Source organism: Pogona vitticeps, chromosome 2, assembly GCF_051106095.1.
Source record: "Pogona vitticeps strain Pit_001003342236 chromosome 2, PviZW2.1, whole genome shotgun sequence".
NCBI lineage: Eukaryota > Metazoa > Chordata > Lepidosauria > Squamata > Agamidae > Pogona > Pogona vitticeps.
Window position 1 is genome coordinate 141,311,199 of NC_135784.1, and position 68,106 is coordinate 141,379,304.

General features: G+C 47.8%; 1 protein-coding gene and 2 long non-coding RNA genes across 3 annotated transcripts; 1 reads left to right on the plus strand and 2 right to left on the minus strand.

Moving 5' to 3' along the window:
* Window positions 1-6,988: 6,988 nt before the first annotated feature.
* Window positions 6,989-11,936, minus strand: CBX8 (chromobox 8). Its single transcript, XM_020813766.3, has 5 exons — window positions 11,724-11,936; window positions 11,116-11,159; window positions 10,845-10,910; window positions 10,646-10,712; window positions 6,989-10,384 (listed from the first exon to the last, which is right to left on the minus strand). The coding sequence occupies exons 1-5, from the start codon at window positions 11,790-11,792 to the stop codon at window positions 9,533-9,535; spliced, it is 1,098 nt and encodes a 365-aa protein (XP_020669425.2). The 5' UTR covers window positions 11,793-11,936; the 3' UTR covers window positions 6,989-9,532.
* A 21,373-nt stretch (window positions 11,937-33,309) lies between these two features.
* On the minus strand, window positions 33,310-36,970 carry LOC144586452 (uncharacterized). Its single transcript, XR_013541290.1, has 2 exons — window positions 34,072-36,970; window positions 33,310-33,575 (listed from the first exon to the last, which is right to left on the minus strand). It is a non-coding gene; the product is annotated as an uncharacterized LOC144586452 (long non-coding RNA).
* Window positions 36,971-51,265: 14,295 nt separating this feature from the next.
* On the plus strand, window positions 51,266-54,457 carry LOC140704583 (uncharacterized). The gene is made up of 3 exons (XR_013541042.1): window positions 51,266-51,347; window positions 52,372-52,469; window positions 54,327-54,457. It is a non-coding gene; the product is annotated as an uncharacterized LOC140704583 (long non-coding RNA).
* The last annotated feature ends 13,649 nt before the right edge of the window (window positions 54,458-68,106 follow it).

Here is a 68,106-nt window from a genome sequence, read left to right on the forward strand (position 1 = left end):
CGTGAAGCGGGCAACTCTCATTAGGTCCTAACAAGTAGCGGTTGGGAGGCGATAGTTCTGAGTTCCCTGAAAAGCAAGGAAGACTGCGGGGGAGGCTCCCTGAGTTCCCGAACCGCAGCGTGAAGTTAGTGCCCCCAAGGAGCGGCTGAATTTCACAAAAATTATTTGATTCAGAACGTGGTTGATTCATCTTATGAGCCTGGGAGAACACAAGAGCGGGATGCGGCTGAGCCCCTTATAAAGAGACTAGAAGGTTATAAAGGCTCCATTTGTTTGGTCCCCTTCGCCGATCTCTGTTGTAAGAGGCTGAGGTGAGGAGAGAAATACCACCGGAGTCGATGGCCCCTAAGACAGTACCCTCTCTTATAATACGGCAGATGGGTTTCAGGTTGCAAAAGGAAAGGTTGTGTGCAACACAAGCAGCCCCGTAAAGGCATCGGCCGCCCAAAAGAAGATCTGAGAGAGCCCTCGGGCCTGCTCCTCCGCGAAATCTGTTGTATGGTATGATGGCAGAGTTTCTCTCTAGAGCAGGACTCGGACCGTGATCTGCTTTACCACGGATGACAACATTATTATTTCTCCCTGAAACCAGACCGGTTTTGTCTAAACAAAGTGCCGGTGGGTCAGTACCTGGATGCGAGACCACTAGGAAATATTATGGATCTCCAGGGGTTGCTAGGAAAGGATCCCTGCCGGAAAAACCTGGAAAGCCGCTGCCTGTCAGAGTTTATCTGGGAGGGACCCAGGGCTGACTCGGGTGTAGGGCGGCAGCTTCCCTAGGATGCCAAGCCGTTCACTCTGGAGTAAGAACAGTTCCTTCCCCCGGGAGTTACGTGCGATCAAAAAGGCCACAGGCGCTTCAGGGTACAGACTTGCTGGGCCCCTTCTCCATTTAATTTAATGAGCCGGAGTTCTTGCGGAGGCCCCTGGTTATCTCCCTGTTTTGTTTGACGAGGGAGCCGAGAAGTGGGTGGGTGGGTGGGTGGTAGCGCGATCTGTTCCGAGGGAGTGCGATCTGTCCGCCACAATCTCCATGGAAAGGGGGGGGGTGGATCCTTTTTCTAGGACTGTTTTTACCTCCTTCTGGCTCTAGAGTTGGGCTCCATTCAGAGCATGCTGCTTTTCATCCAGCCCCTTTCAGCCTTTCTTCCCTCTTTCTTCAAAATCCCTGCTGAATGCTTTAACACCCCTTCTTCCTCTTCTCCTTCTGCTCCGCTTACCTGGCCCCTCTCTCTCCATGCTCTGTTAGCACCGCAATAAAGAGCGATTCTGCTCCAGCCGTCGCAAAAAGAGGAAAAGACTCGCGGAGTATTATCTCCGTGGCTTCTGATTACCCATAATACCAGCCTCTGTATGACATGTGAGTCCGGCTCTTTCTGTTAATTTAGCCTGAGGGCAAGCTTTTATGAGAGCTCAAAGCACGGAAGAAGGAAGTTAAGCCTACTATCTGGTTGTGGGTGTGGTTTGTTTGTCATCCCCCTTCGTGATGGAATTTGGATAAACCAAAACAAAAAGTACCTGGGCATGGAGGGGAAATGGTCGGTTGCCTCTGCCAGTTGATTTGGAGACTGGGAACTGGGTAAGTTTATCAAAACGATAACATTTGGAGGAAGGAACTAGGGAAAGCTAGAACACGGGGTTCGCTCACATGTGCATGTTATCACTCAGAGAAAATAACTTTTGCTGTATGTGCAAATGGGGGAGAAAATATAAGGAGTCCATTATATAACATCAAATGAAAATTAAACTGCCTTAGATCAGAGATGGGGAGACACCAGCAGCCAAAATCAGAGGTCAATACCACTGCTTGCAAAGTTCTGGGTTGGATGATAGCTTTACAAAGTGTGTGGTGTTACTGAAGAGTTACAAACTCTTGCGAGCTTTCACGTTCTACAGAACGCTTCATCAGGCAAATATGGTATGAAATATAGGGTTAAGCTTTTACGGGAAACACTGCTCAGAAAAGGCAAAAAGCCGGCGATGTTTACAAAGTTTATTTTTTAAAAAAAATAAAGTTTCAGGAAGTTTGCACAGCGCTTTCGTTAAGACAGTCAAGGAGACGGCTGTTTCCTTGATCCTTTGAGGTCCAGCTCGCAAGATCCTTTGGGTCTCTCTTGGGATAAGTAGCTGATCCCCACAGACTCGGAACGCCGAAAGACCTGCTAAAGAGCGGAAGATCCTCTTCAACACCACCTCCCAACGAAGGAACAGAAGCCGACGTTTGAGTTGCAACCCTGCCTCTAGAATGAAGGTTGATGGGGGTTGGGGGGGGTGAGGAGAAGACTCCGTTTCTGAAACGCACGTGGTCGAACGTTCACACAAGCGTTGTAAACTTCGCGTGGATTTAGCCTTTGGGATGCCTGGTGCCTACGCCCATTCAGTGGAGAGACAGATGAGCTATAAGGCTGAAGTTCTCGCAAGGTGAGAGAGTGAGGGAGGACCCTGTAGTTATCTACATATGGGGAGCTTCAAAAGGGGAACTCGTGGCTCCTCAGAGTTTGCTGAACTACATGGCCTTTCATCAGCAAGCTGCTTGCTGGAGGCTCAAGGAAACTGGAGTCTGACAGCTCTGGAGGGTCCCGGCTTCCGAACCCTGCCTTACTATATAAAAACGGTGTGTGGAGCTTCATGGGCACCCTGGTTTGCGCTCTTCCGCCCTGCTCTAGGCTGTTGCTCACCTCAGGTTCGAGACGACTCTGAACCTCGTGCATCTGGTCAGGTCTGATGTCAAAGGCCTCCCCCCCCCCCAACTCCTCCGCAGGGCGAAGTGGGAAAAAAGATCTCACCCAGTACTTTGCAGCAGGGGAGAAATTTGGTTCGTTTTTGGGACGCTCGCGGGAATGCTGGGGAAGTGAAATATCCCTGCTCCAGGAGGGAGGGCCTGGAGGACCTTTTTCTCCCCCACGCCGTAACCAAGACAAGCTGAAGAACGGCAAGGCTCGGGTCAGACAAAAGGAATAATTTCTTCACGGAACAGGGAGCTGGGGCTGTGGAATTCAATGCCACAGGATTTAGCGATGACTGCCCACTTGGAGAGCTTCAAAGGGGAGGAGCGAATTTAATGGAGGAGGTGGTTACCCACGGTGACTAGACAGGATGGCGATGTATCACCGCCAGTATCAGAGGCGATAGGCTTCGTATACCAGTTGCTGGGAAACGCGAGAGAAAGGCAGCAGCGGCTCATATCCTGCTTGGGGCTCCCAGAGGCTGCTGGCTGGCCACTGCCTGAAGGAGAGACTGGGTTAGATCAGCCTCCGGTCTGGTCCAGCATGGCTCTTCATTGGTCCCTCTGTTCTCGAGACAGGAATTGCCCGATCCACCTCTTTCCTCTCTGGGAAATTTAAACATTTTTTTCCCAAAGCGAGAACTTAAGGGGGAGACCTAGTAATGGTCCACTCCGAATTCTTTTTTTCTCTGCCACAGCTCAACCATAAATTATATAAACTTTGCAGAGTTAAAAATGAAGATGCCTCTGAGGTACCCACTGCGTATTCTTCTTCATCGCCGAGGCATAATCACAGCTTCCTCCACCCTCGCCCGTTCAAGAATTACAGACCCGGGTGCTTGTTCTGTTCCATTTGATGTAACTCAGCTTAGATATCTGGCTGCGGAGCCAGAGGCTGGGAGTTCGATTCCCCTCTGTGCCTCAAAGGAGAGAAGTCAGCCTGTGTGGCCTTTGGGGCAAACTGCACACAGCCCCAGGGCGCCCCCAGAAGAAGGGAATGGCCAACCACTTCTGAGCATTCAGTACCTGGAAAACCCTGAAAAGGGTTGCTGTGAGTCAGAACTGACTTGACGGCACATGATAATCATGATGATTGTGCGCCACAGCCTGGCCTCCTCGACATTAACCACGGAGGGTGCCAATTTATTGTGTAACGATATGGAAGCAAGTAGGCAGAAACCCGGGGAGGAACTTACTGCGGGGCAAACATGCAGTGGATTGCTTTGCTATGTCACGTTTGGCTCCCCTTTTGGACGAAAAGGGAATTCGCTTCCAAAAACAAAAAAGTGGGGAGGGGGGGGATGCAGCTTTGCCCTTTCCAGCCCCTGATCTCCAGAATTAAGCGGGCATTTTTCTTTCGCCGGGAGAGCCTCCTCTTCCTCGTATATGGCAGGAGCAGATGCTTCCACAGGGACAGACAGAATCACAGCTGAGACTGGAAGCGGGTCCGAGCTGGGGACTGCCAGGGCCCGGTTCAAATCTCTCCTCAACCCAGGGAGCTCTCCCAAGAGCCCTCGGCCCAGCCTCGCTGTGTATCTTCCCTAGAATCAGGTGGTCCAGGAAAGACCACCGTCGGCTCCTTGCAGGAAGGACCGGACAGAAATATAATGAAGACACGCGACGCTTGGAAAGCAGAAAGCCTTCAAGGATAATCTGCGTGCCCTGAGAAGAGTCCTGGATGTTTTTCTTGCAAGACCACGCAATCCGACCAGTGTTTCTGGACTTGCTAATTGCCTGGTTGGTGACACACAACAGAAGGAAAACACGCCACAACAATAATAATTAAACAAGCGGGGCGGCTGAGGAAGGGAGAGGTTCCCAGGCAGCCAAAACACGCCTTAGCTAGCAGATACCACGAGTTTGCCTCCTCCATCTCTGTAGCCAGGAGCCGAGAGGGGGCCGGTGAGCCTCGAAGTTGGTCTCGGTCTCAGACGTCTGCTATGCCAGACGGGGAGGGGGCCGGGCGGGCGGGCATGCCAAAAAAAAGGGGGGGGGGAGAAATCTTGTCGCGCTAGAAAAATCCCACCGGAGAAGCAGCAAAATTTTTCTGGAGTCGTGTCTCTCCACCATCACCACCGATTTTACTTTAAAAAAAAAGTTAAATCCCTGGAGTTCTCTCAACAACCGCTAATAACCCCACCGTTTCTTCATGAGAAGACGACCCACCGTTATGGGGTAAATACAGCTGCCCCATTACACGATGTTCTTCTTCTGTTCGACCACGCAGTGGCTCCTGCCATACAGGTGTTTTCATAGTAGGCAAAGCGTACTTTACTGCAAAGTGAGGTGAATTACTTCACTACCTGCTCCCCAAACAAAGCGGATGGTTGTTTAGGACGGCAATACCAATTCTGAAAGGTGGCTCATTTTCGGATGGAAAACGTCAAAGACTGCCTGCTTCTGAGGAGTCCCAACTTGCGCAACCATGGATTGGTTACATGGATTAGGGAGATTTCTGTTCAAATGCTCACCTTAACCCTACCTGGTAGGGTAGCTGGAGACACGGAGGGGGTGCATGGGTGGGAAGATGTGACAGAATTCCCCGTAATATTTCTGATTGGGGTGGTGGTGGTTAAGGGTTTTCAGTGTGAGTTTGCCTTTATTCTCACATAATAGATATACCAGGTTGCTATATTAGCTAGACGGACCGACTATATTCATTGAGAGGCAAGGTGAAGACTCCATCAATTCAGATTGACAGATTTTGCTCTTCCGTGGAATGAGAGCCACTGTAGTGCAGACCTGCAGGGAAGATGCTGGAAAAGCATAGCCAACTCTTTGAATAAAAGCACATCATTATTTCTCAGGGTTACAAGAAATGTACACTCAAAACAATGTCAAGGCTAGATGACAGGCTCCAGGGAAAGTCTTCAATGGCAATGAAACCGTTGCTTCGCTCTGAATCCTGGACAGAGAAAATAAAGCAGGGTTTTCTCCTGTTATCTCAACACGGCTGACCTTGGGGTCTCTAATAGCGATAGGAGTTTTCATTCAGAAACAAGTCGGAGGAGACCTCGCTGGGCGCATCTGGTTGAGATGAGCAGATGCAGTATTTTACTGGAGCGTGTAGCCATTGGCTTGTTGTCCTTGAATCCTCTTGCTGTTCCCACCCACACCATAAACATCTTGGAACCACCACAAAAAAGAAGACAGGGAAATGGGGGGGGGGTCTCGGGGCACAAGAGGATAGGCCCGAAGTAAGTATAAGAAAGGGGCTTTCTCTGTCCTATCATACAGCATTTGCTGTGCTCAGTTTGCCTATGCCTGGGATCCCTTAGTGACAAAACTCGCCCAGTCCCAGAGCTTGCCTACTCCAGTGCCAGTCCTCTTGGATGCAGGAGGCGATACTTCCAGCTACAGGGCTACAGCACGAAGTGGGACCCTTGCCTAAAATGCATCCTTTGAGGTCAGGACACCCACGCTTCACTCCCTCCTTGTGCTGGCCTCCCACGCGGATTAGAAACCCAGTAGAACTAATTAGCCATCTGCAAATAGGAAGTGCAAGATCAACTCATGCATATTAATATTCACTAGATGAAGCGTCCACTGCTTAGTGAATATAAATTGGCAACTAAAAAAAACAACAACCCACCAATCCCCCACGCTCTAAGGCCCACACTCTCTTCTTTCATCCCATTTTGATCCTAAAGCCTCCTAATGGCCAAAAGCAAATTAGGCCACCAACAAAGAAATCAAATCTCCACTTTAGCTTCATTCTCAGTCTGTAAACAGATTACTTTACGAGGCTGCTTTGCGTGGAGCTTGGTACAGTTATACCCTTCTAAACTACAACTCTCAGAAGCCATCACCCCACATGAAGGGGATAGTCTGAGTCCCAAACAGCCCCTGGGCAGAACTGTGTCCAGACCCTGGCCTCCCTCTTTTGAGTTGACTGAGGTCTTCCATGAGTCCCAAGGGAGGACTTGAGAAGCCTTATATTTGCTCATGAGCTCAGCAGCTCTTGAAGAGGCTTCTCTCAGCAAGACAGTTAGGATTCCCCCTCCCAAAAAAAAACAACAACAAAATTTAAACTTGCACTGAAATAGAAACCAAGGCAGCCCCACCCTCACCACTCTGGCTCCAATGATGGAGAAGCTGCTGAACCAGCCATGGTGGCTCAGTTCTGGCCTTCTCCATGAACTCCTCTACCAAGGAAATAAACAGATGGTTATCCTGCAAGGAAAATGCATGGTTACCTTCCACCCTGAAAACAGGGAGACATCTTTGCACCTCACACAGCAACAAACAAAGCAAAGCCAAGTCTCTATTTACAAAGTATTATATATATTTCAATTCACATAAAAATCAGGTACTATATTAGACATTCAACATTGGCAGAAGACACCTACTTAAGATTCTGAGACTGTTAGTTCAGAGCAATGATTATAAGTATTTTTTTTCCTTTTAACAAATTTTTAAAGAGAATTAAATAACTCACACGCACATACATTCAATATATGTAACTATGTACACACACATATACACCCACATGTTTGTCTAGCTTTTATATACCCATGTGTGTGTGTCCAGAAATACACAGCGTAAGTGGCACATGCCACCTCTGACACCTGAGGAGGTAGGGACACCACTAATGCTCTCTTCTAACCAGCAGGTTTTTCTCCTGGCCATGATCCTCTTCCACTCTCCAGCCTCTGCTAACAAGACCACAGAACCTTTGTCAAGATACTTCCGCTGACATACATCTCTCCATCCCTACCCACCCCCACTCTGACAGACGCACACCTTTTTTGTGTAAGAGAACAAGACATCTGCAACTTGTTATGCAACTTCTTTGAACTGCTGGAAATTCAAAATATTGGCTTTATTTTAAGGACAGAGAGAACCAGGGGGCGGGGGGGGGGACTTTTCCTTCACAAAAGGAAGCTTTACAGAAAGAAAGTATTCCATTCCATACAAGAAATTTGTTCCTTCCAAATGAAATGCCCACCTTGGAGACAAAAGCCTCCAAGGAATAAATGGACAAAGTTAAGTGGGTTAAGAAGCAACTATTTCTAGTTGAGCGCAGGAAGGGCAAAGGTCCTCATGTTTCTTTTTACATCCACCTGCTTCCCTCCACACCACTTCTCATTATGACACATGTGCTTTCATCCCGTTTTCAGTCCAAACATTAGAAAATGTTTTAAAAGGGTCCAATGCGTAGTCCATTCAGAGAAAGATAGAGAAAACTACTCGCCCTCACCCCACTGGGCGAGGCCCTTAGGGGCTACTAGGCAGACTTGTGCTTTTTGAACCAACAAGAGATGCTTAAATCAATATCTATTGGAACAGCATAGCACCTGCTAAACATAAATGAAAACAGCCCGGCCAGTGATCCCTACTCCTTCTGCATTCCCCATTTTACTGCAAGAATTGATAAACAAATCTGCCTTCCCATAAAGGAAAACAGTGCTCAGCAAGATGTTTTAAATTCTTTAGATTTCACATATCACTTTCTACAAGAGAGCAGAAAAAGACTGGGGGCTATATTTTCCATAAAAACTGGTCCTTTTTAAAAAAATCCCAGACATAAAAACTTCATGAGAGGATGTGGGGGTGGAGAAACAGAGGGCACTTCTTTCCTGAAAGTATAAGAGAAAGAACTTAATGTGCAAGAGCAGCTTGCTTTCAAACAGCTCCTGCCCCACGAGTCAACTGGCTTTCAAGGAGGAGCTGTTCTCTCTGCATCCCTAATGAGAGACTTATGTTTATGAAGAGGATCCAGCTTTCATACAAGCCTTTAAGATTCTTCCAATGACCTGGAAACAAACTGTATTCAAGGGAGGTAGGGAAGGGAGAGATCCACTTTCAGCATAACAGCAGGAGTACCTAAAATGTAAATAGTGAAATACTTCCCTCCCCAACTTTTCTGGCATGTAAAGAATGTAAACAGATTTTCTTTTTGGAGTGAGCAGGGAAAGACTAAGGAAAAGTTTTTGGGGGGGGGGAAGCAGGAGGAGGCAGAGAAAGTTAAACTAAACTACCGGCTCACTTCCCTTTCCCCATGACAAAACAATCCTTATATTAAAGTGCATGACAGCAGCTACACCTTCTCGTAATCTTAAAACACACATCTCTTTTTCACTTGCAAAGAAAAGGTCATTCAAGTTAATACTTCTCTGCTAAAACATCTTTCAACTGTTTTTAATGGACACTTTTTAAACCAACAAACATTTTTCCCCAACTGGAGCAAAACAAAAGCAAGACAATACTGTAAAGTCAAGTGCTTACTTCATCAGCTGTCCAGCTTGAACAGTTGTTTATACAGCACACTTGATTGTACAAAGCAACACCTTATAATATAAGAATCAAACACTAGAGCCTTTCCTCTTTTTTGAAGTCCAGAGGAACTCACAACATCCCCTATTTGCGCCCTCAGCATCATCTTTGGGGGAAGGGAAGGGAACAAGTGGAAAAACTAAGTCAAGATGTTATAATTAGCTAATAAGGTCACTATCTACACCTGCTCTTGCAACTGAGGCAAGAGATACATCAGTTCTGTTTTACTGTCCTTCTCCAAGAGCCTTAAATTAAAAAAGAAACTCAACAACTTAAGAGTTGAAATATATATATATATGTATATAGATATATATGTATTTTTTTAAATAACATATTTACATCTAATAGAAAATATAACTCTAGAGATAATCTTTTCAACCAAAATTAAAATTGGTGACGAAGGGGGAAGGAAGGAATCAAAGCATGAATTAAGGACAGATTTTTCAATCCTGCCCAAGAAAAAAAAAGAAAATCCAAAGCCAGCCAACCTCTATCCAAACCCATTAAATGTTTCCTCTTCTCCAAGGGCATTCACCGCTTTTCCTTAAAGAATCCTTGGTCTGTGCTGCTCTCCTTAATAGTAACTGTCAAGAAATTTGATGTCACATCAGTCACAACTACTTTCTCCAGGTTGTTGAGAGATGGGCTCCAAGCTTCTTCTTCTGGGTCTCCAAGGATCCTGGAGACAGGGATGCGGGCAATGAGGGAAGGCCTGCCAGCCTGTGGTCCTATAGTATCACCATATAAGCTTCCTTGGTTTGCAGAACTGTGCAAGATTTTAGGGGCAGCCAAGTCCAAACCACTTTGCCCTTTGGGATCCAGGAAATCTGCCCTGTGCTTGGTTAGCCTAGGAGGGTAAGTCTCAGGGGCAGTCAGCTTAATGCCAGCTTCTGCTCTGGGGCTGGGTACAGCGCTGGGTAACTCAGGCTCCCGCCTTCGGGCTAACTGGATCACACTGTGTCCAGAACTGAACTTGGATGCAGCAGGATTGGCCACCTCTTCCAATTTTCTGGCTTTCAGATAATCGACCACCACCTTGTCCCCTGGTTCCATCGATTTCCTTTTAGAAGCAGCTTCCGCTGTTTCACCGAGGTCCTTATAGAGCTCTTTCCTCGGCTTTGGGCCTCGCTTTTTAAAGGCTCCTTCAGATCGGTCTTCTTCTGCCCCAACAACCCTGTTTTCCTGGATCGCCTCCACTCGAGAACTGTTGGCAGTAGCACTGGTAGAGCTGCTCTGAGGGGGCAGTGGAATCTGCCTGAGTCCTTCTCTAGCACGGGAAGTAGAGCCTAGTTCCTGGGGGGATCTTCCAGGGTAAGGCACCCGGATTCCCCTAGCGGAGTCACTACGGAATTCATAGGTTTTGGCTTTGGCTTTTGCCTGGGCCTGCAAAACAGATCAAGGAGCTGGATTGATGGAGTACTTTGCCACAGCAGTTTCATCAGTGCAAAGTGAAAAAGCAATCATGGACTCCCTCTCGCTCTTGCTCACAAGCATACACACATATACACAACAGAGAGAGACAGCGTGCAATACAAGACTTCATCTTTAGCAATGCTGCCTTTCAAACTAACAACTGCTTTCTGTTGCATGTAGAAACAGACTATAGTACCACAGAAAGTGTCATTTCTTTCTTTCTTTCCTTACCTTTAACAAGAAGGTTTTAGGCTTGGGACCTCGTTTCTTAGGACCATAAAGTTCCATTTCTCTTTCCCTAAAGTAGTTTTTTTTTTTAAAGAAAACACAAGCACACATTAAAAGAAACAAAATTCAGTAGTTCTCCAAAACACTGTGCTACAGCTGCAAATATTATGATATGCTCCCCCACTATACACACACACCATACCTTTCCTCAAAAGCTGCAAGCAGGCGAGCATCTAGAATGTTTTCTTCAGGCTCCCACGTGCTATATCTACCAAAAGATGGGAGATAAAAAAAAAAGAAGGTAGGTATTTTTAAAATACACTGTATATTTGCCAAGATGTAAAAGGGCTTAAAAGATTATCTAGTCTGCCCACTTAGGCAGGAAATCACTCCCCCAGTTTTATTAAATACTAAAACAAGTCTACTATCATCGAAATATTTACTAGACTGCATGGGCACTGACAGTTACTTACTTCTGAGACCACCCCTTCCATTTTACAAGATATTCCATCCGACCCTGCAGATGTCAAGAAGACAAGAAAAATTAGCATGCATTTTAGAAGACGAAGGGGTGGGGAAGAGATGAAGACTAAAATAATAAAGCAAAATTTGCCTGCTAGAGCATGTAAAACCAAAGTTGCCCTCAAATGCATGCGTCAAATAAAAAAATGCGAGCGGTGAAAAGCTTGCCAGAAATATGCACATGCGAACTGCAAGGACAGGGGGAAAAATCCATCCAAGAAAAGGGGGCGTGCTGCAGAACGTAATGAAATATGCATGCAGAAATGCGTGCAGGAAAATATACATGCAGCTCAAACGTGCATGCATTTAAAGGGGAGGGCGGCGGAGGAGAGTCTTTCGATGGTGGCAATCTGCACGGCGCAAGCAGAAAAGGGGGAGCGGCAGGCAAGCAGGCTCCGAAGTACTGCTGCAGAAAGGGTGGGGGGGGGGAGTCGAGCAAAAGCAGAGGCACCAGCGAAGCGCCCCGCGCCTGTCTGCGGCCTCGCGCGGGCCTGGCGTCCCCGGTGCCGCGCGCACAAAGCCGGGGCTGCGCTGCCAGGGAAGGGTGGCGGGCACCTACTTTGCGGATGCGCCTCTTGAGCAAGGCCTCGGCCGCGAACACCCTCTCCCCCACGGCGGAGAGCTCCATGTTTACTCGGCTGCTGGGAGCAGAAAAGCGGCGGCGGCGGCGGCGGCGGTGGCAGTGGCGGCGGCGGCAGCCAGCACAGCCCAGACCATAATACTCCGGTCGCTGACGTCAGTCCTCGCCTCGCCTGCCTCCGCACTTGTTGCTGGCCCAGCCAGCCAGCCTGCCTCCCTGCTTGCTTGCTCGCTTGCTCGGTCGCTCGCTGCCTGCCTGCCTGCCTGCCTGCCTCCTTCCTTGCCTGCAGGAGCGGAGAGGGAGGCCGCCGCTGCCTCCCGAGCGCTGGCTTTGCCTGGGCCCAGCTCTTCCCCTCCAGCTACACCCGCCTCCCTACGACGTGATCTGCGTTTCAATCACAAAGGGGCGGAGCCAAAGGAGACCGGAGGGGGGGCGGGGAGGCTGCATCCCGAAGAGGGGGGCGGCGGGGAGGGAGACCTCCGGAGCGATTGAGGAGGGGGAAGGGAGGGGGGGCGTCTTCAGCTGTCTGGCGGTGGAGACCGGCGGGGGGAAGGGTGCAGATTTATGCAACCTTCCCCTGCCGCCCCCTCCTTTCCCCTTCCTCCTCCTTCATGTTCAGCCAGGCTCACTGCAGCCCTCCAATGCAGCCACCCCGATGTCAGACCCCCTCCCCGGGCGGGCGGGGACAAATCAATGGCATTTATAGAAACCGGTGACACGAGAATGCTTCTTGTTTTTCGTCCTTCCCCCATCAAAATAAACAACGCCCCGCTTCCTAGGCTTGTAAAGAAATATCCCTGCCCCTCCTCCGATGACACGGGTGGGGCGCAGAGTAAGGAGCGATTTGGGAGGGGAAGTGCCCGTGTCCGGCAAATGGGGTTGGGGGGGGGAAGAATCACGTTTTCTTGGGACTATCCAAAGAGACGTTTCTAACATCGGTCGTTGTATCGGGTTATTGGACGCGGAAGATTTTATGGCGAGCTCTCATCGTGTGTTGCGGGGGGGGGGGAAATTACATTTAAATCCCGTCCGATCAGAAATTTCCCTCGCCTCGGATCGCAGGAAGTGGTATATTTTAAAGGGAGTAGGGAGGTAAGACCAGTTATACCCCAAAGATACCGTCGGGCCCCACTACTGCTCCCACACGCTGGCTCCTCATGCACTCGGCTAAAGCAGAGGAAACATGTCCTGAAAAGCGACGGCGACGTTTGTACAGGGAAAGGGTTGAAACCAGGCATACAAACGTCCGAACAAGTTAACAACAGAAGGTCCTCCTCACATTCTCAGTGGCACCGGAGGAAAGCTGATCCTCCCCGTCGAACTGGCCCCTTCGGCTCCAAATCCAAATGCCGCCGGACCTCTTTAAGTCAATGTCCCCCGAACAGCGTCCTCGCATCCTGCACTCTGTCGGGCCCAGAGGAGAGCCTGTTCTTTCCAGCCAGTGAGAAATTCCCCTTCAACTGGAATCCCCCCCCCTCTGCGTGTGTGTGTGTGTGTGTGTAGTTAGGACGCGGCAGCCTTTCAGTTTTATTACAACTTATTGAGTGAAAACCCTGTGAACTTTGACTTCGGCGTATTTTTTCAACGAGAGACAAACAGGGGGAGAGAGAGAGAGAATGTAATGCAGAAATATGTAATAGAAAACCCTACATGTACAATTTGGCTAGACAGGAAAGCGAGATGGAATGTTTCTGTTACTTATTACCGATCTTTATTGACCTTTCCGTTCTGTACGGTAAGTATCTCAGCGGTAATAAGCTAAGCGTCGGGCGCTAACTTTGAGGTCCAATCACGTGGAAACGACGTTCATGGGCATCAGTCCGTCTCACTTCAGAGTAAGAGTCTATGGGACCAGGAAATGAGGGGCAGGCTATCTATATACCTACGGCCCTAAGTATACTTGAGCGTCTTTGATATCAATGGGATTTTTCTATCAAGTGGTTACTGTAGGACCAGGCTGTGAACGAGACACACGCGCGCCTACACAGCGTACAGCTAGACATAGTTTTCCAGATCCACAAGTCAGTTAAGCCGGAGTATTTTGATTGGGTCCCTAGAACAGGCTTAAAGAGAAAGTTTGTTGTGGTGTTTTTTTTAAAAAAAATAATTGCTTGTAAAGCAAAAGCCACCCCCCTCCCGAGAGAGAGAGAGAAAGAGAGAAGCACACCGCCCTACAAGGAAGGATACAGATTTTCTCCCTCTTGAGAATTCATGACTGTGGTAGGATGATGGTTGGTGCCAAAGGCAAAGAAAAAGGTCAGCATTCAATGTATCCCTATGAGGTCCGAGTTTCGTATGGAGAGCCTGATATTCTACACTCTACAGTATACCCACAATCTTTCAGACGAAGAATGGATTCACAGACAAACCTGAGAGAGTTCAATTAATCCTTTCTTATTTAAACAGCGTATGAGATTACAGCACATGCCGGTCCTGGGGAGTCAGGGTTATTTACAGGTTAACGGAGTGGGGGAACCCACCTCGTCGGACAATAGCAGGCAAAACTTTCCTCCCTGTTAAGAAGTCAGCCCTGGACGACAAAGTCTTTCTTCGCAGCAACCAAGAGAGGTGCCAGCAGTACAGCTGTTTCTGCTTAAGTTTAAATACTTTCCAACAGTTTGGGTAGTGAAAATAAAGTCGACCTCAAGAGCCTATGAGGCTCTGGTTTCCAAGCCTTGAGTACCTCTGGGCTTAACTTTTCGCAGGTCTGTTCCAGCAGGAGAGCACAAGGCTGGCGGAGGGAGCGGAGCGATGGGAGAAAGGACTTAGGGGGGAGGAAGGTGTGGGACATGTCCCATCGCACGGGGGGGGGGGCGCGTCTTCAAATGGCCGGGAGGACACAGCAAGACTACCTGTAAGCAAAGTGGCCAAGTTTTCCTTTGTGTGCGCTTGCTCGCGAGTTTTCATTGACACACAGACGCACGTAAGCATTCCTGCGCTTTGGGACGCCTGTCACTGAATCCTCTTGCAAAATCATCCCCTTCAACCCCCTCCTTCGGCAATTCCTTTAAATCACTAATGGTGCTTTAAGAGTTCAGTTATTTGTTCTAAGATAGTATTTCCTTGTATTTCATCCCTCAGTGACTTTACGGCCTCTTTACTCCAGTTAACTGTGTTGACTTTTCAGACCCTTTAAAGGGTGTAGAGGTTCAGGCAATGTGGGAAGACGAGATGGGGATAAAGACCATTAAAGGGAAAAGAAAAAAAAGGGGGGGGACTTCTCCCGCCCTTTCACTGCTGCTCTTTCGGGAAGTGGGGAAGGTTTGCCCTTTCTCCTTTCCAGAGAAACATGACCAACAAAGTTGGACTCTATTGGAATACGGTGCGTCGATTTCTGAGGACCCCTACTAAAACCACTGCCTGGCTTTGGACGTGTCCAAGAGTATTTGGCAAAGAAAGGTCACCCCTTTCCCTGGGGTAAGGGATTGCTTAGCTTTCCAAGTGAAGTTTCTCTGCGCCCCCTTCACTCCGTTTACTGTTCTTATCGGTGTCTTCTTTCACCCAAGTATTGTGCTAGGAGCTGTACGAAACTCGTTACTGCCCTTTCTGTGCCAGATGAACTTCATTATGAAAATTATTTTAATCAGAGCTCTCCATGATCTTACGTGTTCCCTTTTATAGCCGGAGAAAGAAATCTCTGCGTCGGAGCGGTCCCAGTGCCTCCTCAACGAGGATGAAGAGGAAGACGTAGGACTTGTAACTCAAATATGAGCATTAAAGTCGATGTAAGATCTATAGCAAAAAAAAAAAATTGATCTTACAACTTTGGTTTGCACGGGTGTCATTGCCCTACAGGAGACTCTGTCGGATCCTTATGAGGCACCAGCAATGTGATAAATAGTACTCGCCTGACATCTCTTTGGAAACCCAAGCTAAGTCCATGCGCTTTCTCTGTCTTTCCTCTCCAGCTTCCCCTCCCCAGGCTCTTTAAAAGCGATGACAGCTTTGCAGTCCTACATACAAATGTCCGGTGAGAAAGGTTGCTGGGACTGCAGAGCCGCCAATGATCTTGCGCCTCTACCTCAATAAATACGGGAAAGGCCTTCCCTTCCACCTAGGTTGTCTCCATCTGGCTGCAATTTTGACTGTCTCGAACTGAGTGCGTGCGCCTGTGTGAAAGTGGAAATAAAACGGTCTAGTATTGCGATTTTATGAAGAAAAAAAAAATGCCAGCAGTTCCATTTAGGATCGTTAGCAGCGTGATAAATTAGCTTTCTCCTTGGCTCGCTCTTTCCCTCCCTTCGCTCTCTTTGTGTGCGTGTGTTTATTTAATGAAATACGGGCTGCAAGACACCTGTTTCCTACTAGGACTCGAGGCTTTTGTCTCTCTGGGCTCGGAGCTGAAACCGGGACCAGGAGGGCGTTGGAAATGGGGAGGGTGTGTGGAGAAGCCGGACGCAGCGGACTATATACGTTTTCCTCATTAGATCGGGGTTCGCTAGCGAAGGGAGGCAATTGCCTAGGGATGCCTTGGCCAAGGGCGAGGAGGAACCCAGGAGAAGGCGGCTCGCTCCGCATTCCAAACCGGAATCGTTCTGGGCTGCCTGCCAGCAGCTCCCCCCCCCCACCTCTCCACCCCAAAATCTCGCCTCGCGCCTGGGGATGGATCACTGTATAATGTATAACCGAAACCGCCCTGAGGCGGGCGGCACAGGAGAGTGGGGAGAGCGGCGATCCTCCCGCTTGGTGCCTGGAAGCGGCTCAGGATATTAAGCAGTTTTTTAAGAGGATTTTTGCGAGCTAGGCTGCTTTTGGGAAGAGTCGCTTCGCGGGTGCCTCGGGCTAACAGGTTCTGTGCGCCTGCGCGCCAGCTCGGCGATTGGAGGGAATGCACGTCAGCAGGTTGCCTTGAGCGTAAGTCCCTCCGCTGACCAAAGAGGCAGCCAGAGGGAGACCATGACTAGGGACAGTGTTACCCTACCTCCGCCTGAAATTGGCTGATACGGGTGGATGATCCCCAAACACCTGTCTCCTCGCGGTTCTGCCAGTCTCCTGCCTTATCGCCCCGTTTTCTTAAGTCGAGCTAAAGATGAGTTCTGTATAACTCGAAAGTTTATACATATATATCCTTTCAGGATAGTGCAAAAGTGAAATTGGGTTTGTTTGTTTTTTTTGCCGTTTTATCGAAGACAGGATTCTCGGGGGGGGGGGGAGGGGAACAAGTAATGCTGGGAAAGGGTGAAAGCAACGGGAAAGGAGGAAGACCAAATACAAGACGGACTGACTCCCTAAAGGACCACAGACTTGGTTGCAAAGGTTGAGCAGGGCTGCTGAGGACAGGAGATTTTGGAGATCGCTCATTCATAGGATCGCCATAACTGAGAGGCGACTTAACGGCACCTAACACCACCAACAACAATGTGAGGAAGTTAAGACAATAAATTATGTCTCGATCGTTCCCGCTTCCTACAACATGATAACAGGATTAAATAGCAATAATGCTGCGATGGCCCTCGATATATATATAGGATAGCGGGTGATTGAGATGCATCGTCAGTCAGTACAGAGACATCTGCCTGTTTTCCAGACTCCCTAGCAAACCTTCTTGCGAGGGTTTTCCCCTCATAAACCTCAAGCACGTCTTCTTATCGAGCTGCAAAAGGCAATCAAGTGACTCCGAAATGCGTTGAAACGCTATAACGCGCAAGTGTGGCAACAAAGGTACGCAAATAGTAACTTGTGTATTTGTTTCCATGTGCCTCTGCGAATGAGCATCAGACATGGAGGCGTCGAAATAAATAACTGTGCATGACATGGCTGCCTGGGACCAGTTTGGGTGTACACGCTGCGGAGCTTGAACACCGAAATGTTTAGAGAAGGGGCGGTGTGCGGTCGCGGGCTGAGGACACGTCTCTCCTCTCCTGGATTAGTCAATGAGACCCTGGTTGAAATCCTGTAGTGAATCGCAACTAGAATAGGGACATGGGATCAACGGACTTGATGGAGGAGTTGACTCGACAAATTCCCACTAATTCAATGTGTCTACTCTAGCTGCGTCTTACTGTTGGATTTCAGCCGCTGCGGTTTCATTCATTCCAGACAAACTGACTGACGTCCGAGAAAAGCTGAGTTCAGTCCGATCTGAAACATTACAGTTTGAACTTCTGTGTGACTGTTGCGCAGAAGTAAATGTACGCACTCTTGGACCCTTAGGATCTCAGCTTTGGATGAATAGTCGCGGTACACTATGTACGAGTCTATGTAGGCAGGCGCCTCTTAAGGATCTGGCCCGTCTCTTCGCTGCTCTTAACTCTAAAAGGGCAAGAACCGGTAAGGCTCGTTCCCCAAGAAGCCCGTCGGGATCAGTGCAACTTTAAAGAGTTCTCTCTCAAGGCGGTTCTGCCTTGTTACCCAAGCCATCCTTGGCTGTCCTATGGGCAATGAGCGAGGGTATCCCTTTCTTGCACACTAATGTTTATGGATAATGAGCTGGGCACTAGCAATTGCAGGTAATTCATCAAGAATTCAACGTGCATTAACTGACATAGCAATAGGTCTTATTTGCTTTATTTATTAATTAATTAAATGACTTTCTCCCTGTAAGAGGATCCTGTGTTGCAATAGGGAATGACATAAGGGAAGGAGCAGTAGCCCAATTGGAGGCAGGTTCCATGTGCGTTTCTATCTCCAGGTATGATTCATGGGTAGAAGGGGCGCTACTAATCCAAAAAATACGGTGAGTGTCTCCCGATCTGTTCAGTCGCTCTGTCTCTAGGAGCTGGCCTGGGGCGGCGACGGGGGTGGCGGAGGTGTTTGGTAAATGACAAGGGGCAGGCGGCCCGTGAAGGCTACAGACGCCTCTTCCTGCCTGGGGCAGAGGCACCCGGCGGCACTCTTGTCACTGAAGCCTGTGCCAACTCTGGGGTCGCCCTCAAAAGACCCCGGGAGAAGGGAAAGGGAAAGGAAGCCAATGTTCTGCAGAGATGCCCTGGCAGAACCAAAGCGCTTTCCCTTTACGGAGGGGGCGCCTCGATCCCCTCTTCTCAGTAGGAAGCCTCTGCGCCGCCACCTTGCTGCCTATGACCGATGGCATATCGCCAGCCTCCAGCGGGCCACCTGTCTCTCTTCTCAAGGGTGTTTCCTGTCTCTGCCCCAACTCATCAGGTGATCTCTGATGGTGGGATGTTCTAATTCCAACACCCCTTCGAAAGCGTGCTCTTCTGGACCAAGGGAGGGAGGGGTCGGTCTTGCCCATCTTCTCCGTCCCTTAAGGACTTTTGGTTCGGCGAGCCAAGTACTGTACTGTACTGATTTCTATGCCAAGGAGCGGGAGCGAGGAAGAGAAAGAGATCCTGTGATTTGTGCCTCACATTGCTACAGTCAAGGATCTAGTCTCGGCCCCTGGTGTACCAAAGCCAGGCAAAGGGTGAAAGGAACGGGGCCGAAGAGCTGTCACCAACCTTTCTTTTAACCCATTCCTCCCAGGCACAGGCACGGTGGGGAAATGAGAATGAGGAAGGATACGCGTTATTACCAGACTGGTTTCCTACCCCTGGCGTGCGTGCCATTGCTTCTTCCGAGACATTGTCAATTGGCTGTCAATTGAGTTTTAATACTATAACCTATTGTTCTGCTAGCTGTTATGTGTTCTAATTCATGCTGTGAGCCGCCTTGGGTCCCGCACTAGGGGAGACGCCGGTTATAAATGAAGAAAGGAAGCTAAAAAAAAATTTAAAATAAATTATTTGGAAACATGTTAAGACCAAACAGCTCTGTTGCCTTTTTATCCCCGAAATGTTTCCGGCGGTGGAGAGGAAAAAAAGAGTTTCTTTACTGCAGCACAAACAAAGAACAATCCCGCGGCACTACGACGTTTGATTAGGCATTAAACTCTCACTGTCGCTCATTTGAGAAATTCGGCCGGTGGAATCCGTCTCAAAGGCCTGATAGAGTGACTTTTGCAAGAAAGGCCAGGGGTTGGGAGCTGCTTCCAAGAACTCCAGAACCGTCCTCACCTCCACAACCCCGGGCACAGGACGAGGGCCAAGGTGGAGATCACGCCGGAGGCCGTGGCCCAGTGGCCTTCCTTCCTGCGTGTCTCCGGGAAAGCACCGCCGAGCGCAGGCTTCTCATCTCGAGTGTGTGCTAGGAAGCAGAACTCTGTCCTTCCTTCTGAGGTTTTGCAGGACGGATTCAAGGGTAGGACCGGCGGCCACCTGAGAATGTGTGGCATTGTCGGTCTTCAAAATATCTCCACTCCCGAACTCGATCTTGGGGAAAGGCGAGCAGGAGGAACAAAGAGGGGCTAAACTGCTGTTCTGCGACCATCGCTCCGTGGGGCCGGGGCGGGGAGGGGAGGGTGGATGGAGGTCAGGAAATGCTTCTTTGCTGAAGAAACAAGATATGCTTGGCCAGGCTTCTCTCTCCCTCTCCCACCCCCTGCCTTACTTAGAACCTGAATATTCTTCAACTAGTGAGGCTTTTTAAAAAACATTCCAATCCTTTACCTGAATATTTCTTTCTATTGTATGGGTTTCCAATTTATCTGCGTATCCATCAATCTTATTTGTCACAGAGGAACTCCCAATGTGCTGTAGTGGATAGAGTGACGGCCTAGGCCTCTGGAGAACAGGGTTCGAATCCCCATTCAGCCATGGAAACTCACGGGGAAACTCACTGGTGGAGGAAACGGTCCCGGGGACTCGGTTTGGATCCAGCTGCAGACCCCTCCCCTTAGGTCACCCATTGGATGAAACTCTCAGATCGGAAAGGCCTTGAATAGACTCAAGACTTCTGTTTGCTCTTCAAAGAAGTGGGGGTAAGGATGTCACGACCCTTGACCCCCTTCATAGAAAAAACCCTGATCCGCATAAATACTACCGCGTCGATTTCAGAGGTAAGCCTGCTCGGCAATAGCCCACGTTGAACCGTCGGAGGCTGTGCGGGAAGGAAGAGGTCGCGTATTCGGGGGCACATGTATCACAGATGGACACACAGGCCTTTACCTCATTGCGCGTTCACCATCGTTCGCCTGTGCCCCCGGTGGCGGAGCTACCCGCTACCCTAACTCCGTCCTGATTGATTGATTGATTGATTGATTGATTGATTGATTGATTGATTGATTGATTGACTGATATTGATTGGAAAAAAATAGCAGGTCATATTTCAGGACTGGCTGGAAGGCCTGCCCGAAGCTCATATAGGCCGACTCTGGCTCAGCGACCGAGGGAAATTCTCCGCTTCGCGGCCGGTCCAGGCAAGTCCCAGCGGGTGTCCCTTCAATCCCATCAACGCGCTTGGCTGCGCCGGAGGGCGAAGAATGAAGCGGAAAGGAGAGAGACGGCGGGGGTGCGTTTGGGGCTTGGGGGGGGGGAGCACGACAGCGGGGAGGTGGAAGGGGAAGCCCGAGGAAGAGATGACCGAGGTCACGGAAGGCTGACCCGGCCGTTGCTGCCTCCAAGCAAGGCCTCTCCGCATCTTGGGGCGGGGGCGATTTTGAGGCAATGGGACCGCACCCCTCCCCCAATGACAGAGGGCAACCCAGGGCCGGGGAGATCAGGACCTTTTCTACGTGACTGGGGTCCAGGGGACTGGAGGATTAAGAAAGGTGTATGTCACTAGGAAGCGGCGGCTACTTTGGGGAAGACCACACCGATAGGGCGGAGAAGGAAAGAAAAGGTCGAAGAAGGCGGCCCGGCCTCGGACCCAGGACCGCAGATCAGGGGACACGGATTAGCTGTCCCTTCAGCCGTCATCAGGAAGCTGAAGAGGTGGGAGGAGGCGTAATCTTCATTTCAGTGTCCCTGTGTGGACTGCACCGAGCTTCTCTCCCCCTTTCGTTGCGGAGAAGAGGAGGAGGACGGGATTGGACCTCGGATTCCGAGCCTCCTGCAACTTGCGTTCAGTTACACTTCCGTTTGGGACTTGACTTTTTACCCAATCCTGGACACTCTTGTCTGTGAGAATCAGATCCATTGCTTTCTGTGGGGGCTTACTTGCGAGTAAAAACACGTAGGATTGGGCAACACACACCTCTCTGAACTGCATCTGCTGCTTCATAGTGCCCTCCACGGGGCAGGGGGTCGCCTTCCCTCTGTCCGCCCCATCGGACTTTCAGTCAAACCAGTGATTTGGTCGGCTGTGAATCTTGAGATACATTTGCCTGCCAAGGCAAACAGTACATCCGCCTCACCTGTTAAATGGAAAAACTCAAGTCGTGTCGCATCAGCTTTCCAGAAACAAAGAGCTGGCGACTGTAGAGGACTCAGCAAGCTGTTCGCAATGAGTGGCACATTTACTGGTTGACACAGTCAAATCAGTAAAGGAAGGGATATCTTGGGGGGGGGGGGAGAACGGCGATTCACACGTAGACGCACACCTCATCCTCTGAGGATACTAAGCCGAGTGCATGAATTACCTTTACTGAACTGCATTGTGACCTAACTGGTGTGAGAGGTGATAAAAGGTGATAACTGTGGTTGGGGAATGTGGCCTTCCAGATGTTGCTGACTAGGGCTGATAGGAGTCGCAGGGCAAACACATTCGGAAGGAGGCAGTTGCTCACCCCTGCTATTCGTCATCCGGCTACTTTGCAGCACCCCCCACCCCGCACTGCCCCCAGCGCCGCATAGGCAATTTGTTTGCGTGTTCCACTAATACCCCGCCTTTCTTTTAGTCCTCTCAAGGCTCCGTGCATGGCTCTTCTCTCCCCCCCCCCTTAGTCTCACAAGGACCTGCCCAGGTGGATTAGACCCTTTGGCCGAAGCTCACGCTATGAGTTTGTACCTCTCCTCCTTTCCTCCTCCGCTTCACTCCCTCACACTGAATCTGTTGACAGGTATTTTCCTCAGCGAAGAGCTCCTCTCTTTGATCTAGAGAAGATTCTAAACATGGAGTGGGGTTCTCCTGCCCACGACTCCCAAAGGGCTCCCGCAGCCTGAGACAAGGCAGAGGAGGCCTGCCTGCAGGTGAATCCCCTTCAGCCCAACTGTTTTAGGATCGGGATGTAAAAAAAATATTGAGGGGAAGAAGCGCAGACGCTAACATTTCCATGTGTTTTCCTTTTTCAAACCCTTACGGTGTCATTCTAATTTTATCTCATGCTTCTTCCAGGGGTTCAGGACCAGGTTTATCGTCGTGCTCCCGGTAGCCCAAGCCGCCTTCTCTTCAAAACAGCTACATGGACGAAGTCGGAGATTGTCCCAAGGTCTCCCTGTGAGTTGAGCGGATGTGCAGACAGCGCAAATCAGGAACGCCCCAACTTTATATTTTCTTGCCATGGAGCCCACGGCCTTTCTCTAGACTCCTTTCCAAAAACTCCAGTGGCCAATCGCTGTTCTTTAAAAAGGCACACCGCGTCAGGCATTTTAAAATAGAAAACTCCAGGTCCGAAAGACAGAGAGCCCCCCCCCACGCCTCCTCTTTTCTTTTCCCGAATAAAAAGGGGTGTGGAGGCAAGATCCCAGACTGAGGGGACGCTCCTTGAAGACAGACATTTACGTTCTTCTCCTTCTGACCAGGATACAGTAGTGGTTAACCGCCACAGATGGAATAAAGTTATCTTCTTTTTTCTGTTTCTTTCGACGCAGCTGTTGAACGCTGTGGTCTTCCTGTCGGCTGCTGACTGAGCGATCGCGGTTAGCCTTTCCCCCGCTACCGGATTGCACTGCACCCCGACAACCGCTGCAAAAGTCTCCGGGAGACTTTAAGGGCGAAAGCACAATTTATAAAAAGGACAGGGAGAAACTACTGATTCTGCGCCAGGAAGGCGCTGGGCCAATAGGAAGAGAGCGAGATGGCCATTGGCTGCTTGAAGACAGCCGGTCGGAACCAGATTCCGCTGTTGCCATTCCTCCGTGCGCCTGGCGCTCTCGCTCGCCAGCAGCTACCCACCCACGCACCCACCCGCGCATTCTCCGGATGTTTCTGACGAGCTCATGCTCTCTTTTTCTTCTTCACTAGTATGTGGTGGTTGTAATCACTGGTTTTGGGGTTTTTTAATCACCGCTAATGGACTAGTGACAGCTAGTGTGGTGCGGTGGACACAACGGAGTCCTCCTTCGACGTTGTGCCTGGTTTCAATCACCGCTCGACCAGGGGAAACCCACCGGGGAGGAGGGGGCAGTGATAAGCCAGTTATTGGACATCTCAGGTACCCCGATTACTCTGTTAGGATTGCCATAAGCGGGAAACGATTTGACGCCTCAGGAACAACAAAAGGGGAAATTGCAATTCTCCTTTCTTCCAGGGACGGGAGTGTGTTCATCACATTAAGATTTGAAATAGGTTTTCATTTCAATCTTTTACTATGAACAGGCCAGAGTACTTCAGTGCTGTCCTCTGAAGATGCCAGCCACAGAGACTGGCGAAAAGTTAGGAAGAACAGCATTCAGAACACGGCCAAAGAGCCGGAAAAACCCACAACAACCACCAGATCCCGGCCGTGAAAGCCTTCGCGAATATTTATTTATTTATTTGATTCGATTTGATTTGTACCCCGCCCATCTGGTCTATAAGACCAGAGTACCTTTGCCAGTGCGAAGAGACCATCCGCTCTTATTAAGGAATCGATTTATGCTCACTCATGTGGACCAGAGGCGTCTCTTTAGCCAAGAGTAGTGTGTGGGTAGTAGTGATGACCATCCGTTAAAAATGCCTCGATGTTGGCTCAGAGTTGGGCTGGATGTCTTCTTATATGTGGCAGGCCCTGCCCTCTAGTCCCCAGCAGATCCAAGTAGAGCAGAGAAAGACTCTCGGCTGAAAACCAGTGGAGCTGCTGTCCGTCAGAGTTGACAGTCTTCCAATAGATGGACCAAGGAGCTGACTCGATATAAGGTCCATTCTCGTCCTCATATACTCTATGCATGACTTTATGTGTTTCCTGTGTCCAAAAGCCATCATCCCCTCTTTCCCGACTTGGACATAAAGCCGAGACCACAAAGGTTTCCTTGTGCTTAAATTTCTCCTAAAGTTTTAGGGCCTAAGAATACTTTAAGAAAAGTGCAGTTAGTCCTCTCACAGAGATGGGGGAAGTGCTGGGAGGAAAAAAACGAGCTGATCCTAAAGGTTCACACACTAGGAGAATCTAGTCATCAAGCATCACCCCACCTCCACCCCCTTCCTAGCATCCTGAAATACAGAGAGAAATAGCAAGAAAGACAATTCTATTCTACCTGTTCCTTGTGAGTCGAATTTCTTCCATTATTAACTAAGTGTAATCTAGGGGGAGGGAAAATCAACCCTGTGTGCTCACTGGAAGGACAGATCCTGAAGCTGAGACTGCAATACTTTGGCCATCTCAGGAGAAGAGAAGACTCCCTGGAAAAGATCCTGATGTTGGGAAAGTGTGACGGCAAGAGGAAAAAGGGACACAGAGAACAAGATTGTTGGACAGTGTCATGGAAGCGACCAACATGAATTTGACCAAACTCCAGGAGGCAGTGGAAGACAGGAGGGCCTGGTGTGCTCTGGTCCATGGGGTCACGAAGAGTCGTACAGGACTTAACGACTAAACAACAACAACAATAATCTAGGGGAAACATTTAATTGTGCTCCTTGCTACCTACAAGAAAGCTTTTTGACCACCAATGCACAACGGGGCGCCTCAATTGCCCTTGATAATAAAACAGGGATGAGGACTACGATTCCTCCCATTTCTCCCCACTGGCTATGTTGGGTAGGGTGAATGGAAGTTCTAGTCTTCCAACATCTAGAGAACCACCTCTGCCTTGAATCCAACAGATTGTACTTGGCAGAGGAACATATTGTATGTCGAGCAACTTCTTGTCTTAACTCAAATGTGCATTTCCAAGGAACTGGACCAAATACACAGTTGCAAACATGTATAAAGGCTGGATGGGCATGGATGAGGCAATTTTTCAGTTATGGGGGGATTGAACCCCAGGACATGGGATTCGATTAGAATCACAGGATAACAGACTGCTCTTTGGGTAGACATAGAGTCACAACCCACATAGAGTCCATCAACATCACATCATGTAGCGTCGTATGTTAAAGGAAGAGGAATCTTCTGTCCAGCTTGAGAGGGGGAAATGGGCTTTATAAGCATGTTCTGTTTCTCATGACAGGATCGGAAGCTGCAAACAATTCGAAATGAAAACCCATTTTAAAGGATCCACTGACCACCAATGCACGAAGATTCGATTCCCAAGTCACCTGATCCAGGCGATTGTGACTCCACTGATTTAAATAGACTTAAATTCAACTAGTCCCATTGAACCGATTGGTGGATCCCAACCGTGCCTAGACTTTTTGACCTCGCTTACGATATTGACGGATAAACAAGCAGCCAAAAGACGACCCCTAGAGAGAAGGGCTAGCTGGGAGATCGGAAATGACTGTTATATAGCCTGCCTCTCTTGGCTCCTTCCACTACCCGCCCCGCCTTTGGCCAATCAGCCCAGCTACCTACTACAGAGTGTTGGATCTAGACAAGTTTTAGCCAGAAAGTCTTATGACGTAATTAGGCTTCCAGCTGCCCGAGACTTCAGTGGGTGCGTGTTTAGGCAATGTGGATAAGTCTTAGTCTTGCCAGCTATCTAGAGAAACACAGCGGCATCCCAGTTGCTTCTTCCTCTTTCGGAGACAGTATGACACACACCCCTCACTTCGCTGCCTTTAATGCTCTCCCCTTTTAAGTTCTAGTATCTGTGTTTCTGCTTACTTTCAAAAAGGAAGCCACAAACGGCTGTGTGGTGGGGTTCCTCTCCTTGCTTGGAAAGGGGAAGACGATGCAGGACTTGGAAGGGTGTGTTCTGTGCTATCAAGTCGGAACCGACATGCAGCGACCTCAACAGGACTTTCAAAAGCAGTGAGATGATAAAGGAGTGCCACCCCCACCCACCCATGAGTTTCCATGGCCCCCCTGGGGTTCGAACCACGTTTCCCGGTTCCCAGTCCCTCGTTCTACTCACCACCTATCTATCCCGGCTATCCCTTGGAAGGGAGTGAACGCTATTTCTGGCGACTGAGTGCGCCTCGCTAGAATTACTCCACGCACAGCAGTTACTTCTTCAGGGCTTCTCAACATTTCCTGTCCCACACGCACCCACACATTAGAACGATGGAAGAGAAGGGGACTGCCTTTTTCCACGTGAAAGGTGTAGCGTTAAAGTTGATGCTAATGGTGGCTAAGGCCAGGTGAATGAACGTCCATTCTACCAGGGCGTCGGACTTTATTGTGGACTAATCAAAAGAAGGAAGAGGGCGATTCTGCACATGTTGTGTTAAAACAGCCACAGCATTTAATCTCCGGAATGGGAAAGCACCGGAGCAGAAGCCGGCTTGGAAGTCGACCCCTTTCTGCCTTGACCCTGGTTTCCGTCTTCCCCCGCAGGGTTCCACCTGCACCTCTGACAGCTGCCTGGCAAGCCAAAAGCTCGACTTATCCAGCCGCTGCATCTCCGTGCCTGCTCACCACGCCGATCGAATATCTGTTCGTCGCTCACATCTTTCTGGGCACGACAGACCGGCCAGGGCGGCGGCAAAATGGCAAGCCTCGGAAGAGCCGCCGCCGGAGTCTCACTTACCCCACGTGACTGATTCCTCCCCGGTGGCCACTAGTAGGGGGACTCCAGGCGCTTCATAGAAACTCTGTTCTCGCAGATGACATTGGAAGGGGGCACTGGCTCAGCAAGCCTCCCTCTCCCCAGGCTCTGTGGGACCACCAAGCTGTAGAACCTTCTAGCCGCTCATGACCGACCCACGTCTACGGAGCGAAGGGGGCCGGATTGTGCCGGGAAAGAGAACAATCGCTGACTCCCGTGGTCCATTTAAGGACTTTTATCTTAAACGTTTGTTTTCTGACACCCCGTCAACCGCAAATTCGGGGGCTAAGGGCAATTTTGAGCGAGCGAAGCTCTGCAGAATGCGGAGGAAAGTCCAGGTGGTGCCATCCCTTCTCCGCCAGGGCAAACTTCCCACCGCTCCCAGGTCCAGCTCTAGTGGTTTACACCTGTTTCGGACGGAAGTTATTCCCCGGCTGGTAGTGCCGCCTCCCCCGGAGCACTTGTGCTTGCCACAGAACCGGTTCGGAGGACAGCGGTGGCTTGGGTGTCTTCATCCTCCCTCTGCTTCTTCTTCGAGAAGAAACCAGAAACTGTATTATCCATCACAGTCTACCGAGTCCACGCCTGTGGGAGAAGCTGATATTCCATAAAGATTTGGGGGAGGGGGGAAATGACGCCTTCTCGAAGCAGGCGCTTAATGGGGAAAGTGGGACAGACCTTTAAGTAAGTAAGTAAGTAAGTAAGTAAGTAAGTAAGTAAGTAAGTAAGTAAGTAAGTAAGTAAGTAAGTAAAGGGAGGGGCTGCTACTGGTGCTTAATTCTAAAATGTGTGACGCCCTAGGCTCATTTCCTCCCCCCACTCGAATCCACGTTCTAAGACTCTGGGAAACTCCTCTTGATCTCCAAACACGTTTGAAGACGTACAGCCCTGAGCTCAGCGAAGAGACCGCATAGCGCCAAAAAACGCATTAGGGCTTATTTTCAGGGGATCTTTTTCCATGTACAACTATCTACATTTATTCAAATGCAGTCATGTCATCTTCTGGTTGCTACACAATGGCGAAGGGCGAGGTTTCACTTAACTAGGGCTTTTTTTTTTGGGTAGGGCTTATATTACGAGCATCCTGAAAATTCGTACTAGGGCTTATTTTCAGGTTAGGTCCTATTTTAGAGGAAGCAGGGAACGTGGCGCTTTGGATTGTACTGCATCAGTGCCACGGGCTCTAATTAAGTCTGCCTCACCACGCCAGCATAACTGTGGAAGGAAAGTTTGCCATCCTTTACTCGTAGGTTATTTGGCAGCCAATCCTCTTGAACACCATGAATGCTTACTTGCGAGTAAAGGTGTGGTACTAAGCTACCTCTCCTTCCTTGGGGCAACAGAAGCCCAAAAGGCCAGCAACCTCTAGCTGTAGACTCGGTCTCTCCGCTCTTATGTTTTCGGCGCAGGATTCTCGCTGGCAGGCCAGAATGGGCTCGGAATGTTTTCTTACCCTAAGAATAGTAGGACGTCTGCAAAGTGGAAGGGACGAGTCATACAAATCGTTCTGCAGTGTAATGGCGTTCCCAGGCATACACAGAGGCTCCTGCTGAGACAATACTCTACAGTATAAGCGGTCTACTTCAAATGCAAGGAATCTACCGCCAATTCACCCCAACTCTGGGCCTTCCAGTTGTGTTAGTGTACTGTTCCCATCATCCTCCACCAGGGTATTCAGTGTTGGGAGTCATAGTGCAACATATCTGAAGGCATCAGGCTGGAGAAGGCTTCAGGTTGGAAAAGGCTGGAAGAAGCAAATACTAGGACTGGGGCTGAGAAAGCCAGATAACTCTGATCCCATCCCTTTTCTTTGCTGAGAAAGCTCCAAGGGGCATCATTAATAAAGACTAGCGGCAAAACCGTCCCAAAATGGATATTAGCAAGGTTGCTCCTAAGGCCTTCTTTCCTCCCTTTTGACTCCTAAGTGACATCCACAAGATGATGCGAAAAGGATGGGGGCAATTTGCTAATTCTGAAACCAATGCCTGGTTTTCCCACCCATTTCCAGCCAACAGGAGATGCTGGTCAGGATGCCTGACCAATTGGACCTAAACTGCAGCTGAAGCCCTGAGACTGATGAACAAGGGACTCTCATTTTGCCTGGATACTCAGATCTGCTACAGTTACCAGACCATATCATGAAGCACTGCAATACATTGTTATTTGTTTCTTTTCTGTCCTCTATAACTGTTTCCATCAGTTAAAGAAATGGAGGAAATTTTGGAGGGGGGGCTTATACATTTTAAAGGCTAGGACAGAGGAGAGGTGGAAGTACAGGCAAAATGTAGAGGAGGGAGCCACCCTTGATGAAGCTGCAGGCAGGGATGTTGGCCAGCATCATAAATATGTGTTTCTGGCTGGCTGGACACCTGCCTGATCTCCCCTTTGGAACAGAAATGGCATCTCTGCTTCCTTAGAGAGTCCCAGGGCAACCACGGAACTGGAGGAGGAGGGAGAGGAAGCCACCTGCCCACAGCAAGCCACCCCCAAGTCCTGCCATGATTTTCTTCCAGGAAGAAGGGGCAGAAAGGCACAAGCATCCTTTCCGTCCTCCTTTCCATGGGAGAGTGACCTGCTTGTGTCAAGGAGGAGAAACAACCCTCCCAGCCACAGATATCATGGCCCTGACTGTAACCAAAGCAAGGAAAGGTTAACTCTTGCCCAGTCTCTGGTATGCCCAGCCAGAAGGACTGTGTACTGAATTCAATGAAATTTGCTTCTGAGGAAACACTTGTATGGAATATAGCAGTTACCTTACAAAGGAGAAAGGCCCATCTAAGGCTGAGTGATCTAGTGAAAGGCTTTCTTAACTCCATGTTAAGAGTGCAAGACTGGCACACAAAATCTCCCAGCTGTAGTCCCTCCCAGGGAGGACGGGGAAAGTGGAAAGCTCCTGCCTGTCCTCTGTTACAGGTATGGTGGACCTTTTTTTCCAACAAGACCTTAACAGTCTCTAAAACAGCTTCCTCTCTTCTTGCTTACCTGCCAGCAAACTGGTTTAATTAAGACTAGTCTCTTAATCTCTTCATCCATGGCAGTGAGGGAGCTGCTTTGATTTATCCCATCTGACACAAGAGTGGAAAATCTCAGGCCCTCCAGGTGTTCCTGAACTACATCCCCCTACAGTATGTACTTCTGAGCACGCTCACTGGGTCTTCTAGGAGTTGGAGTCCAACAACTCTGGATGTCAGCTGCCAACAGCCTGAACATGTTGTGTTCCATAGGACTCACCTCCTAGTGAGTAATGCATAGGAGGAACAATGTGTTGTTGTTGTTGTTTAAATCTGTATCAGGTCCAAAGTATTTATATGGGACCATCTTAGGACAGTCACCTGATCTGGGAATCTCTTCCCGCAGTATCTGTGGGAGTTAACTTCCTCATTAAGTATCAAAGCCTCGTTTCTGCTAGTGTCAAAGATGTGAAATCTGGTTGGGACATCCTTCTCCTTTGCTGGGTTGTGAGTCAAACTCTTGGCTGAGCCAGACTGCAGTGCTTAACATTTACAAAGCTAATTTCAGGAGTAAATTATATTTGTGTCTTCGATTACTTTTACAACCACCTGTTAAGGTAGATCCAGGAGGATTGTCCCCAAACTCCAGATGACATATATAGGACTGTGGGCCTGGAATGCAAAGATGCTTGTGTGCACGTTCACTCACACGCACACACAAGCACATGCACACACATGCTCTCACACACACATGCACATGTGTCTTCAGTAAGGCTTATATCATGGAAACTGTGCCCAGGGTCACAGCTCCTGAGAGTTATGTGGCTACAGTGACATCTGAACAGAGAGTAATCCAGTTTACTTCTCTCCTGCAGTATGATCCTAAAACTACACCCAAAAGTCCTACTGAAGTCATCTGTGTTTACTGCACACTAAGGGAGGCACCTTTAAATTTCAGCCTATTGCACCAAAAATGGACTTTTCCTCTGAAGCTGCCTTCTTCCAAAGACAAAGGAAGCTTTAAAAACTTTCTGTCCATTCTTTGCTGACTTTTATGGATCAGTTGGTTGAAGGTCAAAAGTAGGTGCTGATTTAGACTGATTTTGACACTCAGAAGTGAGATGTGTGGCTAACAGGTACCTCCAGCATGCTTTATTACAAAGATTGGCAACCCACAGCTTCAGCCCTCCCATCATGCAGTCAGTGGCCTACTTTGAAATGCCCTCTAGGATCATCAATACACTCTGCAAAAGTGATCTCTCACTTTCTCAGGCACTCACCAATCTGGGAAGAGGAGGGGGGAAACCCCACCTGATGCCAGTGTGCATCTCTGCACCCCATTACCTCTGAAGAGATGTAGCCCTGAACTGGGAGTGGCGGAAGGAAGGCTCTGCTCAAAGGGTACATCAGAAAAACTGTGGTTTCGTGTGATTAGTAAGTCAAAAAGACTGTAGCAAAACCACTTTCCATAGTTCTAAATTCCTACTTCATTAAAAAAAATAGAGATGTGCCTGGGTACCAACTGATATGTGCTTAGGCTTGCCCTACCTGTTGCCCTCAGATAGATTGCACTACTGGCAGATGATGGTGGAATGACCTACGTATTTGCAATGTAACACTGTACACAGAAAGAAGGCAAGTTTGGAGGAAACATGGTAAGAGATGGTGCTTTTAGGGGGACCATTTTCCTGAATAAAGCAAAGTTAGGAGGTTAACACAGCACAGATGTCTGTGCAGTTTCGAGAACTGGTCTACCCAGAAGAACATTCACTTACTTCACTCACAGAGTGAGTTCTGGGTAAAACATGCATGGGGTTTCCCAGGTAGAATCTGAAGTCCAGGAACCAAGTCTCTCGAAGGGCTTTCCTGATAGAACAATCCAGTGCACGTGTACTCAGAAGTAAGTTCTATAGAGTTCAGCAGGATTTATCCCGAAGTAAACAAGGGTACTCAAGGATCGTGGACTCACTGAGGCCATTTCGGGAGATCTCCTACGCAGTGGGAACATTAATTTCTCAACATGCCAAAGATTCTTTCAGAGGCCGATCAAAGAGGGTGTTTCCTGGAACTTCCGGGTTGCTCTGGACTTTGATCTTTTGCAACTTTGCGCCAGGAACAAGCCTACGGAAATTGTCCGCGCCGCAATAAAGCCAAACTTGGGAGATTGGTATATTGAATTGTGCCGCGGGGAGAACAAACAAACATAAAATACCTTTCGCTGGAGCTTTAATATTCATAAAACCCTCAGAAAATCCTGACTAGAACCGAGGAAAGATGCCGGATGTTTGTTCTCTCTCTCTCTCTCTCTCTCTCTCTCTCTGTGTGTGTGTGTGTGTGTGTGTGTGTGAGAGAGAGAGAGAGCGAGAGAGAGAGTCCAACGCGTTATAAGGAGCAATTTCTGGTGAAGTGACTGAAAAGCCAAACAGGCTGCAATCTTGACCTAAATTCCATTGGACCCAATAGGACTTCCTTCCCAGTAAGCGAGACAGAGCTCTGGAAAATAAATGGAGGAGTTGGGGGGGGGGGTAGAGAGTATTGCTGAAATGGCACATGTACGCCAATTCCAGCATTTGCCAGAAAATCCATTGTTGCTGTTAGGTGCTGTCAAGTCGGAACCCACTTACAGCAATCCTAATAGGGCTTTCAAGTTAAATGTGGTATTTAAAGAGTGATTTTACCATTGTCGTGGATAGAGTGACGGACTGGGACTCTGGAAAACAGGGTTTGAATCCCTGCTCAACCATGGAAATTCACTGGGGAAGTGGAACCATTAAAATCATTTATTAAATGTCTCTCTTACCTTAAACGCCCAATTAGGGTCGGATCCGATTTGACAGCTCAGAACACACAGACATTTACCACTGCAAGATACCCCAGTGAGTTTCCATGGTTGAAAGGGAATTTGAACCCAGGCCTCCCGAGTCCTAGTTCCTCACTCTATCCACTACACTGCACTGGGTATCAGAGGATCCATTAGGAAACCACAAAACGCTGGACTTCCCATTCAGACATTTGTGTCCTGCATTGGGATGCCAAGGGTGCAAGGCTCAGCAGCCACTTCCCCTTGATTCTGGACTGCGGGTTTTGTCATTGGATTCCTGGGGGAACCCGACTCCCCGCCTTAGTTAAAAACCGCAACTACAGGTCACAGTTTCCTGTACAGTATCTTTATTTGGGTTCCTACCTCGCTTTAACTCCCAAGTTGGTTGTCTGAAATGAAGACATCTGGTTTACAAGACAGTCCTCTCCCGCTCTCTTCAAGATCTCAGGCAGCTAGAGATGTTACTGCTTTTTTCAGAGGTAATTCATTTGGATGGCGGTATCCCGAAATGGACTCAGAGGAGCGGTTGTCCAGACAGGAAAATTTCCTGAAGCTAAATTAATGAAAAGCAATCGTAGGAAGTGAGGTGTTCAGGAAAGGAGTGCATACAGCTGCAGCCTGCTGAAAAGCGAAGACTGCTGGGTAGCCGCCCCTGCTCTAGTTAAGTCAACAAACATTTCTTGAGCATAATCTTTTGCCCTGGTGCTGGCCACTTCCGTCACCTACGGATATTGTTTGGGTCGCATCCCTCATCCTCCCACCGCTAAACCAGTGTTGCGGATAAACGGGGCGAGCAGGAGAGTCCGCCTAGATACTATAAGCTGGGATTCACGCTAAAAGCCTCGTTCATTAATGCCAAGACTGTAAGCAGATCCAGATCCTCAAAGTAATAGGGAAACGGTCCTCTGTACACGATCAAGAACAGGGTTCTTATCAACTTCACAAATTCCGGAACCTCCCTAGAAGCATTTGAAAATACGTTCTATTTTAGTTCTGCTGTTCCAGCGAAGGAGCACTAATAAGTAAAACCAGAGTCACAAAATACTTACTATCTATGTAAACATTTGTTGTTATATGCCATCAAGTTGCCTCTGACCCATGGAGACCATGTGAATGAGCAATCTCCAAAATGTATTGTCATCAACTGCTCAGCTCTTGTAGACAGTCCTATGGCTTCCTTTAGTAAGTTAATCCACCTCATATTTCGACTTCCTCTTTTCCTGCTGCCTTTCACCTTTCCCAGCATTATGGTCTTTTCCAGAGACGATATAAGCATATGTATAAAGGCAGATAAAAATGAATCAAAGGGGCAAGACAGTACAGGCACACAAAAATATCAGAAATACACATTAAAATAATTAGCTAAAAAGAAACTACCAACCAGCTACACATAAAGCATGTGTACTTCACCAGCCCAGCTCAGTTAAAATCCCAGCAGTTGAGTGGAAGGCAATCCAAGGCAAAATGCAAAGAGAGGATGGACTCATGAGGACTCCACAAAACTTTGGAAAGAGTGATCCAGGTTGGAAATTGAGAATTAAAAAAAAACAATGTTGTGAAGTCTGGCTCTTCACTGTGAAATGAACTGAAGTAAAAGAGAAAAATATTATGGTTTTATAAATCAAATTCTTGAATCCATTCATAATTATGTTCATTATCCACATATAAAGCCTAAAAACATGGCTTAGGGAAAACAATGTACAAAATCAACTTCTACAACTAAGAGAGGGGCTTTTTAAAAAATCTGTTGCAGAGAAGGGGAAAAAGCAAAGTGTAAGATCCAATTTTTTGCTAGGTTGAAGCTGAGCAAAAACTGAAATTAGATGAAGGGAAAAGCAGAAAGCTAGATCCTTCACCAGGCAATGGAAGGTTTTTGATCCATTGGCAATCTTAACCTTTCCTGCTCTGGGACTGGCCTCTTTCTTTTATTTCCAAATTCTCACCCCTGTCAATTCTGTTGTAGACTGATGAATGGCATATCCAGATGCATAAGTTTAGCCAAATAGGTTTTTTTTTCTTGTTCGGGAGGTTGATATAACCCGAAAATTTACGTGAATTTGGAAGAATACTCCAGACTGGCAGGAAAAGTAGCAGTCAGTACCACACTTTGTTATCTCTTCCTTATAGTGGCCTACTGTTCCATGGCAAGCCTAAGCTATATCAGCCCACACTTCTTCTGTTGCCTCTCATGGTCATGGTCAGGAGTGGGTGGGTCAGAAGATTCTGCTGTCAGGCTGAAGAAAGGCCTGCCTATGGAGCCCGGTGAACTCAGGTTTAATCTGATTCATTTCAATGTCTCCTTTGCAAACTCTTGTTTTCCCAGCACCTGAACCCCACACCTTTCCCAAAAGGAACCTGGATAATGCCTCTGATTACAACAGTGGTCCCCAACTTTGGGTGCCCAGATGTTCTTGGACTATAACTCCCAGAAGCCTTCACCGCTAGCAGTACTGGCCCAGATTTCTGGGAGTTGTAGTCCAACAACAACTGGGGACCCAAGGTTGGGAACCACTGGATTACAGAATCTATCTTCATACTGAAAGCAGATTTTTGAATAGCACAGTTTAAGTTCATTTTACTTTCTGCAGAAATAAACTCCTCCAGGGTCGCCTAAACTCTGGCTGCCTAGCAGTTTGGAGAATTGGCTAGGCGACGTGTTATGACTGTGGTTACTCAATTTAGCAAGCTGCTTTGGGGAGGGGGCGTATCTGAGATACCCCCAAAGTATCTCCTTCCGCGCCCTGGCTGCTGCCCAACTGAAGCAGGAAGAAGACCCAGCAGTTGTGCTGAATGCGCTGTCTGGCAAGCAATAGTTCCAGGTACATTCCATAGGTGGCACCGTGCTCCTAGAAATGGTATCAGCCAGCAAGGCGATGCGATGCCTAACGAGTAGCAAGAGGCAAGCTGGCTCATTTCTGTGGAAACTTCTGCCCTCTCCAAAGGCGCGCGCCACTAATTTAATACCCATTTATTCCAGGCTGCCAGATTTAGCTGTCTTCACGGTCCTCCGGCGCCCTTAAGCAAAGCCTCCTTATCTAGTTAGCAATGCAGGTTTTCATTGCCTTTACAGCAGATCCGGGATTCACAACATATCGAGATCACCGTCTGATCCTATTTTTATTTATTTATTCGAATTTAGTGAGAGCCAAGGAATTTAGCCTGCAATCCTATACCCATTCACCTGGGACTAAACCCTACTCAACTCAATTTATTTCTGAGTAATCCTATTAAGGATTATGGTCTTACTCTCAAGTAATTCTGATAAATCTTGGAAGTAAATTCTATTTGTTTAAACGAAACCATCCCCATGTGGGAGGTAAGTATCACAGCCGATTAAGACTGAGACGTTTACAACACAGTCCTAGGCATAGTTCATCCGAAGTAGGGCACACTGTGTTTTCTAGGATTTACTCCTACGTGTAGGCAACACGTTTGCAGCCTGAATCTCCATTCACTTTTATACCAAGCAACTATTCGGAATATGTTTGATAGCTACAGGTTCAACTGGACTTCATTCTGTTTGCAAACACGTTAGGAGCACACGTATCCCTCATGTCCAAATGGACTAGGTTTAACTAGTCCATTTTGCTTTGCCCACCATTTAAAGCCCGCACCTACTTTTTCCTAGAATTAAATTCCTTCACCCCAAAGTTTTTTTTAAAATATGAATTCTATATAGGCGAATGATCTGAGTCTGCGCAGCTCGGAGGTCAGGAGAGATTATGTATGCAGCTTTCAGGGATGCATACATTTGTGTGTGTATATACACAAGCACACACATTTAAAAACTTGTCCTACAATTTCCACGGCTCGGGAAGAGGATTCTAAGCCACCGGGCGGCCGGAAAAACTTCCTAGGGGAGATGGATCGAAGAAATCTGGAGCTAAAAAGGGCAGGGTCAATAATCGATTTTGCCTGCGGTCAAAAGTCTTATTCTCTTGCGCCCATCTCCCCCCGCAAAGCTGGGAATCAATAATGCGATTCTGGCCAGGCAGCAGTCGCTGGCCACGGAGTCTCCGAAACCTCTTTCGCTTCTTGCACCACAGAGAATCAGGACGGCGAGGGGGTTGGCAAAACAGGTTGGGTTGCTCCAGGTTCCAGAAGGTTTGTGTTTGAATCAGCCACTCCCTGGGCAGAAGTAACATGGGGATTACAGAAACTGGTCGGGAGAGGTTTGGGCGTGTCCTTTAGTTGTGGTTCTCGGGAGTGGGGCCAGGGAACGAACGGACGTCTATGTGTACCGACGCTGTGGTCAGGATCCGAAGTGCCTGCGCCCCTCGGCCTCAACGCGGAGCCCGCCTGAAAGTCCGAAGACTTGAAGAAGCGAAGTCACACCAAAACGCGAGGCACTTTAAGAGCCAAGCTTGTGTCCGGCGCTGTGTAGTGAACCGAACTAGAACCTCATAATCCCAGAGGAAACCTGCAGCTCTGGCTGCAAAAAATGATCAAGCTATCCAGGCGGGAGTTCTTCCAAGGTAGTAAAACTACCACTCTATAGTAGGTGAAGGACCTAAAGCCAAACACCCAAAGCCATCTTTGAGTGACGCCAAGAACAGCGTCCCCACGTCGATCATCGATTCACTGAAGTGCGCGCGCGCGCCTCTCTCTCTCTCTCTCTCTCTGAGTGTGTATGTTTGTGCGTGTGCTAATTACAGACTCCCCCTTGTCATCAGCCATGACTATTTTCAGACCCAGGACCCGCAAATATGCACAGGCAAATCCTTGTGAGATAAAATTGCTCTGTTTGGTGGAGGGAAGGCGGGGGGAGCCGCTTTATCTGACACCGTCGGCATCGGGAGGACGTTTCACACAGAACGCCTTTTGTTCCCGGTAAAGACGGCAACCCCCACCCAACTTGCTGATTATGCCTCGAAATACAAACATGAGTGTTCTCCGCGCACCAGGGTAAACTCCCCAATCCGCGCCACAGCCAATGAAAGATTGCCGTTGCAGACGATCGCCTTCCATCCCACCTCCCTAGTCTGGATCCATTTTGTCTGAGCTAGTGAGCCCTATTCGTTCAGGAATTCTTTATCTTCCCTGCTGGGTTCTGGAAAGAGCCAGCAAAATCCAGTTGTGCATAAGTGGGGGTGGGAGTGCAGCAGCTCCTGAAATGAACCAGAAATGATCGCATGTGTGCGCGCGCGCGCACACACACACACACACATCTGCCCGTAGAGTCAGTCCCTCGGCAAGGGGGAAGCAGCCCCTCTAGGAGGCAGGAGGGAGGCGCTGTGCATGTGAATGGAAGCGAGCGCCAAACCCCCCGCCCCCCAAGCCCGTGGCACATCAGCCCGCTGACGTCAACTCGGAGGAAGGGGAGGAGGTATAAATTGGGATCTGACAGCTGCAGGGAGGTGTGACGGCACCTTCTCTAGGAGGCGAGCTTGCCCTGCAGCCCCTCTTCTAGGCCGCCTTAGACCCCGCGAGGCACTCCCGCCTCCTCTTTTCCATTTCTGCCTTAATAGGAGCCAGGCAAGAAAAATCTCCGGGCCTTAGCCTTTTACAGCTCATCCCTGTGCATCAAATCCAAGAGGGTTTCCTTCTCAGGTAACTGTGCAAGGCATTTTAAGCCTGAAGCCGCCTGCAGCACCAAGCCGGAAACCTGAAGGAAAAACAAAAGTAACCGCCTTGGAGCGAGCACAGAGCGTCTGGTCTCCTACTTTGCACTCCCCATACTTAACGAGACCTCAGCATCTGTCATTACTAACCACAGCGTAGGTCCAGCGCCTTTAGTATCTCTCCGTTTTGGGGGGGGGGGAGAGAGACACCCGTTCAGGATCAGGAGGGTAAAGCTCCCGGCCTCCCTCTGAACAGTCTCTGGCTGTCTCCGCGCCAGGCGGAGGAAACCCGGGTTTTCACACAAGCCATCCGAAGTGACTGCCTGCGCTAGGGATGGGCTTTGGCGCCAGGAGCCCCCCCCATCCTCTAAAATGTCGGGATTCCCTCCTCACCGCCGCCCCCCCCCCCACGGCTCCAAGGGCCGCCCTGGTGACTGCGGCAGAAAGGCCCCTCCCGCGGCAGCCCCTCTCTTTCCCGACACCGCTCCCCCCCCGCCACCGCCCGTGTCCTTCTTCCTCGCTTTGGCAGCAGGCCCTTAAACGGCGCTTTAACACAAAAGCCACCGCTGCATGCAAAAGAATTTCCAGCTCATTTGCATCGCGCTTAATAAGCAAGCCGAGATTTACAGCAGCCGTCTGCGCTAAAAGAATAAATAAATAAATAAAGGCACATCTGTGTCTGACTGTGTCTTCTCGGCCTTCTAGAGGCAGCAGCCACTGCAGCCTTCCCCCCCCCCCCTTTTCTTCCCTCCCTCCCTCCCTCCGTGGGCACGGTTCTGCACCCGGCCTCTGGCGGCTGCTGTTTCCCCGCTCTGGCATCGATCGCCTTTAACTCGTCTTGGGCTGGGGAGGGAAGGGAAGGGAAGGGAGGGAGCGGGCGCGAGGTGGTGGGGAGGGAGGGAGGGAGGGAGGGGGAGAGCGAAGCAAAAGCGCCGAGAGAACAAGGTAGATACTGTATTTAGGTTCCTGCCCTTATATGGTGATGAACGCGGCGCCCTGCAGACTTGCTGCACCATATAAGGAAGCGGCGCGAGAGCCTTGGGTGAGCTGTTGAGTGCTGATTGGTAGGCGCGTATCTCGGCAACCAGACTTCAGTGGTGGAAACGGGCCTGCTATTCCGCTCCCTCCCCGCTTCTCTTTCGCTCTCGTTTCACCTCCCCCCCCCCGCATAGTCAGCAAAGGCAAACATGGTGGCGCCCCGCGGAAAACCGGAGATGGGGCGGAGGGGGGGAAGCTCAGGGTAGATCGACCGTTCCTTGTTCCCTCCTTTGAGACGCAATGGAAAAGGCCCAACCAATGGCCAATTTGGCCCCGAGTGGATAATGGCTTTCCCCCTCTTCACCCACGACACCAATTTTATATCTCTTCTTTTCTCTCCTTCCCTCTTTATTACCCTCCCCCTTTCCCCTCACAGCTCTCTGGCCTGTAAGAGCGTAATAATAATTACAATTAGCTGGAAAAGAGATGGTTTCGCTCCAGTGGCTCCGAAGCAACCCACGGCTCGGGAGGCGGGAGGCGGGAGGGCCCCCCCTTTGTGTGTGTGTGTGTGTGTGTGTGTGGTGCGTGCCTGCGTGTGTGTACGTGTAAAAAGAAAAGGGAGAGAGGGATGGGGTGGCTAGGTAGATGTGCATGACTGAGGGACATGTATATCTCAGAGTGATGGATGACTCCATGACCACCATGAATTAATCAATGGGCTGCATGCAAGAGAAGGAAAGATGTAGACAAGGGCCTTAAGAGAGGAAACGGGGGTGGGTTAGGGTGTGTCCAGAGGTGGATGAACGGACCTAAAGTGGAATTAGGCAAGCGTGCGCATTCTCTCTTGGCTTCGTCCTATAGACAGTAAGGGCCCTCTTGCTCTTTACGCACAAACAGCAACATTACCAAATACGCCTTCGACTAGGACATGCCTTTACAGATCTCTCAGTGTATGGTACCTTGAAACGCTGGCCTTTTGCATTCACACAGTTTTACGTGAAGTCTTGGGAGGGCAACGCCGACAAACAACAGGATGCCCACGTTCTAGATCTCATTATAACCATAACATGTGAGAGGATCACAAAATTTATCTTCTGCTCTTCTGATGTCAAAATAAGGTCCAAGATTACCAATCTTCCAACCTTCCACACTTGCTCAACCAAATCAGATGAGGCCATGCCGCTTGGTGGTTGCTGCTGGAGAAGTCAGGGTTGTTTCTGGAAGACCTGGGAATTCATCGGAGTCAGGAAGTCTGTTCTATGGAACATTACGAGTTCGGGAGATCAGTTTTGTGGAAAGCTTTGTAATAAGACCACTCAGCACTGTTCCCTGGAAATTATCAGACAATAGGAGGACGTTTTCTCTCTCTCGAAGGGCAAGACAAGCGCAGTCCTCTAACGGAGTCTGTTAGGCATTTAGATCCAGGAGCCGGAACTGTCGCAAAGGGAAGGACGGCGGGGGTCACAGAGGCTGCCAGACACCAGAGTAATCTTCTCTGTGTAATGGGAGACTGGAGGAAAGCAGCCTAAATAGCTACGGGACGGGTCTGTGGGTGATCGCCCACTTAGGAGAAACACTACATTGACACTGCAGGCGCTTCTGAGAAAAGGAGAGGGAAGCTTAAGATCTGGGGTTTCTCTGGGTTTTTGTTTGGATAGCTGTCTCTCTGGAAATAGCGCGATTTACTTCGGAATATACACCTCTAGGACTGTACTCTACTGGGCACTAAAATAATCTTTGGGACAAGACTAAGGAAAGGCAACTATATCCCTCCCTCAAAAACAAAAACAAAAAACCTCAAAGAAGTCCCGGTTCTTCAACTTTACCCTCTGTAACATGTAAGACTAACAATGCAACCGTGGCACCTACTCCCAGGTAAGCGTGTGTCAGGTCAGAAGCTAATGTCTTCTGCAACTGATTGTGGACCAAGCAAATACAACGTGGGCGGGAGGTGAAGCCAAGGCAAAACCAGTTTTACAAGATGAAACAGAGAGGCTTGAGAAGATACATCGTGATACAATAAATAAACTTAGTTTTTAATCTAAGGGATTGGGAGGTTCTTCTTTCTTTTCTTCCTCATCAGGCGAACACGCAATGTCTTTCTGGAAGGGAAGCTTCGGCCTGTGAAGAACAGAGTCTGCAATGGCTGCAGGAGGGACGTGGCCGTCTCCATTGGGTGGGTGGCTGCGGAAGAGCCGGGCGAACAGGCCCATGACGACCTTTTGCCGACCAGCTCGGTTCTCCCGTTCTTCGGGGAGACTGGGTGAGTGGGATAGACGTCTACAGCCCCGACCGCCTTCTTTTCCCTTATGCTCAAGCATGTATAGGCGGGCGGCTAGGCTTCAACGAACTGGAGGCCAGCCTTGAAAACTACTCCGAGCATTGACCCATGGATCGGTTCGGCCTTAGCTTGCCAATTGTCGGTAGCCCTCCAAACAAGAGTTAAGGGGGCTGGGGATTCCGAGATGCATGCTGCCACAAATCTACTGGTTGAGCGCTTGTTCACAGCTCCCCCGCCCCAGCCACCGCCGGAGCTAAGCTGGCTTCCTCTTCTCCAGCTCCCAATGTAGGTCATTGCGTCAGATTTACAGGCTGGAATTCGAGCGGCTTGCCTGGCAGCCCAGGGAGCGCCATGGCCGGCCGCCTACGTTTCCGGCGAGTGTGCTGTATCTCCACTCCACAGTCGGGGGTTTCAGAATCGCTGCTATGGGAGGGAGCAGCCCCGATGCCTTCGGGGTGCTGCAAGACCTTTTAAGTCCCAGGAGGCTGCAAGCTGGAGCTTCCGGCCCCCGAGCTGTGCCAGCTGCTCAGTAATTTGCTGACACTCCGGCCCATCGGGCCGCAGCTGAGGCCTTGTCCCTGGCAGCAGGTGCAGCGGGTAGGGTCTACTTGAAGACCGTTGACTTGGGGAGAACCAAGTTTGGTGGTCCCGATGGGAAAGTGGGGGTACAGAAGAGGTAGCCTGCAAGGCGAGCTACCGCGTCCACTCCCAACTCCCTGGCTGGCTATGAAGCCCCTTTCTGCCTGACATGGAAACAGAAGCGTTTTCGTTTTGGATAACTCTAGCCTCCGATGCCATAACCATCTCAAGGCATCTCTCAGATTTGGTAGGGCTGAATTTGTCTTGGGGAGGGAGGAATCATATTGGCTCCATTCATCTAATATCGAGGCACACCCAAGATTCAGCTTTCCTCCCGTTTCCACTATATGTGATCACTCACAATCTTATCGTCAGTCTTTCCTGAGGTCGCTGGTTTTCATTTAACCTGAGCCTGTCAGGAGTTGTCGCCATTTGCGTCTCCCTATCATAGGTGACCGCCGACCTAGGGAGAAAACCTTCAGTCCCCTCAAGCTCTCCTACTCTTCATTGGAAGGGCAGACCCCTCAGGAAACGCGCCTTTTCTGTTTCAGGGAAAGAAACACCCGATATTCTGCGACAGAATTTTGTACTCCTATCAGCATCCACGTGAACCCTGTCTCCAAGAAATACCCACCCCTTCCCAAAGGCTAGTGCAGTAAATACGAAGACAGGTGGGTCTTTTCACCGCAGCGGACATCCTCACCTGCCGCTGGCATCAACAACAGCTGATATGCAGTTATTGCTGTTGGTTGCCGGTCTAAAGGTCAGGATGAAGGGCATATGCACTGTGATGATTACTTTGAACAACAGCGGACCGGACTACACCGACAAGGCATGGGACTATTGATGCAAAATACACATCTTAAAGGAACACCCTGCTGTTTTCCATCCCTCTGCCGCTATAGTCACATCTCCACCTCTATGTGTCCTACCATGAAATCATTCTCATTGGGTCACTCAGAACCTTATCAACATTACGTGGAAGCGTCACTGATCGGATTTAGAATCAAGGAATAAACTAATCCCAGGTTCCAACCATCTCCTCCGCTTTCTTCTTCACCTAAAAAAAAAAGCTAGCGATGCCAACGCCCGCGACTCGCAATAACCACAGATTCAGGAGTTACGCATTTTAGAAAGGGGTTAGCAAAACTACCCCAATGGTTTGAAAATGGCAGCCGGGGCAGGCGGGACTTTGAGGGTGCAGTCCTGTGCCGGCTGGTTGAGCACCAGCAGGTCCCATTGAACTATGCCCTATTTCCTTCAGGGCTGTAGATGCTGTTTAGGAATGTGCTGCTCACCTGTAACATTATTAATAACGTTTAGATGACAAGTGGGATGTATTAGAAAGTCCTGAATCGTTCCGTGTGTGTTTGTGTATGTGTGTGTGTGAGAGAGATGCAGTCTGGATTCAAAAGGCGGGCACGGACACGTGTTGCGCATTTGCCCTCTGGCCTCCCTATTTTTGCCCCTCTGCATCCCTGGGGTGCCACGCCGCCCCGCTGGCGTGTTTCTGTTCAGCGGTTCTCGGGCTGCCCGAGGTGTGGACCAAGCGCTGCCAGTCTCGCTCGCTGCCTCCTCTCTCCCATCCCTGCTCGGCTCGCAGGCTCGCTCCCTCGCTCGCACCCGCCATTGCGGCAGCCGCGCCCCCCCCCCCAGCCTCTCCCCGCGCTGCCTTATACGGTTGGCGACCCAGAGCTCGCCTGTTTTTATACCCTTGACATCAGCGCCTCCCGAGAACGGCCCCCCTTCCGCCGCGCCGGCGCCCCTCGCTTTGCCCAGCATCGCTTTCCTCCTCTTGACCTGTTTAATCCCGGGTGACATACCAGTCCCTAAAAAGGCTTCCCTGGGTTGATTTGGCTCCTGGCTGGGAGGCAAATATATATATACAGCAGGGCAGCGGCGGCGGCGGGAGGGGAGGTAGCTCGACCGAGACGCTGCCTGTTTCGACTGGGCACTTCCCATCCCACCTTCGCAGCCCAGTCCTTGCCCTGTTCTCCCGAGAACGCCTCAGGGATTTCGACAGGTCTCCTCCTCGCCTTTCAGTCATTTCGGTCATGGCCAGGATGGCAGTATGCCTCGGTGACACCCTTTGGTTCAATAACGGCATTTTCTATATTCTTACAAGATATCATTAGAGTTCGGGCGTGATAGCCTTTTTCGTTACAACGCCCCTGGGAAGTAGGCCACCCCATCGCGATCTCACTTTGGGAATCGGACGACGGCAAAGGAGCCGCGATGTTCTTTGGAGAGTTCGGCTTTAATATAGTAGTAGGTTCCGAGTTAGCTCCATGCAGTACGGGAAGGACAGCTGTATCAGTCTGTCCCTGAAAAACTAACCAAGAGCCTTGTGTCACATTGGAGGCTGACAAGGTTCGTTTGGCATAAGCTTTCGGGGTTAGCAGCTCATTTCGTCATATACCCAAAGAGGAGGGCGGAGTCCACCCACGCCTATGCCAGATAAAACCTGCTAATCTTTATGGTGGCACAGGACACACTCTTGGTTTTTGCCGGCGTTTAGACGGGGAATGGATCCCTTTTGTTGCTCGCGGGAGGTGTGGGCATGGGAGAGCGATAGGAAATGATTTGAACATCTGACAGAGACCGACCTAGTAAGGTCACCTGTGACCAAGACAGATATGTTCACCTAAACTAGTCAAGATATAAAGAAGCTCCCGTAGTATCTCACATGAACCAAACAACCCTCTTTGACTTCGGGTTTTATTATTCCGAAATTGGTTGCCACGGGTTCTCCCCCCACTAGGGGCTAAGGGACTCGAACCCTTATCCCTGGTGTCTATCCCAGTAACTCTGCTTTCCAGAGACAGCGGGGCCGCGGGGTGAGCTCACCTAGCGGCCTGCGGGACAAGTCGCTGGGCCGAGAGAGGCCGCCCTGCCCGCTGCAGACCTGCACCCCTCCGCAGTGGGAGTCGTCCTCTTTCCATAGAGAGGGAAAGCTTGCTTCCGAGGAAACGTGCCTAGGCTTAGCCTGCCGAGTTTCTCCGAGCGGCGAATCAGCTGTTTCTTTAGGTGCCTGGCTAAGATGACCCAAGCGTTTTCGTGGGACGTCCCGAGGCGTAACATCTCTTGGGGGAAGGGGGGCTAGACTGGTGGATCCAGGGCAAGGAAATAACGGGACAGCGGGTGGCTCGGATAGCGGAGCAGCATCCCGCTTCTTGCCCCCCTGCAACCGCGCCTGGTGGAAGCAAACCTTTCCCGGGCCCATTCCCAGAATGGCCTGGGGGATCGCAAGGCCGGCTCCTTTCGGTGGGGCACGAGGGAGTAAGAGCGCTGCCTAGAGATGCTCGTGCTTCTGCGGGGAGAACCCAGCCAAGCCGAAGTGCTAGGCAGCCATTTTCTGTTGCTTTTCAGCCTTTAGGATGGGATCGCCTCCGAGACACCGGCGGCAGGAAGGGGGGGCGGGCAGATAGGCAATCCGGCGGGGACGGGAAGGGGCTCCCACAGCAGCCGGGCGCCGGGTGCTCGCAAGCCGGGTCGGCGCAGCAAGAAGCGCGCTCCCACCCGCCCGGCTTTGCTAGTCGCCCACCCCTTGTCCCGCCATTTTGTATTTCTCCAGCTTTTTCCTAAAGCAGAGGAAAGCAGAAGGCTGACCGCGGGGATCCTTCGTGGCCGGGAAAGAGAAAGGTCCCTCTCTCCTCCTCCAAGGTGCCCTTCTCTCCGCAGTCCCCAGGAGCGGGATAAAGAGACACGAGCAACAGGAGGGGGGCCTTTCGGACCGTCCTGCTCAATGGATTCCAGTCTGCAGGTGCGAGGCACACAAACACACCCGGCGCAGTCCTTCGGTCAGGATTGTGCTGCATTGCAGTAAACGGGGGTGCGGAGTGCCCTTGGTTGCGGTTGTCCGCCGCGGTCGGAGTCTGAAAGGCAATTGTTTGGACCACAATACCCAGAATCCCCCCTCCCCCAGCCAGCTGTGGTCATAAAAGTTATCTATCCAAATGCTGACTATGCCGGAATACTGGGCTGCTCTCAACAATGCTGCACATAAAAAAATTCATACACGTTACCTTCAGTTTACCGAATCTGGACTAATGGCTGACTTTTCGTCTGCGTGAACTCCCTGCTGGGTCAACACAGGGTCACCCCGAAATTTGCCTCGAGAGGCCAGCCCGCTTTGCCACGGCCACCTCCCCCACCAAGCCAGCGTGGTCAAAGTTGAGCGAAAGGACCTCTCTGGAGGGCCTTCCCCCAGAATAAAACTCGCTGGATTGAGCCAAAGCAAGGAAGAATTACTCCTGGCTGCAATTTCCTCCAGAAACCGGGGCCAGAGCGTCGGGTTAGGGCTCAAAAGACTGGGTTAATCCTAGCCCCCCCCATGGAAACTCCCCGAGATGTTGTTCATATCATCCTTTGAGCATCTCACATACCTGGAAGACCCTATTTAGTGTCGCCACAAACAAAAATGACTTGACAGTAGTTAACACCCTCAGAAACTCTCCTCCATTTTCAGACCGTTTCTGTCCTTGCAGTGGGAGCGGTATGGACCAAAACCACTTATCCGCAGCCCCTGCGCAGGAAGGCCCGGCCCAAAATCCCCGGGTGCGGCGCCTCTGCACCTGGAGGAGGAGACCTCGTCCAGCTTCCCAAACCCAACTCGGGGTGCCAGTCTCAACGTGCCTGTCGCCTTTCCCGTTTAAACTGCAAGGCTGCGCCTGGGAATCGAGGGGGAATCCGCAGCTCAATTCCATCCGCACAGGAAAGAACCCCGAAAAATTCCGCTTTCAACCCCCCAGGGAGCCAATCGTTCTCCGATTTACGGAGATCAGCTCATTGTGGTTTTTATTCCGGCGGGTGTGTGTGTGTGTGTGGAGAATATTGATTCCAGCCCTTCCTCCGCCGGTCCCAGCAAAGTCTTCCATTACCACCACCACCTCCCCTTCCCCATCGCAGTCGTTATAGGATAGGGGCGTGACAGGCACTGGGCAGGAAAGGACCAAAGGGGCCAATGGGGAGGCCTGCGCAAGAGTAAAGCCAACACCCGGTAAACTCCCGTGCCAGCTCTTGCGGGGCACTGAGGCCGCCTGGGGTGCGGAGAATGAGCTCGAAAAAGGGGGGGACTGTAAGGCTTTGGAGCAGAGACCTTCTTGAGTCCCAGGGAGGAGAACGCCTGGCAACCTACGCGCCTTCTTCTTGCCTCAGCAAACCGGTCCAACAGCTCAGCCTGCGCAGCCCCTTAGCTGCCGTGGGTTATTTATTTAATTTGTCAAAAGAAAGCAAAACACACAACTTCTTTTATGTGTCTTGGCATGACCGGACCATTACCGGTCAGAGCTCTCCTTCCTTTTAAAAGCCAATACTGTATCCTCCTGATTGATGCACGCCATAAGAGGCGCAGACCCATTCTGGAAAAAGAAACACGCGCACTTCTGCTAACCACGCGGCGTGGGCTCCTCTCCTTTCTCCTTTTTTCGCCTGATTATGAAATGGTCGCGTTTATTAGCTAGTGGGGGGGGGGGGAGGCGGAAGGCGGAAGAGATTCAAGAATTCCCCCGCAGAAGGTCGAAATCTTGGGGAAGGGTGGCATGTGTGGCTGTCAAAATTGAACCAGAAATCTGGATCCCGGGTGGATGGGGTGGGAAGGACGTGTATTATTTAAAGGAAAGCTGAACGGGAAAAGAGAGGGGCGTCTGCAATGCTGCATTGCAGGTTGCTGCCTGCACAGAAGGAAAGCGGGAAGGAGGTCCCTCGGAGTGTTGCAATGCAGGGTGGGAGAAGCTTTGTACGGAGGGTGGCTAGGCTGCTGATGGAGTGGGACCTGGCAAGCTATCAGGGCCCCTGCTTTTCTCAAATCCTGCCCTGCTGCCATTTCCTCCTCCATCCCATACCCTTCAGCCCAAACCTCTCCAACAGTTTATTTCGATCGGCACCCGATCCATCCAGATGGATGATACCAGTGAAGGTCCAAGTCCTGTGCCCTCCACGGGCGGCCGATCCATAGGTCAACTAACTGCACCGAAGCCGCAGAGCCGAAGGAGAGATCCATTCCGGTTCTGAAGGCATTATTGAGAAATACCTTGCACCGAACTCAACCCGACTTTCTCCGAATCACTAATTTCCTTATTGGACTCGGGGGAAAATTGGCTTCCCTTGCATAGCCTACGCAAGCGATGAGAAAGACTAGATTGTGGAGCTAGAATTAAAAATGGAATAGCAAAGCCCATTTCAGGGGTCGTCGCACATCCTCACAGAGAGCGAGAGAGCGAGAGCTTGAAGCGTTCGGCTGGTACTCGGGCATCTTCTCTCATCGAGGCTATTCCTAATTACTCTAGGTTTTCTCCCTTAAAAAGATAGTTCAGCTCCGAAGGGCGGAGGGTTGGGGACTCTTCTCAGTAACGAAAGCAACGCCTTCAGCCGCCGCCCCCCCCCCCCAGTCGCTGAATTGCTGAAGGCCGCGCTCAGTCCCAGTCCGGAAACTCCTGGGGCCGGGGAACTAGAGCGAATAGGCTTTCCACCCGAGAACGCGGTTCCTGGGAGGCCCCAGGATCTCGGTTGCGCCGCGGCCTCCGTTCCTTTGTTGCAAAGGCTGGAGCTCCGCAGTCCTACAAAATAGCCGACAGAAACGTAACAAAGAAGAGGGGTGCTTTTATTTTTCATCCCTCCATTTTTCCTATCGAGCAAAAGAGAGCCACCCCCAGTCTTTCAGGCGGAGGATTAAGGTCCCCCTCGTTCTTCTTACACCGACTCCTAGGAAAATGCCCCTTCCTCGAAACCTTGCTGATGTCTGGCCTCAACATCGCCATGACCGAAACAGCTCTTTTGAGTTCCTTTGGGTTCCCCGGCCTTCTTGGCTGCTCTCTTTGGTCTTCCTCCACGGTTGCCGAGGAGGCAACCCTCGCTGTTCCTTCCCCGACATCGACCTTGTGAGGCAGGCTTGGCGGGGCGGGGCGGGGCGGGGGGGGCTTAGGGTGAGAAAGAGAGCGCGCGATGGGGCCCAAAGTCACCCGGTGAGGTTCGTGGCCTAGTGAAGTTGTGACTGTGGGTCTTCCTAGACCGAGTTTAGCCAACCCTTCCTTCACCGAGTGGCCTTCCGGACCTCAATGCGAGTCTCCTTCACCAAGCGGAGCAGAGGAAGGAGCGCCAGGCCGAGAGTTGTTTTTTCCTTTTCCTCTCCCCAGCCCTTGGGGGTGCGTGCGTGAGCGTGGTTCTTCTTCGCCGATGGAGCCAGTTGTCGGGTTAACGAGGTGTGTCCACCTAGGCAGACACAAAAGGGCGAGGAAGGGCTTCCCGAATTTCGCGGAGCTCTTTCCGCCCGAGCAAAGGCTGCCGGACAAAGCCTCCCAGCCCCAGTCCGCCTCGTCGGAAGCCAGCAGGCGGGAGGGCCGGGCGAGGAGGATTCCCTCCCGAATTCCCCTCCGCGGCAGGCCCGGCCCTGGAGCTGCCTTTCGCCTTTGCCCTCCGGACTAGGAGGCCCTTCGCTCCTTTCGGATCTCCGAGGCAGGGCTAGGCTCCTCTGGAAAGGGAGGACGCGCCTCTCGGCTCCCCTGCTCGGGAAGGCCCAGGAAGCGGGCGCCGGATTGCTCATTCGCTTTTCTGTCCCAGCGCGGCCTGGTCAGAGTAACTCTTCGAGGCATTGCTCAGCGGCTAAAAGGCCCGTCTTCTAAAGCCAAGGGTTCGAGCCCCTGTGGGTGCTCATCAGAGTAAGAGAGTCGAGAACCAGAAGGATCTCCCCCTCCCTCCCCCCCACCCACCCACTCCTAGGCACCCGCGCCATCTCTCTGGCGGATCTTCGGCGCCGCCCGCGACCTATTACTGCTGATCTCCCTGACTTGTGGGAAAAGCCGAGGGGATCCGGTGGGTGCTGGGAACTCCCGCACCTGCCGCTATCCCGAGCGGTGAAAACACAACGCATTTGTCGTCCCGGATCACGACCAAGGCCACAAGGTCTCTGTGGCCACCAGTAAGAACAAGAGCAAGCCAAGGGCGCCCGTCAGATGGACCGGGGGCCTCCCCCGGCGAAGTCCGGCCTGCACCGAGAGAGCAGCCGCTCTCCAGAGCTTTGCCAAAGGGTCCAGCCAAGGGCAGCTACCGAACGTCCTTGGCGAAAGCTAGCCTGGGCTGTTCTGCGCATGCGCAAGGGGGCCGCGTGCCGCAGGAGAAGCCGCCTCAAGGTCTCCACTCGGAGAAGAAGCGGCCAGTGTGTCTCCAGTCCTCAAGGCGGCCAGCCAAGATTGGGTCTGGGGGGGGGAGGAATTCCCCTCTCCTCTTCCTGTTTCTATACAGTATATGGCTCTGCTCTAGAAGATGCGCGGGAACTGAGATAAAACCCCTGATGCACTCTTATTTATCACATCGTCACAAGCCGGAGATTTGGAAAGAAGACTTCCTCAAGAGCACAGGTTGCTGTCCTCTGAAGATGCCGGCCACAGAGACTGGCGAAACATTAGGAAGAACCACTTTCAGAACACGGCCAAGAAGCCCGAAAAACCCACAACAACCACTTCCTCAATCCTTCGCCTTGGATTCAGGCTTCGACCCCCCCCCCCCCCCAGCACGTTGACGTCTGGCTCTTTGTCTGGCGCGAGGTTCTTGACTTAGCCTGCTGTTGCAGGAGCCGGGCTCTCTGACGTCACCGGGATCTGCGTCATAATGCTGCACTTGGGTTTCTGATACAAAAATGGCCTTTGATTTCAAGGGGGCGTCCAAAGGTTTGGGCTCTACACCGAGATCCTTATCTTGGCTCCCAGAAATATGTTCGCCTCGTTGAAGGAGAACAAGGAGAAAATTGTTCGCCCAGCCCAGCTCTGGGTCTTCCCACCCCGCCCAGCCTCAGGAGGGCGGGGGGGGGGCTTCACAGGCCTCCTCTCGCCATTCACAGAGTGTGGGCTTCCCTAACGTGGTTCCCTCCAGCTGCGTTGAACTACGAGGCTGAGCCATCACCGGGCGCCCCCCCGCCAGCCTAGCCCACGAGGTCAGACGGATTTCCGGGTCTCTCCTGCTGCCTCTTCCCCGCGAGCTGCGGGTTGAAAACGAAGCTCGGGCTGCGTGTAACCGGGGTCGCCCTCAGCCAGGCGTGCAATTGGTTATTCGAGGCCAATTATGCAGCGCCCATTCCTTGCTTCGGCAGGGGCCAAGTATTTGGATAGAAATCGATTTATCAACGCTCGGCTGCCTGGGAGTTAGCCCCATCGAAATAAATGGGGCGGAGTGGGGCATGCGTATAACTGCTCCGTTAATCCCAGTCAGGGATTTGGATTAGCTAAAATGCAGATTAGACTGAAGCCGCGGATTATAATTGTGTCAGGATTGTTACTTAAAGGGAGCTGTCCCCTCTGGGGAGTGTGATTCTAATCGCCTTGTGCTGCAGAATTCACACTTTAATGATTTCCGTCTCTTGATTCAGATGCATGTAATAACATTTTCCCCAAGAAGAAATGAGCCTTATGCTAGAACTCTTTAAGAACAGCCGAAGCTGTTTTAAAAACGACTACCAGGCTGGATATGTCAGTGGGTCATATTTGTTTACCTGTCTGTCTGCTTCTACTGTAACAAAGAAGCATTTCCAAGGTTGTGGAGGTATGGGTGATTCCTAGATCTGGAGAGCTGAGGTCCTTGCGAAGCACTGAAGGGGGTTTTGAAACATGGAGAGTGCCTCAAAAAGTCGGTGGCAGAGAGAGTACCAATTTAGTAGTACTAAATTCAAATAAAAGTTGACTTCAGATGCCTGCTTCATTTGACTTTATGTCTTTTCAGGGGAGTACAGAATAGGTAAGCAGCCACCCAGGGCTCCTCAGCAAGTTTTTAAACCTAAAATAATCAAATCAATAAAAGCACGCTATGATTGTCCGACCCATTTGATCACTACAGAATAGTTGATGAACGCAGAGTGTCTGGGAGGTCAGAGTTCTGTTAGAGAAGAGGATGGTAATCCCTGTTTGGTGCTCAGGTTCCAGACCTCCATTCTACAATCATCCTCTTCTTTTTGCCTTCCACAGCCTGCAGACTCAAACAAACAAAGGGAGCAGCTGAGCAAAGGCCACTTCACTGCCAGCATGGTCCTTTTACCTGCCATGAGCCACACCTACAGGCAAAGGTAATAGACCTCCCAGATGCCCCTTTAAGAATGCAGGAAAGAAAGGACCAATCGTATTCTTTGAACAATCCACACTTCTGTGAACAAACCAAAGGGACAATGCTAACCTCATGGTTGTAAGGTACAACACAGAGATAGCAATCCTTTGCTCGAAATGTTTAAGCAAGAATGGTATGCAAGAAAATTTCATAACATGTATAATTTAGGTTTTCAGTAAGATGCCCAGGGTCCCTTTCTGCAATCTTCTAAGGAAGTACTTAATTTTTTTAAATGTAAATTGTAGTCAAATATATATCAACATAGGGTAATCATACTGCATACTAACAACTGTTTAATAAGCTAGAATGAAAGGTTTGACTCACCTAGAACTCATCCTCAGTCTGGACATGCAATAAAATATATGATAGTTACTGTTCAATTAATCTTCCTGCATTTCATTACTAAAGACTGTTTCATAAGGCTGAGAGAGTGTTCGACAAAGCCATGTTTATTTCCTCCTTATTGTCCAGCTCTGCACAGTTAGAAAATTGTATGTAGCATCTGAAATACATTATGCATCCACACAGGCCTATGAAACAAATGCATGACGCCCAATCATGCATGAGGTTAATACGATGGTGTTTCAAATTGTTAGATGTCTATTCCACCTACAGCCCTAGACCCATATAATAAATGTGTGCTCACAATGGAATAGATATATGTAGCTACTTCAGTGCACACTCTTAGTCTGTCACATGTAAAGTAGTAACTGTCGTTTGCTTTGTTACTGGTCTAATGGGATCAATATTTCCAATAAACCTTTGTGTAAAGAAAGACCACAAATTCTTAAAATGCTTCTGGAGCCTCTCTCTCTCTCTCCCCCCCCCCCTCCATTTTAAAATTATGTCTGAAGATCAACAATGCAATGGATAAAATTTGCATGTAAGAACTCTGATCTTCTATGCCAACACTACAGCTTACTATATCTCTTGAAAACATACCCCTTCATTTGAAACAGAGGCTTCCTTGAGGAAAGACTTCGGGGCTGAATTCCAGAACTCTCCTGAATGAACAGGAGAACATTGAAAGAGTTTTCCTTTCCTTGAGACCAGAAAGACCAGATTCTACAATTACCTAACTACACTACGGGTTTGAAAGCATGTCTTCAATACTTGTTTTGAATTCAGCTGGGCCGAGTGTTTTAAAGAACATAATATTCTTTGGGATTTTGATGACTCCCATTTTATATTTATAGGGACTTGACAAAATATTGAAAATGATTTAATTATTAAAACTAAAATGAATCTGACATCCTGCAATAACATGCTTATTTGTAATAAAATATATGAGTCTTTATCATACACAGCATCAGTGTTTGGATTTATGACATATATCCTGCCCAGTCATTTCATAGTTCCAAAAACTGTACTTTGTAAACTACCATAAATAAATGTTTAATGGTGTATTTAGGCGAACACTTTAGAACAGATTTCTAGATATGAGGCCAATGGACATAAGAAGAATTAGGCTGCAGTCCTATACACGCTTGCCTGATCATAAGCCTTATTGAAAACAATGGGACTAAGACATGCAATGAACAGACATGCAAAGGAATGCACTGTTAGTGTTAGATGGTATTTTACTAGTGTACTAGCCTTTAGCTGGATGACTGAACTTAGACCAGCTTAGTGATGAAATGATGAAGTAGCCATAATGAGTAAGTCTTGACCTCAACTCCCCATCTGTATAATGGAATATAGTGTGTGGTTTGTAGATACCCTGGACTGCCAGCAAGATGAACAAATGGATTCTAGATGAAGTCAAGCTTAAACTCTCTCTGAAGGCAAAAACGTTGAAACTTAGGCTGTCCTATTTCAGGCACATCATGAGAAGGCAAGATTCACTGGAAAGGACAATAATGTTGGGAAAGGTGGAAGGCAGCAGGAAAAGAGGAAGGCCAAATATGAGATGGATTGCTTCACTAAAGAAAGCCACAAGCTGGGGTTTACAAGAGGTGAGCAGGACTGTTGAGGACAGAACATTTTGGAGATGGCTCAATCATAGGGTGATGGTGCCATTGTGTGCCTTTGATGGCACACAACAGCAAGAACAATAGAATAACAAGAAAGGAACTGTTCATCTTTGTATTTATTTTATTTTGCACAAGGAACATTCTTTTTCTTTTTTGCAAGACTTTGTAATTATTTACTGAGGCCAGTATGCTATTCATTATGTTCGTATTTGCAGCACTCTGCCTGCAGAAGATATGGCACAGGGCCAACAGATCATCAGAGTGCCACAGTAACTTCCACAGCTGGAGTTCTGCATGCGTAGCTATCGGACAGGATACTGGCCATAAGAAATATGCCACTGCCACCACCAGTTAGCCGCATCATCTGAGCACAGTCTCAGGTGTCATGCTATGTCCCATTGTATTTTGCCTTTTCTCCATGTACGCCCTCTTCTGTTTGGCCTTTTAAAAAAATCCAGTGAGATAGGTTACGCAAAGAGGGATTGGGTACACAAAGAGATCATGTTGGTGTCACCCAGAGAAAGTTATGGCTGAATAAAGGATCAGAACTCAGATCTATTTCCAGTATGTTTCTGCTGTTGGCAAAGAAACAGGCCAAAGGCAGCCTAACCACACAATGTATTTCTCCCACCAGGTACCCTCACCTTCTACCTAAAAAGAGGAAGGAGGTGAACTGACACTTTTGGAAGCTTCCAGGAGCAGCAATTCACCTTTTAAATGGGCCACGGGGACCACTGCATTGCTTAAGATATATATGTACTGTATATACAGTATGCAGTATATATTTAAATATCAATTTTTCCAAAGTGGAAGTGAATTGACAGGCTCATTTATTGTACTTTCAGCAGTCCGTACATCATCTGGAAGATAATCTTAGGGATCATTGTCAGTTTTCTTGTTTAATAGGAGGTAGCAATGTCCATAATCCTCCCTCTGAAAAACAGAAACAACTCACCAACATGCATGAAGAAGCAGAGTGACATGGAAAGAAGCCAAAGCTTTGTTTCCTTTTCAGCATGAGTCACTTCAGCTACACATGCCCAGCACAGCTATAACTTTGCTTCAAAGTGGGACAAGATACAGGCTCAGCCTATTAAAGAAAATCACTTGCATCATCCATATTCCCCTGTTGTGGATTCATTAACAGTAATAAAGGTGCATAACATTCCTGCATTCTCTGTGTGTTTAATGCAGCATTTTTATTTAATTTTCTCATGGACACCAGTTTTAATTGGAGATGCCTGGGAGGAGTTCTCTATTCTGAAGATGTCTATTAAAATCTTTAAAATTATATGTGCTTGACTAGTTGTGGAAAACAGGTTCATTAGGGAAGCCAGAAATATATACTACTAGATTCCCATCAGGGGGTTGGGGCTATAGCTAAATTGCTGAAAAATAGCAGATTGCTTAAAACTGTGAACCTTACACAGCATGCAGCCTGATCCCACACATGTATCTTCCAGAATACCTAATCCAAAATAAATGGGGATTGCGACATTCAATTATCTAAATTAGCAGAGGTGAGCACACAGCCCTCCAAATGAGACTGTTATCAGGCCTAGCCAGCATAACCAATGGTGAAGATGATGGAAACTGTGGTTTGACATGATGTGAATGGCCTCCCGTTCCCTTTCTTAAAACAAAGTCTAAATCAGCTTATGTTTGGTTAGTCAAATGATCTGTGAGTCACCTTGTCCTCGCGTATCACAGTAGCAAAGCTGCTGAATCCCAGACTATGAGCACTGCACTAGAATCTTAGCCAGCAATTCTATACTTACAGAACAATCATATCTACATGCTTTTCCCGGTTCATGCTTTTCACTAAGACTTTATCCCAGGGAAGTATTAAAAGTCTGAAATCTTACACATACTGTGGGGTGTCTATTCAGAAGTAAGTCCCAATTCATTCAATACGGCATTTACTTACAGGTGTATGGGATTCTACACTGTTGCCAGTGAGTAGAATTGGCATTATTGGCTATCTATAAACAAAGTTTATAAGAATGATATTATTTAATTAATTAATTATCTCATTAACAGGTCACCTTTCTCCCAATGAGCCAGTGGTTCCCAACCTTGGGTAACCCGGGTCTGACCATTCCCAGAAGCCTTCACCACCAGCTGTGCTGTCCAGAATTTCTGAGAGCTGCAGTCCAAGAATACCTGGGTCACCCGAGGTTGGGAACCACTGACGTAGGGGGAAGGTAGTGAGTCTTGTATTTGGGTTCTTAAAGTGGAGCACCAGATGGGTTTGGAGGTGCTTCAGGATTGGAGGCAGGATAAGACAGTGTCAGTAGACTGAGGTGACTGTTGCCACATCAGGGACTTTGTTTGTCCAAGTCTGTCCTTATTCTCTTCAGTGCCAAGGCTTGGGGGAGGGAAGCAGACTGTGCACAAACAATCTTGGTCACCTGATTGAGCTTCACAGCTGAGTGAGGATCTGAATTCAAGCCTTCCCCATTCAAACCTGCTGCTCCATCCACTGTATCATTCTGGTTCTTCCACTTCCTCTACTTCTAATCGCGAACTCAAAAACAAAGCAGGAAGAAGCAAACTCAGTGAGCATACAAAAAGAGAAAAGACTGCACCAAAGGACAATAAAAACAAAAGAGAAGTGAAGCCATTTGCAGAAAGGAGGGGAAAAAAACACAACCACAGGGGCTTCTTATATGTTACATGTGTGATATAGTCATGCTGGATCTTATGAGCCTGGTACTCATTCCATGACAATAAGAAATCAGATGCTCCCCACCCACCCCAAATTATAGGCATGTCAAAGAGGAAGAGGTAGCCAACATTCTTTGTTAATTTCAAGTACATTGTAATTAGAGGTATAATGTTCTCTAAACATGAACATGGATGGTTGGGCCCCTCTCATTTTAGAAGGGAAATGTTGCCACAGGGGAAAAAAGAAATTGGTCTCTGTACCTTTCCCAGTGGCTCTTCTTGCTGAGGGATTCTGGGAATAGCAGTCCCAAAAGCAGCTTCTCCAAGTTCTCTGATTGCCCTATTAATGCCTCATGCCTGCCCAGGTGAGTGGGTACCTGGAGAAGGCTGGGAAGATTTGCATGGACCACCCCACCTAAAAAGGCATTGTGGGCCTAAAGGCTAAGAAGTCAATTCCAGATATATGCATACATGAAGCAAAGTCAACATGGCACCTTTCCGAACTCAACTTTATTTTTTAAGCAGCACTGAAAGCTGGAAATATGGGCCTGGAGCCAATTGCCAGTTCTTACACTGAGAAGACCCATTAAATCAACTGTTGAATGATAACTCAGTACTTGTGTAAATCCCCTTGATTCAATGGCTAAATGCCCATTGCATGGTGTAGTGAATTGCAAGTAGAGGAGGCGCCCTGAATCACCAGGGGTTTGGTGAGTCCTCCTTCATAAGTTCCACTGATTCAAATAGGCCGACTCCAGTAATGATGACTTAATTATGCTAAGCAACAGGATTTCAGCCATTCAGTCAATGTTAGTTGACATCAGCAATTGGACTGAGGGCAGCACAATGTTTCTCCAAAAATCTTCTGCGGCCAAAGAGACTCCTTCTCTTAATCTTAAATGGCCTCAGACCTCCTATTAAACTTGTATCCTAGGCTTCTGAGGCTACAGACATAAAAAATGAGAAGTCAAAGTGCAAGAAATTACAAATCACAACTAAATACCAACCTAGTTTGCGTTGCCCCAGTGCTGTTGTTGCCACCTGCTAAAGGGCAGCTCTTTAAAATCTACAGGAACAGATCAAGAGGTTCTGTCTCTTAAGCCATCAGCTCAGACCTCCTCCAGTGTGTAGGAGTCAAAGGTGCTGGTTCAGGAAGGCTGTGCCTGAAGAAACAAGAGGAACATGCTCTGCTAAGCAAGCTGGTGAACATCAAAAGGCCAGACCCAAAGAATCATAAGCACTCAGACATGTAAAGGACAGGAAAGAGAACTTAGGGATCACATTTTTTTTAACTGAGGCTAGACATTGTTTCTTGACAACTGCCTCAGATGATGGAAATCAATGGGGCAGGCTTAGAGTTTGGGGCTCTAACAGCAGAATGTTATCTGTTTACAGTATTAATATTCAACCATTGAAATGGACATCCTATTTTTCTCCCACCTGAATACAACTGAACTTGGTGAAGTTTTTTCCCTAAGAGAAAGGCTCACAAAAACACAAGGGAAGAGAATGTTTTTAAAAAAATTGAACAAGTATATTCTGGATTTGATGCCATTTCGAAAGCATGCTTTCAAATTTCAGCTATAGGAAAATCACTTCCCAAGGAGCCAGATGACACACTCAAAGAGAAGGTCGGGTTGTCCCTGTTTTCTGGCAGAAGATCTGTGGCTGTAACACCTGCAAGACAGGCAGAAACTCAATGGGTGCAGGTTTCCCTTGGACTGTGAGACTTCCTTTCTGGATTGCTGGTTGTTGTGCCAACCATGAAAGCCGAAGAGCTTCTACTCTGGGGTGAGTGTGGAGGTGGGGAAAGAAACACACTTATGACTCAACAGTTTTTCTTTCCATTTTGACATCTAGATTGGCCTGCCCCATATAAGCATCCAGTTGGCATCCAGGATGCGTTTGCCATGTGCTTGGAATAAATTGTGTTACCAGGTGAAGTACCCAAGTGGGGGTAAATCTTCAATACCTTTAAAGAGGTGTTTCAGAAATAATTCTTAGGCCTCCGCACCTACTGGTGCTAAACATTATTTAATTAGGAAAAGACCCTGATGTTGAGAAAGTGTGAGGGCAAGAGGAGAAGGGGACGACAGAGAACAAGATGGTTGGATAGTGTCATCAAAGCTACCAGCATGAATTTGACCCAACTCTGGGAGGCAGTGGAAGACAGGAGGGCCTGGCGTGCTCTGGTCCAATGGGTCATAAGGAGTCAGACATGACTTAACGACTAAACAATAACAACAATCCGTCTGTGCCAGGTGTCTTCCCTATCTTTAACTTACTTATAATAACTTCTATCTTATCCTCAGTAATTGTTCTCTCCTTTATTTCTCTACCCTCATCTGTTAGGACTTTTTAAAAGTTCTTTTCATATATTCTTCAATCTTTCCTATGGAAGGTTTCTTACTTATATATAAGACTTTATAAAATTTCTGAAAAGCTTCTAGTTTTTCTTTCATTTTATTACCTCTATTCTGGGTTTTTAAAATAACCTTTATATTACTCTTACTTTTTTAAAAATCTGGGATTCTTTAGCCAGAAGCTTCGATTTTTTTTGCTAAATTCAAAATATTCCCTATTTAAATATATTAAATCCCTCTGAACCTTTTCCATATGAATCCCTTCTAGTTCCTTCCATCAAGTCACTTCTGACATATTGCAATACTACAAATTAATGATCTCCAAAAGGCCCTATCATTAACAGCCCTGCGCAGATCTTGTAGAACTAAAGCTTATGGCTTCTTTTATTGAGCCAATCAGTCTCATGCTAGATCCTCCTCTTTTCCTGCTGATTATCACATTCACCAGCATGATTGTATCTTCGAAAGAGTCTTGTCTTCTCATGATGACCAGAATCCTGTTTGTTAGCATACATCAGTGTAACTCCATTGGGGGTAAATTTCAGTGGTAAACTGTCACAAGTGAAGGAGTCAGTGCAGGCATTTGCTATTTGTGGCACTCTGTCACTGAAATGCATGCCCATGGATTTACTCCAGCATAAATATGTAATAGGATTCCAAACAATGTCTAAACAGTATCATAGCCACAGTTTAGACATATTCATGTCTTTTGAGAGTTCAGGCTTGATTTGATCCAGAATAATTTGATTTGTTTTTGTGGCAGTCTATGGTATCTGTGAAGCCTTTCTCCAGCACCACATTTCATATGATTCCCCCCCCCCCCCCGGATACTTTGCTTCATTGTCCAGTTTTCATGTGCACAGTATTTGGGTGATCTTGACCTTGGTCTCTAGAAAAATGTTTTTACACTTGAGGATTTTTTTTTTAGTTCCTTCATAGCTGCATTTCTAAGTTTAACTACTCTGCTTTCTTTGCTGCAACCTCTGTTTGGACTGATGATTGAACCAAGGTGTAGGAATTCTTTAATTATCTTGATTTTTTTAAATTATCAACTGTGAAATTATATATCTTTAGTAATCTTTATTTTTGTCTTCTTGTTCAACTATAATCCTCCATTTGTGTTTATCGGAATTCCCCCTATGCCCAAGTCATTGCTGTTTCCTGCCAGTAATATGTAATTTGTATATTTTAAATCACTGATGCTTTTACCTCCAATTTTCATCTCTACTTCATCTGAATCTAATCCAGATTTCTTTATGGTAGATTCCACATGTACATTGAACAGACAGGGAGATTAAATACACCCTTAGGTGAAACTGTTGTTTCTCTATATTCTGTTCTAACAACAGCTTCTTGTTCAAAATATAGGTTATATATCATGACAATCAGATGTTGTGGCACATCCATTTCTTTTTGAATAACCCATATAGTCTCATGATCCATATAATCTAAAGCTTTACTGCAATCTACAAAACACTAACTGATTTTCTTTTGAAATTGTTTGGTATGCTCTAATGGTCACCATGTAATTGCAAATATAATCTCTAGTGCTTTTTCCTTTTCTAAATCCCACTTGAATAGTAGGCATTTCTTTCTCCATGTATGATAAAAGTCTTTGCTGTAAAATCTTGACCATCGCTTTGCTTGAATGGGAAATTATTGGATTACTCCTACAGTTATTTCATTGTATTCCCGAAGGCTTTCACGGCCGGGATCTAATGGTTGTTGTGGGGTTTTTGGGCTCTTTGGCTGTGTTCTGAAGGTTGTTCTTCCTAATGTTTCACCAGTCTCTGTGGCCGGCATCTTCAGAGGACAGCACTCTGTACTCTGGTGTAGTTTGCTTGGGTTATTTCATTCTTTGTCATGTCCTTTCTTAGAAATGGGAATGTATATTAAATCGTTACAGTATGAGGACCATTGTTTTCTTCTCTTTTTTGTTCTTTGTTTTTGTTTTTTGCATATTCTTATTATGATTTTGATAGATTCAGTCTTGGTAGCTTGGAATAGCACTACGTACTGATAGCTGCATCTGGTGATTTATTTCTTCCAGGTGCTTCAGCAGTGGGTTCTCCATTGAAAGATTCTTTTTTCAAGGAATTTGTCATCCTTGCTTCCCTTTTGTATAGTTTTTCCATGTATTATTTTCATCTTGTCTATATTTTATCCAGATCAGATAAGGAAAACTTGGGAAAAGAAAAATTATTATACCAAGAACAGCAGCAATGGCTACAGTAAGAAAAATAATATGCATGGAATTATTTTTTCCTAGGACAGCGAAAATTGTTTTGGGGTGTGGAATCCAACCTGCACTGTTTGCTTTGCGTTTTGGGCAGATATGCAAGCATATTCTGGGGTAGAAGGCTGTGCTTTAGGCAGCTGTGGAGAAACAGCTTGACCCATGTGATAAATTGCCCTCATTTTGCACCTTTGTCTGCCTTCTCATCTGTCTCCAGCATCCCAACTCCTAAGCAGCTTTCTAATGGCTGCCATTAGGTTTTAATTAAAATAACCTGCCCCCTGGGTATTCCAGCCTCTTTTCATGTCCCTGCAATGCACATACATTCACAAAATGACACCCATACTCTGACTTTTCAATGTTTTGTAGTCATCTAAGGGATGAGAGTGGTTTTCATTTTTAGAAAAAAAGCAAAATATAGATCTGATGTAGATCATTACTCCAACATTTCCTGGACACTGTAATGTAGACACAACAGTCTCTCACACTTCTCCTTTGTTTCTGTTCATAGGAAAACTTTATGATGTTCCAAAGTATGTTTTTATTTCTCTGTCTCCCATTTTCTTGGCTCAGCATGGCAAAAACTCTCTGCGATTATTATTTTAAAATGCAATATAAATATATGAGATCAGGAGGCACTTGCATAATTGACTGTTTTGTTTTGTGAGAGGTATGTTCATGACAACAAAAGTGGGGAAATACATGGACTTTAAAAAATAACAATAAATAAACAGTATTCCCACAAACCACAATGAAGAAAAATCCCATAAAGATGTATACCTTGCTTTCTGGCCCATAGGGCTTCTGTAGCACCTTATAAACATACAACAGGATAGCCAGCCTAAAATGCAAAATAGAAGATAAAGAAGCAGTGTGATGTTCCAATTCAGGAAAGTTTTCCCTGCACATCTTTCCAAAGATGTTGTTCAGGAGATTATAAAAGGGTGGGCCAAATCCAGGCATGTGGTTAAAAAAGAAACAAAATTGTATGGATAGCAGACACTGTTTATTCTTAGCATGCCCCAATATATTATATATATTTTTTAAAAAATGATATCAGTCATCATCAAGCTAACAGCCTTCAGATGTTTAGGAAAATAGAAGTCCAAGTATAAAACTCATCATCCTCAGTAAGCCTGGCCATTGGTCTTGTTCGTTGACCAGGGTGGGATATGTAGTCCCATACATCTGAAGATTGCCACCATTTTTTATTTCATGGACTTCATATTTCTTTCTCTTTCTCTTTATTTTATTTTAATCATCTTCTTCTGCCATTCCAATCCTATTAAAGAAGAGTGTTTTCTTGTCTGCAAGGAATGCAAGCCCTGAGGTGGAAATGCACCTTTAAGCACATTACCTTCTGTTGACAATCAGTTGTTAGCTTTAAAAAATCGACTTCATGTAGAAATAAAGAATCTGATTTCTTTAAAAAAAATAATTGGTAATTAATTGGGCACCTCAGAATGGTCTTTCACTGGAATCCATGTTACACTGTGCCGTGTACAATGGAGACAAAGATAAGCAGAAGGTATATTAAATGGATTCAGAGATGCCCTTTGCAGACTGATGTTTATTGGTATAACATCGCATTTTATAGCAGGCAAGCCCCTGAATTCTTGCTCAGAGCAGAGACAAAACAGCCCCAGCAACTGGATACCAAAGGCAAGCACCCATAGGATGATGATGATGGGTGGGGGGAGAGCATAAAAACCTCCAGCAGCAGGTCTCTGCCTCCTGCAAATGCTCAGGTGAAATGGTAGTACTGGGTGATCAGATGGTCCTTGGTGTGCTTGTCAAATCTGGCAATGCTCTTAGAATGAATTGTCAATGAGAACAGATGGTTAAACCGCTGTACTGCAGCCAAAACTGTGCTCACGACCTGGGGTTCAATCCCAGGTAGCCGGCTCAAGGTTGACTCAGCCTTCTATCCTTCCAAGGTCGGTAAAATGAGTACCCAGCTCACTGGGGGGCAATGTGTAGCCTGCATAATTAACTTGTAAACCGCCCAGAGAGTGCTTGAAGCGCTATGGGGCGGTATATAAGCAGCATGCTTTGCTCTGAACCCTTAAGATATCCTGCCTTCTTTAGAATGGGGATATAATTGAACTGTAGCCTAATATGTAGTTGAAATAATAGTAATGGTGGTGGTAGTGGTGACAGTGATGTGTCTCCCAGATTTGTATTCTATTATGTTTTATTGCATCTTATTCACAACAATAATAATGCTATTAACAACAATGACAACAACAACAACGACAACGACGACAACAACGACAACGACGGCGACGGCGACAACAACAACAACAACAACAACAACAACAACAATAATAATAGTGTAGCATTTCTCATTGCAAACTATGTGTGATATAAAAGGAAGATATTGACTGCAAAAGCTGCTGCCACAATGAGTAAGTTTTCTTGGTGGGGAAAAGATACCACACACTTCCTGTCTTTTTGCAGAAGCAGGCTAACACGTCTCTTCTGAAACTTGCCCCAAATTTTATGCATTCATTTAATGTACTCACTAAAGAGCCATCTTGCATTCGGCATGCAATAGAGAAATAACTACAGTACATTCCATTCTGCTTGCATATTCTTGTTGTAGCAAAAATTGGTCCACTAAAAGACAAGCTCAGAAAAAGGAGATCCCGCATGCCTGAATCTTTGTGGAATACTTAACTGTCCAACAACCTTACTGCATTCTTTACATCATGTGGCCCTCCAGTGTTACTGAACTGCAGCTCCCATTGGCTCTGGGCCACCTAGCCACTGGCAAGAGGTGAAGGGAAATGCTGTCCACCAACATCTGAAGGACATCCAGCAGGCAGGGATTGGTATTTGCATGACCCCACCAAAAAGAGAGGGGAAAAGAAAAGGGGAAGGGAAACCCTGCAAAAAGGAGGAAAGACAGACCCTAGTGCCCTAACGGTGTGACCTGTTTACTCTAAGCCACTTAACCAAGAGACTATGTGAAACAACGTTGGAACTTAATATATGTCTGGGCGCAGGAAAAGACAAAAATTTAGTGCAAAATGTTTTATGTTTATTATCTTTCTCAAGGCTCACCGGAAACCTGGGGAACCTGGGATCCAAAGGAGGTTGGAATTTTGGTCCTCTGAAGGGGGCAGGGGAGGGCTTGTTTTGGGCCCCCCCCCCATTTTTATTCTTTTTCATTTTCTTGTATTCTGTATTTTGTTGTAGTTTTGTTTTAATAAAATAAATATCTTTTAAAAAAACAATGACCCTTCATCAACCAAGAATGCACTCAGTTTTAAGACTATTCAGGAAAAATCAGGAAAGGGCTTCATGGTTATCAAAACAATACAATGCAGGAACAGGTGGTACTTTTAATCAATCATTAAGAATATAAATCAAAAAACAAAAAGCAAATAGCAAGCTTTCAATGATCCATCATCTTCTTCAAGGTTGTGCATTCAGTTCTTATGAGTAGTTCCAAAATTTTATGCTGTTATTGCCTGACTGTCCTTTTTCTTTTAGGAGATGGGTTACAAATTCCAAATTCGTATCTGAGGAGGGTCTTGAAAGCATCCCCTTTCCCCTCCATAGGCCTTGTGCAGACCGCACCCATTTCTACCTAAGAAGCTAACCAGGCCTCAACATCAGCCATGTGACTTTGGTACATTATTAACAGCATATCATTTTGGAACTAACCGCAAGAACTTGATACCCAGCCTTGAAGAAGATGATTTCCCATTGAAAGCTCACTGTTTGTATTTTATTTTGTTTAATATTCTTAGTGGCTGAGAAAGACTTGTTCCTGCATTTGTATTCTCAAGTTCGTGTTTCAGTAAAGTCTAGTAAATTAAGCTGAGTGAGAGAAGAAAACAGAATATTCCAGAATATAGCAAAAAAAAAAAAGCAATCTAAAAAACCAAAGCAAATCTTTCTTTTCAGCCAGCAGCCCTGAGCAGTGGCTGAGGTAGCAGCTGCATGGAGGATATATACTGTGCTGTGACTTTATCTTGATCCTTCCCTAGTGCCTGAGTGGCTGGAGGGTGCCGGGGAAATATTGGGTTAGATTGATTCCATCGTCACCCATCTTCTTCTTTGGTGCCAGCAGCTCAGTCTTACTTTCAATTTCCCATTTCCTTGAATCAAATTACTGGCTTTCTTTTTAATCCTACAAATGGCAAATGGAATATGAACGATCTTCTGTGGTGTTGCTCCACCCTGGCGGTGAATAATGGTTCTTTGCTCCATCCTATAATTGCCCCCAAGCAGAACTAATACCCCTGATTTGATATTAAATGCACATCTTAATTTAGGGTGGAGTGTTATGTGTTGGAAGCTAAATTAATGGCGTTAGGAGGCTGGATTCCATTACAAATCTGGACATCCAAGATAGAGTGGTCAAAGCTGAGACACCAGACTCATCAATCCTCTTTGGGAATTAACAGTGACAAAACAGAAGAAAACTGGAAGTTCCAATGAAGGTTAGGGCAAAGAATTTCTGGAAGAGCAGCAGCAGTAGTAGTTGAAAGTGACATTGGAGGAGGATCTTTCATAGACAATGGTAGTGACATTTATGCTAACTTTTGTTAGTACTGCTGGAAGATGAGACTCCCAGGTGGGAAGGCATTCAGGCAGCAACTACACTGTCAAGCCAAATAACTGATTCAACTTTGCTCTGATTTGATTCACAGCCTGTATTATGGCTGAATTCATAGTTAGTGATCAGATGGATTTGGACATTCCATTGTCACACTCAATACAGTGCAACTCACATTCCAACCCACAGACACCTTTCTTTCTTTCCTTCCTTCCTCTGGTACTGCCTCTGCCAATCCTTTTATGGTTTGCTGTCAAGCTGCTCGGCTTTTAAAGGGTTAAACAGTGTTCCAGAAAAGGTGGCAGCATTCCACAGTTTTTAGTATGTACAGAAATACCACATACCAGAGGAATGCCTTTTATTTCATCTGGATTGTTTCTGTTTTCTTTCCAATTATTTTTTTTTCTTGCCTGGAAATGATCTAGCACTAAAGTAATATATCAACGCTAGTGATAAAATGATCTAGTGCTAATCAGGTGTTCCTAGAGTCCTGAACATCACACCCCAACTGTCTACATCAACAAAACAGCACCCACATGCCCCATGGATTTACAAGAATGAATAAGCTAATCACATGGGGAAAAGTCTATCCAAATAGTTTCAGCTTGAAAAAAGGAGAAGCCCTCAGCAGCACAGAAAAAAAGCTACACTTTTTTTGTGATCAGAACTGTGTGATTAGAAAAAAATACTTTGATTCAACCTGTATTATAACAATAGCAAATCTCACAGTATTTGCTCATGTAGTCCGAGCCTCGATCAGCAACTGAGAAAGAATAAAAATTAGTATGAGAAGCACTGTCACTAATGAAGTTACTGATTTTTTTTTTTAAAAAAGGTACCTAGTTGCTGATATGCATCGAGGCAAAAGGAAAGTCTGATGCCACACATGGATATACATGGAAAATGCAATATTGGAGTATGATTCAACATAATTTTATATACACATACATACTCTCCAATTCGTGTGTGTGTGTGTGTGTGTGTGTGTGTGTGTGTGTGTGTGTGTGTGTGAGAGAGAGAGAGAGAGAGAGATCTAGTTCATGTTTTATATAGTTATAAAAGATCCCTTATGTTTTGTGTTTGCCAGCAGGATCATGGCAACATTGTTTTACTTTGGAAAAGAAAAAATAGGACATATGTTAGGGTATATAATGTGACTTTTGACTAAATAATATGAGTCAGACTTCATGGAGAGCCTATCAATATAACTATAACTCCAGTCTATGGTCTAACAACAGATCCTAATGACTTTGCAAATTGTGCAAGTGTCCAGGAGGAAATCTGCTGATAATCTAAAGTGACTGGCATGTAAAATTAGAAAATAAAACTTAACCAAACATCATTGGAGAATTTGATTTTTTAAGTCAGCAACAAAGCAAGAGAATGACTCATAGAATTCTGTGTAACCTGCTCTTTGTTTCTAGCAAATGCATCCTTTGTTTAGCCTAGTAGATGTTTGTATATATACTGTATATATGTCATCAGAAGACCAATATAGAATAAATTATGTGACTGAAAACAGAAGATGGAGAAGTCTGCCCTTTTAGGGAAAAAAAAAACAAGTTCAAGAATCAATTGCATTATAGACCATGAATTGCTAACATCAAAAATTAGACTAAAACTGAAGATGAACAATAAAACAGTCACAGTACCAAAATAACAATTTAACTTACTTAGGCATCCTTCAATCTCAAGAGACTATGGTAATATGCTCTGTATGGAGGACTTGGAACAGTGTCTAGTGTGGCTGAGAAAGCCAATTCGCGAGTGACAATCCCTTCCACAAATAC

Coding starts and splice junctions, on each gene's coding strand:
- CBX8 (XM_020813766.3), bottom strand. CDS start 11,792: ATGGAGCTCTCCGCCGTGGGGGAGAGGGTGTTCGCGGCCGAGGCCTTG. Junction 11,160..11,723: donor TCAAGAGGCGCATCCGCAAA/GTAGGTGCCCGC, acceptor TGACATCTGCAG/GGTCGGATGGAATATCTTGT. Junction 10,385..10,645: donor CTAAAACCTTCTTGTTAAAG/GTAAGGAAAGAA, acceptor TCTGTTTTGCAG/GCCCAGGCAAAAGCCAAAGC.